Below are 72089 nucleotides of genomic sequence, written 5' to 3'. Positions count from 1 at the left end.
TCACCCCCATCTTCACGCACGGTCTCTTCCAAGCATCATAACTTAGTGGACACAGGTAAACAGGCTGAGAAGCCCCTAGTCATGGGTCGGGATTGTTCGGGGCGGATGGGAGTACGCTGCCCGCTGCCGCATCCACCCTACCCTGCCCTGCCGGAAAAACTGCGCAGAGAGCAGCCACTAATAACGCAAACGGATCAGTGCTGCTTCCTGCCACAGCTGCGGCTTTCTGCACTGGCGCTGGAGGATCCCCTTTCCCGCTCCTTTTGTCAGAGACTCGGCAGTCTTTCCTCCAGTGCCCTTTACTCCCGCACCCATAACAACCCTGCTTCTTCTCTGAGTTACCCCCTTCCTGGCGCCACCCTCTTCTAATGTTGCCTCCACTAGGCTTTAACTCGTGTACTCTGCCCTTTGGTTTGTCATCCTCACCCCTACCATTCTTAAAAGGGAGAGTTAACTGCCGGATCACACTCTCTTCTGTGGTCTGGGGATCCCTGGAATCGAACCACCCCTCTGCTTTGGCCTTGATCCTGGGCAGGCTGTTTGCCACCAGGGTCCTCAGCCAATGAGCCCTAGGCTCCCCCTGCAGCTGCGCCTGGTCAGGCACCCCCGCACAGGCACTCCGGTAGACGGGCCAAAGCCTGTCCGCGAAAGCCTGCGGTGCCTCCCCAGCTGACTGCAGTGTCCTTTCCACTCGGGAGAAGGGACTTCCATCATTAAGGCCCATAGCCTCTAGGATGTCATCCTTTATCCACTCTAATGTACCCTGCCCCCTCTTGCTACTCGCTGAGAGCGACTGGTACAACCTACTATCCAGGGAAAATAAAAGTATTTTGGCTGTCTCAGCTTCGTTACAATTATTGATCCTCCCCACCTGCTCCACATCCGTAAAATGGACAGATGGGTCCCCTGTGCTGGTCAGTTTGGTCAGGTTAGAGACCATTGCCTGCAGCTGGGGGGTCGTATACGGGACCACGAAGACACTCTGCAGTGCTCCTTGCTCTTGACCGTCTAGGGTTCAGGACATCTCCTCTGGACTGGAGAGAAACTTGGAGTGGGAGGGGGAGGATCCAGTTGTCGTGGTCCATGTTGGTACCAATGACATAGATAGGACAAGGAAGGAGGTTCTGCTGAGGGAGTTTGAGCAGCTAGGGGCCAAATTAAAAAGCAGAACCACAAGGGTAATAATCTCTGGATTATTACCTGAGCCACGAGCGAATTTGGCTGGGACAAATAAAATTAGAGAGTTAAATGCATGGCTCAAAGACTGGTGTAGGAGAAATGGGTTTTGCTTCCTGGGACACTGGCACCAGTACTGGGGCAGGAGGGAGCTGTTCCGTTGGGACGGGCTTCACTTGGCCAGTGCTGGGACTAGAGTCCTGGCGGATCATATAACTAGGGCTGTAGAGAGGGCTTTAAACTAACTAGTGGGGGGGAGGTTCCTAGAGAGCAAATAATAAAAATGACAACAGAGAAGGTCATAGACTTAGGTAGCAGTGGGGAAATTAAAAACCAGAGCGTGTCAGGAAGGGGCAGAAGGTATGGAGTAAAAGGTAAAGTAATAAAAAGGGCAAAAGCAGGAACTAAGTGTCACAAAACATATTTGAAAGTTCTCTATCTGAATGCACGTAGCATTCGTAACAAAATAGACAAGTTAATGGCACAAATAATTACATATGGGTATGATCTTGTGGCCATTACAGAAACATGGCTGCAGGGTGACAATGCCTGGGAATTAAACATACCAGGTTATTTAACGATCAGGAAGGACAGGCAGGAAGGAAGGGGAGTTGGGGTGGCTATGTTAATAAAGGAAGGAATCACTGTAATACAGAGAAATGATATTGGGTCAAAAGATCAGGATAATGAAACAGTTTGGGTGGAGGTAAGGAATAATAAGGGGAAAAAAAACACTAGTGGGCGTAGTCTATAGGCCTCCGAACAGTGGCAACTCTGTTGGACGGAGTATCAATCAGGAAATAGTTGAGGCTTGTAATAAGGGAACATCTATAATTATGGGGGATTTTAACTATCATATTAATTGGACAAATCAAATTGGGCAGGGCTGCCTTGAGGATGAGTTCATTGAGTGTATTAGGGATGGGTTTCTTGAGCAGTATGTAACTGAACCGACCAGGGGGCAAGCAACCTTAGATCTGGTCCTGTGTAACGAGACAGGATTAATTAAAAATGTCCTAGTAAAGGATCCCCTTGGAATGAGTGACCATAACATGGTTGAATTCCATATTCAATTAGAGGGTGAAAAGGTTGGATCTCAAACAAGCATGCTAAGCTTGAATAAAGGAGACTATGAAGGTATGAGAGCGGAATTGAGTAGAGTGGATTGGGAAAATAGATTAAAGGGTAAGACGATACATGATCAGTGGTGTACATTTAAGGAGTTATTTTACAACTTCCAAAAAAAATATATTCCACTGAGAAGAAAAGGGTGTAAAAGAAAAGACAGCCATCCGTGGCTCAGTAAAGAAATTAAGGATAGTATTCGACTAAAAACAAGGGCATATAAGGTAGCCAAATCTAGTGGGAGGATAGAGGATTGGGAAAACTTTAAAAGACAGCAAAAAATAACAAAAAGATTGATTAAGAAAGGGAAGATAGATTATGAAAGTAAATTAGCAAAAAATATAAAAACAGATAGTAAGAGTTTTTATAGTTATATAAAAAGAAAAAGGTTGGCTAAAGTAAATGTTGGTCCCTTAGAGGATGAGACCAGGAAATTAATGGTGGGAAATATGGAGATGGCAAAAACACTGAATGAATATTTTATATCAGTCTTTACAGTAGAAGACACTAAGAATATCCCAACACTGGACAAACAGGGGGCTAAAGTGGGGGAGGAGCTAAACACGATCAAAATCACTAAGGAAGTGGTACTTGGTAAAATAATGGGACTCAAGGCGGATAAATCACCTGGACCTGATGGCTTACATCCTAGGGTCTTGAGGGAAGTGGCGGTAGGGATTGTGGATGCATTGGTAATAATTTTCCAAAACTCCCTGGACTCGGCAAAGGTCCCGGCAGACTGGAAAACTGCTAATGTAACACCCTTATTTAAAAAGGGCAGTAGACAGAAGGCTGGAAACTATAGACCGGTTAGCCTAACATCTGTGGTAGGTAAAATTTTGGAGTCCATTATTAAGGAGACAGTAACAGGACATTTGGATAATCATAATTTAATTGGACAAAGTCAGCATGGTTTTATGAAGGGGAAGTCATGTTTGACAAATTTGCTGGAGTTCTTTGAGGAAGTAACATATAGGGTGAATAAAGGGGAACCAGTGGACGTAGTGTATTTAGACTTCCAAAAGGCATTTGAGAAGGTGCCACACAAAAGATTATTGCTTAAGATAAAAAATCACAGGATTGGGGGTAATATTCTGGCATGGATAGAGGATTGGCTATCTAACAGAAGGCAGAGAGTTGGGATAAATGGTTCATTCTCAGACTGGCAATCAGTAACTAGTGGTGTTCCGCAGGAGTCAGTGCTGGGTCCCCAACTCTTTACAATCTATATTAATGATTTGGAGGAGGGGACCGAGTGTAACATATCAAAGTTTGCAGATGATACTAAGATGGGAGGGAAAGTAGTGAGTGAGGAGGACATAAAAAACCTGCAAAGGGACATCGACAGGCTAAGTAAGTGGGCAGAGATTTGGCAGATGGAATACAATACTGGAAAGTGTGAGGTTATGCACTTTGGCAGGAAAAATCATAGAGCAAGTTATTATCTTAATGGCAAGAAACTGGAAAGTACTGAAGTACAAAGGGATCTGGGGGTCCTGGTGCACGAAACTCAAAAGGTTAGTATGCAGGTGCAGCAAGTGATTAAGAAGGCCAATGGAATATTGGATTTCATTGCTAGGGGGATAGAATATAAAAATAGGAAGGTATTGCTTCAGTTGTACAAGGTATTGGTGAGACCGCACCTGGAATACTGCGTACAGTTTTGGTGTCCATACTTAAGAAAGGACATACTTGCTCTCGAGTCAGTACAAAGAAGGTTCACTTGGTTAATCCCGGGGATGAGGGGATGGACATATGAAGAGAGGTTGAGTAGATTGGGACTCTACTCATTGGAGTTCAGAAGAATGAGAGGCGATCTTATTGAAACATATAAGATTGTGAAGGGGTTGGATCGGGTGGATGCGGGGAGGATGTTCCCGATGATGGGTGAAACTAGAACTAGGGGGCATAGTCTTAGAATAAGGGGCTGCTCTTTCAAAACTGAGATGAGGAGGAACTACTTCACTCAGAGGGTGGTAGGTCCATGGAATATGCTGCCCCAAAAAGCTGTAGAAGCTACATCATTACATAAATTTAAAACAGAAATAGACAGTTTCCTAGAAGTAAAGGGAATTAAGGGTTACGGGGAGCGGGCAGGAATTTGGACATGAGTCTAGGTTCGGATTGGTCATGGCCCTGTGGGTAGCGGAGCGGGCCCAGGGGTCGTGTAGCCTGATCCTGCTCCTATTTCGTGTGTCTAATTCTGTTAGATTCAGGAGATGGTTCTGTGATAGTGGATTGGCGGTTAGGCTCAGATCAGCCATGATCTTATTGAATGGCGGAGCAGGCTCGAGGGGCCGATTGGCCTACTCCTGCTCCTATTTCTTATGTTCTTATGTTCTTATGTTACGGGCGCACCGTATTTCCGCTGCCGGACAGGGCACATGGGTCCTGGTCCCGGCACTTCGTGCGGTGGTCGAGCGTTCTCCTCTGTCTCACAGTCCTCCTTATCTCCCTCCTGCTCTTCCTCATCTACCCGGGCCACTCCCAGAGCTACCAAGCAGACCATCCCTTTGGCCTTAGATAGAGCATTGGTCAAATTCCGGATCTGCTCCTGGCAAGGATCATGATTACCCTTATCAAACCCTCCAGTGCTGGCGACTCTGTATGCCACCTGAATATCCTTCAACTGCTCTTCCAGCACCTTTACCTCACTCGACAAGTGAGCGTTCTCCTCCCTAACCACGCTCTCGTTCTCCTTTGCCTCAGTTACTTGGCATTGCAGGAACTCCTTATGGTTACGGAAGGTTTCCTCCTGGCTTATTCTTCCCTGCTTCTCATCCCTTAGCTCCGTGCATAACCTGCTCCCTACTACAGCCCTTGCGTCTGACTGTGCCTCGGACTCCCTGAGCTCTGCCTCTAACTTAGACACCTGCTTATCTTGCAGTTGGACTTGTTTTTGTAGACAGATGAGCCATATCGCCTTTTCAATGCTGCGCCTATGCTCCTTGCCCTCCGTCCATTCTGACGCTGCATCCACCAGACGCTCAGCACGCAACAAGCCTAGCACCCACTTCTTAGTGATGTTAGCCTTCTTAAACACATATGAAGAAATCCTTTCCTCCATTTGGGATCTTTTGACAGAAGTGCTGTCCATGACTGATTTACACTCCTTTAACCCAGGTCCTGCCGCGGTCACCAAGAGATGTAGACGGTTTTTGATCCTAGCCCAATTGCTAGATGGACGGTTCGAATTGCCGCCGCCTTACGAAAGTTCTATACCCGGGAATTATTATTCAGAGTGTAAATGGAATAAGTCACGGACAGGAATGCTTCGGTGAAAAATCAAACTTATATTTATTTGGTCTAACATACACTGGCTAAAACATGCACTACTAAACGAAATCACTGTCCCTGTGGAGAATAAAATCCAAGTTACAAACAACATACATACAATACACAACTGGGGACTATAACAAGCAGTAATTCCCTTGTTGCTATGGTGGACTCTAATTCCACCCCTACCAACTAATTACCCAGTCGCATAAGCCCCTTCGCCTGGCTGAACCAAACGAAGCTCCCACCCTCGGAATAGCCCAAAAACTTCACTTCTGAGAAAAACCCTGAGCCCCTTACACCTCACCCAGCTTGCCTGGGATATCTGGTTAACGGCGTGGGACACTCGAGACTATGCTTACCACCACACACGGTCAGTCTCGATCACTTCGCTCAGCGGCTTCTTCCTCTGGTACTTCTTATTAGGTCGATCTTGGTGGAGCGGGAGAGCGAGAGAGAGAGAGAATGGTGGAAAAGAATCTATCTTTATAGGAGTCTGGCTACACCTATCTTTCCCGCCAATTCAGACTTGGAAATATATCGCTGTTCCTTCATCGTTGCTGAGTCAAAATCCTGGAACTCCCTCCCTAACTGTACTGTGGGAATACCTTCACCACACGGACTGCAGCCTTTTGTTTCTAAGCACTCCGGTGCTTAATCAGTGATGGGTCATCATCGGACCCATCAGTATTCCGTGATTGGATTAATGGCCTTAAGCCTGGGTCATATCTTTCGGTCTTTGTGTTGGGAGAAACTGGCTCCTCTTCGGCTGGCTGAGGCTAGTGGGTTCATTGTTCTACTTCTCTTCTGAGATTGAGGTGAGAAGTGCTTTAGCAAATTAGAGTGGTTTTCTAATAAGTTCAAGTTCTAGGACTGTCAGGCGAACCCATACATTCTGGATGACTGACAGTTCTTTTGTCACAGCCAACTGCCATGCGTTCTTTGGAGTTTTAACAAACCAGTCCCCCACGCATCTGCACAGGGCGATCCCACCACAAGGAAAACACCCTCAGCCCAAAAAGTCCACAAAAATATTCTCGACTGAGTCCATTCTTCAAACAGAGACTTTGAGATCTCTTCAGAGGCACACAGCCTCATTAAAATATTTTATTGTGCAACCTGCCTCCTGGGTGCTAGTTGGTTGCCTGCCCCCCGTCCCGCCTCCGTTAAAACCGTTGGGTTTGGGTCTGAGATTTTTAAAATTCTAATATCAAAACCCATCATCATGGTAAAATAGCCCTGTTAAATTCTCTCTTAGCCTTCTCGGCTCCAGTGGAAATAATTCCAGTATTTCAAGTCCTCCATTATAATAAATGCAAATTCATTAACTTGTTCATTTAGGCAAAGGAATTTCATACAATCTTGTCAATCTGTTTGTGTATTAACATTGTGCAGCACGATGTCATTCCAAAAATTATTTTTTGTGTTAGGACTGTTTTTTTTAATTCATTCTCAGATGTGGATGTCTCTGGCAAGGCAAGCAAATATTTCCCATCCCCAATTGTCCTTTAGAAGGTCCCAGATGTCCTTGAGAAGCCTTCTTCTTGAACTGCTGCTGTCCGTGTGGTGAAGGTACTCCCACAGTGCTGTTAGGGAGGGAGTTCCAGGATTTTGACTCAGCAACAATGAAGGAACGGCGATATATTTCCAAGTCTGGATGGTGTGCGACTTGGAGGGGAACTTGGAGGTGATGGTGTTCGCATGCGCTTGCTGCCATTGTCCTACTAGGTCCTGGTGGGGGTCAGGGAGAGGGTAATGGGGTCAGAGAGAGGGGGAATAGGTTTCAAGAAGAGGGCAACGGAGTTTGGAGAGAGGCCGAACCCCAGAGGGCTGTGGATGCTCATTCGATGAGTATATTCAAAACTGAGATCGATAGATTTTTGGGCACTAAGGAATCAAGGGATATGGGGATGGGGCGGAAAATTGGAGTTGATGTAAAAGTTTAGCCATGATCTTATTGAATGGTGGAGCAGGCTCGAGGGGCTGTATGGTCTACTCCTGCTCCTATTTCTTACATTCTTACGTTATTATGTTCTTATGACGACACTGCGTTTGAAGAGGACTTTTGAGATACACCATGGGCAGGAGTGCTTCCTCCCGGCCCCTCAAGCTCCCCCAACATCAGCCTGGCCCTACCTGGGGTCAGGGTCTGGACCCCCCCCCACCAGGCCTGGAACACTACCCCTCCCCCTCCTCCCACAGATGGCGAATCAGCCCCGGGTTGGGCGATCGGACCACCCTCCCCAACCGGGGATCGAGCTCACCCCCCACCCCGAAGTTATGGATCAGATCCCGCCCCAGGGCTCGGACCACCCCCCTTCCCCGGGGGATCGGACCCCCCCCCATCACCATTCTGGGCCCTTGCCTTGTCCTGCGGCCTCCTTCTCCCAGATCCCCACACGACTGGAAACCAGCCTGTCAATTAGGCTGACTTCCAGGTGGGGAGTCCGCCCCTGACGTCGCACACAACGTGCTGGGAAATCCAAACTTCCGGGTGTCCTGCTGTGCGGGTGAGACCCGGCAAAATCCAGCTAGTTAATAGTATAATTGTAAATATGTGTCTTGTGATTATTGATAAATTTATTAATTGTGTTTGGAATATTTTGTGGGGAGTCTCATTTCAGTTATGTGGCCAGGAGAGCGATGTGATATTCCATGACACAAGTGTGGTATGATGGGGATGTGGTGTGCAACAGGGATCTGGGGTTTCAGTCATTTGAATCGGACTCTGATGAGCCGCTCATTGACAGCCCGTCTGGTGAATGGGTGCCTCCCTCCTCCATCCCTCCTCATCCTCTTGCTCCTCGTCCTCATCCTCATCCTCTTCCGTCTTGTTCTCCTCTCCCTCATTCTCCTCGTCCTCCACTCTCTCGTCCTCCTCCGGAGGTGGTGATGCAATCCCTGCTGGCAAAGGCTACACCCTTATGATGGCCAAATTGTGAAGCATGCAGCAGACCACCACAAAATGGGACACCCACTCTGCATGTACTGGAGGGCACCTCCCGAGCAGTCAAGGCAGCGAAACTGTTGCTTCCGTAGCCCAATGGTCTGCTCGATGATGTTCCTGGTGGAGGCATGGCTCTCATTATATTAGTGCTGGGCGCGAGTGAGGGGGTTGCGGAGGGGAGTCATGAGCCTGGTGGAGAGCGGATAGCCCTAGTCTCTGAGCAGCCACCCTCGAGATTACTGTGGTGGCTGGAAGATTGCTGGCACACCGAACTAATGCAGGATGAAGGCATCATGGCTGCTGCCAGGATAGGGGGCATTGACATTGAGGATTCACTATGCATGGTCACACACCGACTGCACATTAAGTGAGTGTTAGCCTTTGAGGTTCCGGAAGATCTCAGGATTGTTATACGGTGCCCACAAAGCCACGTGTGTGCAGTTGAAGGCGCCCTGTACCATGGGGAAACCCGCTATCCTGGCAAAACCACATACACACTCATCCTGCTTCTCTCTGCTGAGAGAGAAGCTATCGTAGTCCCTTCTCCTGGGGTTGTGACCTCTCGGATGCAGCAATGGATGGCGAACTGTGAGATGTTAGCTATGTCTCTTGCTGCAGACTGAAAGGATCTGCTGGTGAAAAAATTGAGGGCCATGGTGAGCTTGATTGCCACTGGGAGAGCCGTGGTCGCCCTGGTCTGAGGCTGCAGGTCTGGTTGCAGGAGGTGGCAGAGTTCTGTGACCACCTCCTTGAAGCATAGCCTCCTAAGACACTGCTCCTCATTTAAGTGGAGGCAGGAGAAGTGCTGTCAGAAGACCCTAGGTGGTAAGGCCTCCTGTTGAGAGCCCTCATGGCCCTCCTCCTCATGCCTCTGCATGCAGGTTCCTGTACTCGCTGCCTCCGCCGCAGATCCTGGAGGGTGAGGTGGATACCAGTACAGTCCCCATGACTATGAGCAAGTGTTGTGAGCAGAAGCCTTTAAAAAATAATGAGGGACTTCTGCACTTGAATCAACACAACCTGTTACCAAAAAAACTTGCAATAACTGAAGAAAGCTGTTTCAATTGCAGGAAGTAGCAAACAGCCACTGAAACTGCTGAACTATGTCAGGTGCAACTGATTGGGGATGGTGCCTTGAAATATTGCTGCTACAGCCTGCTTCCTGCTGGAAGAGAACATCTCTCCCTGTCGTTGCTCTGCACTGATGGTAAAGTAAGTGGCTAAATGCAATGTTGGAGATCGGTCATCAAGTGAGTGTTACACATTCAATGGCATCACGATCTCTGCCATTTAAATGTCCCCGGCGCTAGTGTTTACTGGCAGTGTTACCGGCAGCTTGAAAATGGCCGCTGTCTTTTCGCCATTTCATGGTGGTAGTGGCCGGCGCTAAATCTTCTCATTTCTCCCCCTATATGTTTCAATAAGACCACACCTCATTCTTCTAAACTCTAGGGAATATAGGTCTAGTCTAGTCAATCTCTCCTCACAGGACCATCCCGTCATCCCAGGAATCAGTCCAGTGAACCTTCACTGCACTCCCTCTAAGGCAAATATATCGTTTCTTAGATAAGGAGACCAAAACTGTACACTGCCCTATATAATTACAGTAAGACTTATTTACTGTTATACTCAAACCCTTTTGTGATAACGGCCAATGTACCATTTGCTTTCCTAATTGCTTGCTGTACCTGCATGTTAATTTTCTGTGATTCGTGTACAAGGACACCCAGGTCCCTCTGAACACCAACATTTCCAAGTCCTGTTAAAAAATATTCTGTTTTTCTATTTTTCCTACCAAAGTAGATAACTTCACATTTCTCCATATTATATTCCATCTGCCACATTCTTGCCCACTCACTTAACCTGTTTATAACCCTTTGCAGCCTCTTTGTGTCCTCCTCACAGCTTACTTTCCCACCAGCAAACTTGGATATATTATACTCTGTCCCTTCATCTAAGTCATTGATATAGATTGCAAATAGCTGAGGCCCAAGCGATGATCCTTGCGGTACTCCACTAGTTACAGTCTACCAACCTGAAAATGACCCGTTTATTCCTACTTTCTGTTTTCTGTCCGTTAACCAATCCTCCATCCATGCTAATATGTTACCCCCATCCCATGAGCCCTAATTTTGTGTAATAACCTCTTGTGTGGCATCTTATTGAATGCTTTTTGAAAATCCAAGAACTACACCCAATGTTCCCCCTTATCTACCTGCTAGTTACAACCTCAAAAAACTCTATAACAGATTTGTCAAACATGATTTCCCTTTCATAAATCTGTGTTAACTCTGCCGAATCATATAATTATTTTCTAAGCATCCTGTTAACACATCCCTAATAATAGATTCGAGCATTTTTCCTACTATTGGATATATAGGGTATCTAAAAGGACAAAGGCTATGGTTGTGGTGAGGGATGGGGGGAAAGCAGGAGGTGCATGCTTACACCATCTGTAGCTTGTAAATCAGAAGAGATTGTGGGATGAGGAGGAAGTGGGATGTGAGAAGGAGGATCAGGTATCAGGATACCGTCATCTTCGATGGTTTCAGCCCCACTGCTGGCCACGGCCTCAGCAAGGGCCACTCCAATAATGGCCAGCACCATCTCCTCCATGGTGGTAAGGACATGCAAGCAAGCCTGTCCCCCGCTGGTTAGGTCCTGCAAGATAGAGGAAAGTGTGTCAATGTGTGCCATGCAATCTGTTTGTGTGATGTGGCTGTCATGATTGAATAGCTGACAGTGTGTGCAAGCTTTGAGATATGGGAGTGAGGCTTACAGCAGAGCTAAGTGTGTGAGGGTGAGGTGAAGCTATGAATGTTAGGTATGAGTCCTGATTGATAGAGATTGTTGGTAGGTGAGTGATGGGGGTGTGGTGCATTGAGCAGCGACTGAGGCTAGTTGTGAGGATATGGCATTTGAAGATGCATTCACTGACCTTGACCACTCATGTGAGGTCATTGAACTTCTTGTGGCACTGGATCCAGGTCCCCAGGGCTTGACTTCTGGCATTGACCACCACAGCTGTCTGCTCCCACTGCCTTCTGAGCCTGTGTCTGGAGGGCCTTCTGGCCCCCTGTAGATACAGCATATCTCTCCTCCTTTCCACCTTCTCCACCAAGGCCACCAGTGCAGTGTTGGAAAATTTTGGAGCCCACTCTCTCATTTGTTGTGCCATTATTGAGTGCTTTCCCGGTCAGAATCTGTTGTAAGACAACTTCCAGCACCTGCTCCACCCACAATGCACCCCACCTTTAAGAGATGCAGGCTGGATTTAAGCAGTGCAGGCCTTCTTTAACTGGGGCTAGCTTCTCATGATTTTGGGCCCCCTGCTGATGCATGCAGCCAATCAACAGCGTGGTCTGCATGCAGCACGAAGTTGGCGCGCTGCCTGCATCACATTGAACGGGCGTAGGTTAATCAGGCATCTCAATCCCCGCGCCCGTTTTTGCGGGTTATCGAATTTAGCCCCCAGAGCCACAAAGTGCTATGGATAACAGATAATCCAACTTGGCAGTGTAACCTGTTGTGTGCAACTAGTCAACTAGAGAAATTTGTTCTATTTGGTCCTGTTTTAAACTGTGTGATCTACTTTAACATGAGCTAGCGGATGGTTTGAATTTTTTTCAAACTAACTGCTGCCAGGTATCAAATTGGACTACGATAAAATAATAACATTTTATCTTATTTTTCACCTATTGCCTATTAAAGTAGAAAAGCAATTCTTTTTGTGTGTTGCTGAGTGCTAGTTCGTTCAAACTAGCCCCGATTTTAACATCCGGGTGGGAATTCTGTGGGCAGGAGCCAAAAGGACGGCAAACTGTCTGGCCCTCCACAGCATGCCATTTGCCCAAGAGCAAAACCAAATTTATTGCCCGTCCTTAGCAATGTTTCCTGTAATCTACGTGGCCGCGTGACCACACAGCACTCCAGGGAACCCGCGCAGCTGGCTTGCCAGCTTTTCAAAACAAAAACCGTTTAAAGGGGCCGTGCAGGGCCAAACAAAATTAGAGGGAACATTGAACCCTCCTCACCTTGCGAGAGGCCATTTTAGAAAGCATTAAGAGTCAACCACACAGTGAGGACTAGTGTAAGAGTCGCATAGAAGCCGGAACAGGTTAGGGTGACATGTTTCTTCCCTGAAGGACATTAGTGAACCAGTTGGGTTTTTATAACAAAAATAATATTACCAGCTTTATTGAATTCAATTTCATAACTTATAATGCTGGGAATTGATTGGCCTCATGACCTCTAGGGTGCCAGGCCAGTGCAATAACTAACCGCCGAGATCGCGGTGCTCCTCCAATTCTGGACTCTTGCACATCCCCAATTTTCATTGCTCCATCACTGGCGGCTGTGCCTTCAGCTGCCTAGGCCCTAAGCTCTAGAATTTCCTCCCTAAACCTCTCCGCCTCGCTACCTCTCTCTCTCCTCCTTTAAGAAGCTCCTTAAAACCTACCTCTCCTGTCTTAATATCTCCTTATGTGGCTCGGAAATGTTCCCTCCAATTTGGTTTGGCCCTGCATGGCATCTTTAAGGGGCTGTACGGGCCGTTCAAAATGCTGCGCCTGCATGGTTTTTGTATTGAAAAGCCAGCAAGCCGGCTGTGTGGGTTCCCTGGAGCGCTGCGTGGCCACACAGCTTAAAGGGAACATTGTGGCTCGGTGACAAATTTTGTTTGATAACGCTCCCGTGAAGCGCCTTGGGATATTTTACTATGTTAACGTTGCTATATCAGTGCAGGTTGTTATTGTTGCTGTTACACTACCTAAATGTGAATGCAATGGTAAACCTTTGTCAAACAACAAATTCTGTTTAAAAATATCCCATATGTCAGTAATGTCCTTTGCTTTGAGGTTCAAATATTTTTTTGGTCAGGGGTAGTGGGGTTACAGAGGGGGTGATGAGCCACATGTGTAGGGGGTGTCCCTTGTCCCCCAACTACTACTTTCCTGGAAGGGTCAAATATTGTGGGGATTTTAGACTGTCTCAGGATAAATGCATCGTGACAGCTGCCTGGCTAAATTGCACAAACTTGCATAATCCTGCCTCTGTGATTGAACGCTAACTGGACATTAATGGAGTGGTAGTCTTTTCTATTGACAAATTCTGCTGGCTAGTATTCTGGTGCCTGTAGTGTATGTACCTTTAAGGGGAGAACTAATTTTTACAGCTCCTGTATACTGTAGTACTGGCAGTGACCACACCTGTATATAACCCTGAGTAGGGATCTGTACATTTAGTTTTAGAGTAACCCTCATCCAGTAAACATCTGTTGATTGTTCCCTGCAGTCTCTTGCCTAGTTATTGAAGGACACACAACATCAAGATACACGGATTTAACATTGGCGACGAGCAGATTCAAACCGACCTGCAACTCTGCAGAAGAAGGCCGATTCCAGAAGCACAGGCGTCGACCATCCAACGGAGACTCCAGCGAAACGGGCTGGCAACAGGTACGGCGCAGACCCTTCCCGCACAGCGGCGGCTAGAGCCGACTGATGGCACAGGAAAAGGCCGAGCAGCATCGATGGGAGCAGAGAGAGGGTAGAGCGCACAGGGCGCAGCCGGTGTTCAGGACCGAGTGGCGTCGACGGGAAAAGAGAGAGGGTAGAGCACACAGGGCGCAGCCGCTGTTCAGGACCGAGCGGCATCAACGAGAGAGAGAGGCGGTGTTCAGGGGGCGAGCAGCGTCAGCGGGGAAGAAAGGAAAGCGCGGGAGAAGCCATTTTGAGCCGCAGCGGAGAAGAAGGGAGCGCGTGGGAGACGCCATTTTGAGCCGCAGCGGAGAAGAAGGGAGAGCGCGGGAGACGCCATTTTGAGCCAGTCTAACCACACCCAGGGATGCCGAAGAGTGGCAGTGTGACAGCGTTCGACAATGAAGTTGAAGATTGGACGACATATGTCGAACGCATAGAAGTGTACTGCAAGGCGAATGAAGTGCCAGATGACAGGAAAGTGCTGGTATTGTTGAATTCAATGGGTGCAAAAACGCATGGCTTACTGCGAAACCTAGTAACCCCAGAGAAGCCAGTGGAAAAGGATTTTGAAAACATAGAGTCAATCCTACAGGACCACTTAGACACCACACCGCTGCTGATAGCGGAAAGATTTAAGTTTCACAAAAGGAACCAGCATAAAGATGAAAGTAATGCTGAGTTTTTAACGGAACTGCGCAAGCTATCGAAACACTGCCAGTTTGGAACGGGACTAGCAGATACTTTAAGGGACAAGTTTGTGTGTGGGCTTCAAAGTGAAGGAACCCAGAAACAGCTTCTATCAGAAAAGGATCTTACGCTGGACAAGGCTTTCAGCATGGCAGTATCACACGAAGTAGCAGCACGGGGTGCGGCAGAGATACAACGGAGACCGCAAGAATATGGCACAAATGAAATGTCATACGGAACAGTGAAGTGCTATCGCTGTGGCAGAACAACACATGACCATAAGGATTGCTGGTTCAAGGACCAAGTGTGCAGACAGTGTGGAAAAGTAGGACACATAGAAAGAGTCTGCAGGTCGGAAAAGAAAACCAGCAGCAAGAAATCCCCACAGGAAAAGTACAAGAAGGTACATAAGGTGACGGAGAGTAGTGCAGACGAACAGAAAAGTGATACAGACTCCGGAAGCAAGGAGCTGGGTTCACACAGTAGTCACACAGTAACCCCACAGTGCAGATAGAGGCCATTTTGGCCCATCGAGCCTGCACCGACACATATCCCACCTGATCCCCGTAACCCCTACACCAACACATATCCCACCCTATCCCTGTAACCCCACGTATTTAATCCCCCTAACACTAAGGGTCAATTTATCATAGCCAATCAACCTAACCCGCACATCTTTGGACTGTGGGAGGAAACCGGAGCACCCGGAGAAAACCCACGCAAACACGGGGAGAATGTGCAAACTCCACACAGACAGTCGCCCGAGGCCGGATTCGAACCCGGGTCTCTGGCGCTGTGAGGCAACAGTGCTAACCACTATGCCACCGTGCTGCCACTACATAACTGTCTGACACTACATAATGTGATCAAAACGGAGGATCACCAAACTATCTGGGTCATGCTCAAGATAGCAGGAGTCCAAGTGAAAATGGAATTGGACACAGGATCAGCCCTAACAGTCATAAACCGAAGGGACTACAAGCGGCTATTCTCACATATACCCTTGAGAGATACAGAGATTGTCTTGAAGATGTACATGGGGCACAAAGTCTACCCCAAAGGAAAAATAAGGGTGAACGTTATATATAACGGCAAGGAAACACCAAAAATGGACCTATATGTATTGCCAGATGGAGGACCACCACTACTAGGACGTGAATGGATCCGGAAGATAAAGCTAGATTGGCATTCCATACAAGCACTGACTGTAGATGCCAAAAAGGATGACGGCGTCACACCTGGATGACTGTCAAAAATGCTAACTGATGCACAAGAAGTGTTCCAGGAGGGACTCGGAACACTAAAAGGCATAACAGCGATGATCAAAATAGAGGAAAATGCAAGCCCAAAGTTTTTTAAGTCCAGACCGGTACCTTATGCGATCCGCCCAGCCGTCGAAGCAGAGCTGGAAGGTTTGGAACGTTCAGGAGTACTGTCCAAAGTGGACTGGAGCGAGTGGGCTACACCCATCGTTCCTGTAATGAAGAGGTCGTTGAGTAATACGCCTGGGGAACCAAAGAAGGTTCGCATCTGTGGGGACTTTAAGGTGACAGTGAACCCAATCCTTCACACTGTACAATATCCGCTTCCGCGGATTGAAGATATTTTCACCTCGCTATCTGGAGGGAAACGCTTCACTAAGATTGATCTGGCCCAGGCGTACCTGCAAATGGAGGTAGAAGAAGCCTCAAAACAGTACCTCACGATCAACACTCATAAAGGTCTCTACCAATACAACCGGCTGGTGTTCGGGGTAGCATCAGCTCCGGCTATTTGGCAAAGGGCAATGGATCAAGTCCGGCAAGGGATTCCAGGGACCCAGTGTTATTTGGACGACATCCTGGTCACGGGCGAAAATGACAGTGATCACCTCGCCAACCTGGAGCAGGTGCTCACTAGATTGAAGGAATATGGGCTCTGAGCTAATCGCCACAAATGCGAGTTTTCCCTGAAGCAGATCTCGTATTGTGGCCACGTTATTGATGAAGAGGGGTTACATAAGTCCCCTGAAAAGATTGAGGCAGTAGTCAAGGCTCCAGCACCGGAAAATGTGTCACAACTGAGGTCATTCCTCGGGCTGGTGAACTACTTCCATAAGTTCTTGCTGAATTTGTCTACAGTACTACACCCACTGAACACCCTACTGCAAACGGGGGTACCATGGAAGTTGAATGACGAATGTAAACGAGCTTTCCAGAAATGCAAAGAATTGATCACATCAAAAGAGGTGTTGGCTCATTTCAACCCAGCACTGCCAATTCGGTTGGCGTGTGATGCATCACTCTATGGCATTGGAGCGGTGCTGTCGCACAAATTCCCGGACGGCTCGGAGAGGCCAGTAGCCTTTGCGTCTCGGTCACTAACCTCAGCCAAGCGTAACTACGCCCAGGTTGACAGGGAGGCCCTCAGCCTAGTATGGGGAGTGAAAAAGTTCAACCACTATCTGCACGGGCAGAAGTTCACCTTGCTGACTGACCACCAACCACTTGTCTCCATCTTTAATCCAAAGAAGGGCATTCCGGTGATGACTGCGCAACGGCTACAAAGATGGTCCCTTTTTCTCGGGGCGAACAAATATGAAATCGAGTATAAGGGCATGAAACAGCATGGAAACGCTGATGGGCTATCACACCTGCCACTGCCTACTGCGGAGGAAGTGCCAGCAGTGGACCCTGTCGAAATATTTTATTCGACTATAATTGAACGCTTGCCAGTAACTAACGCTGATATAAAGAAGGAGACCCGAAATGACCCGACACTGTCTCGGGTATATGACTTGACGGTGAAGGGATGGCCAACACATGGCGACTCACTGTTGCCAGCATTCTCATCCAGAAGAGAACAGCTGTCAGTATGCCAGGGGACCTTGATGTGTGGATCCCGAGTGGTAATTCCACCCAAGTTAAGGGAGAGAGTGCTCAATGAGCTTCACGAAGGCCATCTGGGAGGGGTGAAAATGAAAAGCCTTGCTAGGGCTTATGTGTGGTGGCCGGGGATCAATCAGCAAATCGAGGACCTGACAAAGAGCTGCTCAGGATGCCAGAAGGTCCAGAATGCACCACCACATGCCCCTCTACACCCATGGGAGTGGCCCTCATCTCCATGGCAACGGGTGCATATTGATTTTGCTGGTCCATTCATGAACTCAATGTTTTTAATAGTCGTGGATGCGCACTCGAAATGGCCTGAGGTGATCAAAATGTCCTCCACCACCACGGAGAAAACTATTGCAGTCCTACGGATCATATTTGCCAGGAACGGCTTGCCAGAGCAGATTTGCTCTGATAACGGACCACAGCTTGTGTCCGAAGAGTTTCGAAGATTTATGAAAAGGAATGGGGTAAGGCATTACACATCCGCCCCGTATCATCCAGCCACAAATGGATTGGCTGAGAGGTTCGTACAAACCTTTAAAAAAGCAGTAAGGGCCATGTGCGATGACGACATTCCACTGCAGCATAAGGTGGACAATTTCCTGTTAGCCTACAGAAATGCGACACATGCAGTCACCAACCAGACCCCGGCCATGATGTTCTTTAACCGAAGGTTGAGATCTCGTCTGGATTTGCTCAGACCAAATGTATGAAGAGATGTTGAGAATAAGCAATTCCAGCACATCAATGAGAAGCCGACAAGGAGCTTCAATGTAGGGCAACCAGTCTTGGCCCGCGACTACCGAACAGAGAAATGGCAACCAGGAACGATATGCACACGGCAGGGGCCACTAATGTACACAGTGGATGTTGGGGAGAACATTGTGAGATGCCATGTCGACCAGATCCTAGAGTAACAGGAACGAGTCAACCCCATGTCTCGCGTACCTGGTGATGAACCCGACATACAGGTAGCATCTACCCCAGAAACAGTAGCATCGGAAGCTGATGAACCAACCGACGACAGGGGGCCAGAATCGCCTCCGCACCAAGAGCAAGACACTCAGGAAAGGCGCTATCCAGAAAGGATCAGGAAGCCTCCCCAAAGACTGAATTTATAAATAGACTATTTTCAGTTAATGTTGCATGTTAAAAGTGTTAATTGTAATTAGTTGATATTTAATTGTTAAATGAATGTTATGGTACTGTTAATCTAAAAGGGGAGGAATTGTAGTGTATGTACCTTTAAGGGGAGAACTACTTTTTACAGCTCCTGTATACTGGTACCGGCAGTGACCACACCTGTATATAAACCCTGAGTAGGGATCTGTATAGTTAGTTTTAGAGTAACCCTCATCCAGTAAACACCTGTTGATTGTTCCCTGCAGTCTCTTGTCTAATTATTGAAGGACACACAACATCAAGATACACGGATCTAACACTTGTGTAGTACGTGGACGACCTGCTTTTGTTCTCCAACGAGGGGGAGGAGCATGGCCCACTGCTGGCTGAACTGCTGAGTCTGTTAAAGGAAGCTGGGTTCAAGGTTAATCCCAAGAAAGCACAGATCGGCCAGCAGGAAGTAAAATTCCTCGGGCTGACCGTGCGTGCTGGGGAGAGGGTCATCGATGAGGCGAGGAGGAAGGCGGTACAGGAGATACCTACCCCGACCACGGTAACGGGGGTAAGATCCTTCCTGGGACTCACAGGATACTGCAGGGATTTCATGGAGGACTATGCCGCTACGGCAGCTCCTCTACCCCGGCTCCTCCACAAGGGAGTGGGCTGGGAATGGGATGAGGACTGCATGGCAGCTTTTAGTCATCTGAAAAGAGATCTGCAGACCGCACCGGCTTTAGGAGCGATTGATGGGGGAAAGGAGTTCTTTTTGGAGGTAGCTGCCACGGGGGATAGTTTGAGCGCAGTGCTGCTCCAGGAGCGGCATGGCAAGCTGAGGCCTGTGATATACTCATCAAGAATCCTCACAGATGCAGAGAGGGGGTACTCCAATTGTGAGAGGCACCTGCTTGCCACACATTGAGCCGTAAGGAGATCACAAATCTTCACGGGGGTGTCCCTGATAACTATCTTAACCCATCATACACCCACTCAGATGCTTCTGGATGGGAGGATAAAGGACGGCATGGTGAGCCGTGCACGCATTGCTCGCTGGACTTTATTGCTCGCTCAGACGAATTTGAGTGTGAAAGGCCTCTGTGAGCCCAAGCTCGCTGCAAATTTGATCTACCCAGGGGTGGCCCACAAATGTTCTATTGAAGGGGTATGGGATGTAGACATAGGGTTTCGGGCTGGGATCCAGTAAACACCTGTTGATTTTTCCCTGCAGTCTCTTGCCTAGTTATTGAAGGACACATAACATCAAGATACACGGATTTAACAGTGCCCTGGTGACATTCTGGCAGGTGTGGCCATTCCAGCTTTGCTAGCTCATGTAATTCTGGCATGTCTTCTCTCATGTGCTACCATGTTAAGTACAGCATGCTGTGATTTGGGTGCTTCTGAAGAACCATCTTGATGCTTTAAAGTTACTTAGCAGTCCTGTGCAGTGCCTAGGATTCTTGGATGTGCAGTTATACTGGACATTGCTTTCTGTTGTCATAGGCACGGGGCTAAACATTTGTGTTAGCCATTTGGAGTTAACGGCCACCGAAAATAGCCGCCACGCTAAGCCAAGTAAATTCGTCTGGGGGGCTGGAGAATGGTGGCACAGCGCTTACCTTGCATGCAACATCCTCCTGGTAGCATTAGTGGAGACCCCCGAGGCGAAGTTCCCGTCTTGAAGTGCCGTTCGAGCTTCGCACAGCCTCCGGGAGCGAGGCTGTGGAGCTCGCAAGGAACTGTGGGTAATTAAAAGGACTATGAATTAAAGGGGCAATGCACTCAAAGTTTTCAGCGCTTACTGTCTTTCAAAAAAAATTAACATTAAAAAGAAGCCCCAAATGGGATTATTCAGCTCTTAAAACTGAATTCCTTTCCAAACCTCAATAAATGGGAAAAGTGCTTCAGCACTAACACAAATGGCTCAGCAAGCCAGGGAAGGGACACCCAGAGTCTTGCATGCTGCACTCCAGCTTTGTGCAGGGCTCAACACTTCAAGAGAGGTCCTCTAACCACAGGGACCAGGAGGCCCTCCAGAAAGAATGAAGTGGGAACCACATCACTGAGGCTGTCACTGCCAACAGTGTTGCCCCCACCACCTGGCTCCAGTGCCCAAAGAAGCTTCTTGACCTCAGACTACTGGTCAAGGTCAGTGAATGCATCTTCAAAAGCCATCTCCTAACAACGACACAACTATCCTCACACACTGCTCAATCCATGACCCCCACCCCCAATCACTCACCTACCAACAATCTGCACCAATCATGATACACATCTCCCATTTCTAGCCTCCCCTCACCCCCGTGGAGGAGACAGTGCAGGCCATTCTTGGCAGGGTCATGGGTGAGCCATTGGCCAGCGGCGGGGCTGGAAGGATAAAAGATGCTGGTATCCTCAAACATTATCCTCCTTCTGGCATGCACCTCTTGCTTTCCCACCCTCCCCTCACCACAACGATGATGTGGAGATGCCGGTGTTGGACTGGGGTGGACAAATGTAAGAAGTCACACAACACCAGGTTATAGTCCAACAGCTTTATTTGAAATCACAAGCTTTCGGAGCACTGCTCCTTCGTCAGGTGAAGTGGAGAGATGCATATAGACACAGCATATATAGTCAGAGAATACTGCCAGATGATTACAGGTAATCTTTCTAACTGCCCTTTATCACACCTCGGCAGAGAGATAATCACAGCAATCAAAGGTGTGAATGGTGTCCAAACAGGTCAGTCGGCAATATTCAATGTGCATGTAACCTTGGCCTCACATCTCTAACTCAGCACGGTGGCATAGTGGTTAGCACTGTTGCCTCACAGCACCAGGGACCCGGGTTCGAATCCGGCCTCGGGTGACTGTCTGTGTGGAGTTTGCATATTCTCCCCGTGTTAGCGTGGGGGTGCTCCGGTTTCCTCCCACAGTCCAAAGATGTGCGGGTTAGGTTGATTGGCTATGATAAATTGACCCTTAGTGTTAGGGGGATTAAATACATGGGGTTACGGGGATAGGGTGGGATATGTGTTGGTGTAGGGGTTACGGGGATCGGGTGGGATATGTGTCGGTGCAGGCCCGATGGGCCGAAATGGCCTCTATCTGCACTGTGGGGTTTCTGTGATTCTGTGATTCTTTCCTTTACTCCCCCACAGGACCTTCAAAAGATTCCACCCCCATTATCCAGGAGGAATAGCCTGAGCTTCTAGAATCCTCAGAGGAAGCTGCAACCTCTGAGGGCGCAGCATCAGCAGAATGCAGCGCACCCAGCACCAGCACAGACACTCACACCTCGGTGCGACCTTTGCGAGATAGAGTAGTGTTGTCACCTGGTGTATCAGAGTTCACAAGTGAGAATCAGCAGATGGTGGAGACAGGGACAGCAGTGGAGAATCCTCATCGGAGGGCGCAGGACTCTGCCAGCTTGGCTCTGCTGCATGTCGACCCTGTGCCTCCGGATCCATCCAGGAGAGCGATGCTGGAACTCCAGGAACAGGTGCAGGAGTCTCTGGCAGGCTTTATCTCCACGCTGCGAGTGTGGAGCGAATGGAGGAGTCCATTGTTAACATGAACGCATCACCGCCGAAAGGGTGGCAACCTCCGTGGAAAGGATGGCTACCTCCATGGTAAGGCTGGCTACCGTAGAGCAGAGGATGGCTACAGTAGAGGAGGGGATGGCTACGTCCATGGAGGAGCTAACTCGCCAGGGTATTGAAAACATGGTCATTGTCAAAATAGAATGACATCAAGGTGCTGTTGCAGGGTTCTCAAAATTCCCACATTCCCCAAAAGTTATGGATAAAGGGACCCTGTATGGACAAGTTATTAAAAAGAGTACCCAAAAGAAAATGGCTTCTGAAACCTCGTGACCAAGGCTTGCAGGATTTTAAAAGCAAGGCCCTGCAAGAAAGGTAGGCCCATTTCAAATCCTGAAATGAAACCTAACATGCATGGGTCTGTGAAAGACTTTGTCATTTTCTAAAGCCAGACAGCTAGGTAAACACAGAATATGCTTTCTTCACCTTGGAACAGATCAAGTCAGGATGGACCTAATCTTGAGGCCATTAACTTTTTGCATAAATAATTGGTAACAGCTCACAGGTAGCCACCAAGCCAGGAAAGACGATTAAATTTCATAAATAACAAACAGCCAGGATATCGAAGCCATTAAATGAGGAGACAACCGCCCCAAAATCGTTAAAATGAATGATTGTAATCATTTTAGACGAGCCCGCCAAATTAAACAAAGAACTGACCTGATTTGGCGCGCAGATAAGGGGTGAAGAACCGGGTATAGTTGTAGGCCCACCGGTAGCCAAGCTCCTCTCTTGCTTCACTTGCCTCTTGCTCCTGCCTCTCCCGACACCGAGGACGCCCATTATAACACCGGGGGCCAAATGCGGGAGGAGAACGGAACCTGATACAAACACACACGGGACACATGGGGCCGCAACCGGGCAGACGAGACGAGACGAAAGGAAGAACCGATAAGCAGAGAAGGGCAGTGTAAAGAAGCGTTGGGGACGAGCGGCCTAGTTATAAGCTGGCGTTTGATGCATGGGTAGAAAAATCAGAATGATGATATAAACCGCCAACCGGCCCCAACCGCAACAAAACCGTTGGCGACCAGACCACCACCAGAAGAACAACCATTCCTGCAAGGTGAAGTACCCAACACAAGACTTTACTCTAATGAAGGAAAAGGGAGGGTACTTCGCACAGACAACTCCATCGCCGCGCCCTGTGACCACGTGACGACGGCAGGCCCCAAGGACAACAAGAGCGAACCCCAAAACCACAACCAGCTTGATCGACAGGTTTCGAACCATAAAAGGAACCCCATTGGTGAGCATGAATTCCTGGCCCCTCGTAGCTGATGGGCCTTCAATAACCACAAAACTAGAAGTTATAGACTTAAACAAGTTGGCTTTTAATCACTAAGATCAGAGCTAACATCTCAACACGCCGACTGGTTCACAGGAATGAGTCATACAGATCCTGGGATCTTTATGCAAGAGAAGTCAGGGGCGGAGCCAAGAGCCAAGACCTAGAACCTCCCAGGTTAGTCGGGAAAGAGGAAGTGAAACTATACACAGTGGGGGAGGGTAATATACATGAGTGCAAAACGAATACAGGATCAAGACAAACAGATTTCATTACATTCACCCCTTCTATAGCTTTAGTCCATCGGGGTGATGTTTCTTAAAAGTTGGTATAAGTGAGTCTGTCAGGAGGTTTTGCAGTTCTCAGTGATCGGCGCAAAGCCGGTTGGGGTGCCTCTAGGGGAGTGGATTCCGGTTCCTCCGCTGTCCGGGCCTCCGCAGTGTCTTCCAGGTTATCTGCAGTGTCCTCCAGGTTAAAGTTGGGTATTGATACCTCTGGGCGTCCTGTCTCTTTGTAGTGTAGGTCTTCATCGGGTAGTCTCCCATCGTTCTCTCCGCTCCCCGAGGGAGCGAGGTCTTTTATGGAAACAGTGTCCTCTCGCCCGTCAGAGTTTTCGATATAGGCGTACTGAGGGTTTGCATGGAGGAGCTGTACCTTTTCCACAAGGGGGTCCGTTTTATGGCCTCTCACGTGCTTCCGCAATAGTACTGTCCCCGGAGACGTCAGCCACGCAGGTAGAGATATGCCCGAGGTGGATTTCCGGGGGAAAACGAACATCTTTTCATGAGGGGTAGCGTTAGTGGCAGTACATAACAGAGACCTTATGGAGTGGAGCACGTCTGGGAGGACTTCCTGCCAACGGGAGGTCGGAAGGCCTTTTGAGTTTAAGGCTAACGTGACAGCCTTCCAAACAGTAGCATTCTCCCTTTCCACTTGCCCATTACCCCGGGGGTTGTAGCTAGTGGTTCTGCTAGTGGCTATCCCCTTCGAGAGCAAGAACTGGCGCAGCTCGTCACTCATGAATGACGTCCCCCTATCGCTGTGTATGTAGTTCGGCATGCCAAACATGCAGAATAGATTACAGAGACACTTGATGACCGTGGCACTGGTCATGTCTGGGCAGGGAATGGCGAAGGGGAAGCGGGAATATTCATCAATGATATTGAGGAAGTATACGTTATGGTCGGCAGAGGGAAGGGGTCCCTTGAAGTCCAGACTTAGGCGCTCGAATGGCCGTGTGGCTTTGATAAGGTGTGCATGGTCAGGCCTGTAGAAACAAGGCTTGCATTCCGCACAGATGTGGCAGGCTCTGGTCATTGCCCTGACCTCCTCGATGGAGTGGGGCGTATTGCGGGACTTTATATAATGGTATAGTCGGGTGACCCCTGGGTGACAGAGGTCGTTGTGGAGACCCTGTAATTTGTCCGTATGAATGCTGGCACACATTCCTCGCGATAGGGCGTCTGGGGGTTCATTAAGGGCTCCCGGCCTGTACATAATATCATAGTCGAACGTGGATAGTTCGATCCTCCACCTGAGTATTTTGTCATTCTTGATTTTCCCCCTTTGTTTGTTATTAAACATGAAAGCCACCGACCGCTGGTCGGTGAGCAGGGTGAAACGTTTGCCGGCTAGGTAGTGTCTCCAGTGCCGCACTGCCTCCACTATAGCCTGTGCCTCCTTCTCGACAGAAGAGTGCCTGATTTCAGGTCCCTGAAGGGTTCGGGAGAAGAAGGCCACAGGTCTCCCAGCCTGATTGAGGGTCGCAGCTAAGGCAAAATCTGATGCATCGCTTTCGACTTGAAAGGTAATGCATTCATCCACTGCACACACTGCAGCCCTTTCAATGTCCTGTTTAATACTGGTGAAAGCCTCCCGAGCTTCAGCTGATAGTGGGAAGGATGTCGATTTAATGAGGGGTCGGGCCTCCATTGGGCACCCATTGGGCATAATACGAAAAAAATCCCAGGCACCTTTTTAAAGCTTTGGGATTGTGTGGCAGGGGCATTTCCTTTAGGGGGCGTAATCGGTCAGGGTCCGGTCCAATCTTCCCCATCTTCCATCACACAGCCGAGGATACAGAGACGGGTTGTGTTGAAGACACATTTGTCTTCGTTGTAGGTTAGATTCAGCTTTAGGGCAGTTTTTAAAAATCTCGCAAGATTTAGATCGTGGTCTTGCTGGTTGTGCCTGCAGATAGTGACATTGTCCAGATAGGGGTAGGTAGCTTGTAGTTTATTCTTGTCAACCATGCAGTCCATCTCACGTTGGAAGACCGAGACCCCATTTGTTACTCCGAAGGGCACTCTGAGAAAATGGTAGAGGTGCCCGTTCGCCTCGAAGGCGGTGTATGGGCGGTCCTCCGTTCTAATGGGGAGCTGGTGATACGCGGATTTGAGGTCGATAGTCGAGAAGACTCGGTATTGCGCAATCTGGTTGACCATTTCTGATATGCGGGGTAAAGGGTAGGCGTCCAGCTGGGTATAAATATTAACAGTCTGGCTGTAGTCAATTACCATCCGTTTCTTTTCGCTATTTTTAACTATGACTACTTGGGCACGCCACGGGCTGGTACTGCATTCAATAATGCCTTCCCGCAGGAGTCTGTCCACTTCCGCCTTGATAAAGTGTCTGTCTTCCAGACTGTACTGTCTACTTTTGGTCGCTATGGGCCTACAGTTCGGAGCGAGATTAGCAAATAAAGAGGGCGGGCTGATTTTTAAGGTTGATAAGCCACAGACTGTGAGTGGCGGCTGGGACCCGCCATATGCTAGCGTGACACTTTCGTGGTGGCACTGGAAGTCCAGGCCCAAGATTACCTTAACACAGAGTTCTGGCATCACGAGGAGTTTAAAATCCTTGTAGTCCGTGCCTTTTACAGTCAGTGTTACCACACAGTAGCCCAAAATGTCCGAAGTGTGGGGCTTAGCAGCCATAGCAATTCTGCTCTGTGTAGGGGTTACCGTTAATGAGTGCCGCCGTACCAGGCTAGGGTGGATAGAACTCTCGGTACTCCCACAGTCAATTAAACATTTCGTTAAATTCCCGTTTACCTGTGTGTCCATCATGGATTTTGTCAACGGGTGTGGCCTGGATTGATCCACCATGATCGAAACCACTGTTGGGCTCTGGGCGGCCGTTGAGTCGGGAAAAGATGGCAGATCCCAAGATGGCGGCCCGCACGGCACGCACGAGGCGGTGACGGAGTTGGAAATCGGATTCCCCCTGCAGACTTTGCTAAAATGCCCCTTTTTCTTACATTTGAAGCATGTAGCGTCCTTCGCTGGGCATCGTTGTCTGGGGTGCTTGGCCTGGCCGCAGAAGTAGCATTTCGGGCCTCGAGACATTGCCGCTGTAGTAGGACTCCTGGGTGAACTTCTGTGTGGGGACTCCGGCGGCGTAGAGCTGGTCTGCGACCTGGATGGGGAAGATGGCTGATTCCAAGATGGCAGCCCCTTCGGCGCGCACGAGGCGGTGAGGGCCGCATGGCCGGAAGAATAAGAGTCAGAGTTTCTCTGGGCCACGTCCAGCGATCGCGCAGTGGCCACTGCCTTTTTTAAGTCCAGGACCTGCTTCTCCAGCAGTCTATGCCGGATATAATTCGATTTGAGGCCCGTGATGAAGGAATCGCGGACCAATTCGTCAGAGTACACGTTGGCCGTCACAGCCTTGCAGTTACAGTCCCGGACCAGGTCCTTTAGGCTCTGTAAGAAATCGTCCATTGATTCCTCTGGTCGCTGCCTGCGTGTAGCCAGCAGATGTCTGGCGTACACTTCGTTTACCAGCCTCTGGTATTGGGCCTTCAGGATAGTGATGGCCTCCGTGTAAGAGGTGGCATCCCGGATGAACGAATAAATCCGATGACTTACGTGAGTAGTCAGTAGACTCAGTTTATCTACCTTGCTAGCGGATGAGGCCACCGCGAAGAGTTCGAAACATTTGAGCCAGTGTCCAAATTGATTTGATGCTTCAGCAGTATGTGGATCCAAGTCCAGATGCTCTGGTTTTAGGAGTCGATCCATCCTAGTATTCTTTAGTGATTAAAATTGATGGGCCTTCAATAACCACAAAACTAGAAGTTATAGACTTAAACAAGTTGGCTTTAATCACTAAGATCAGAGCTAACATCTCAACACGCCGACTGGTTCACAGGAATGAGTCATACAGATCCTGGGATCTTTATGTAAGAGAAGTCAGGGGCGGAGCCAAGAGCCAAGACCTGGAACCTCCCAGGTTAGTCGGGAAAGAGGAAGTGAAACTATACACAGTGGGGGAGGGTAATATACATGAGTGCAAAACGAATACAGGATCAAGACAAACAGATTTCGTTACAGTAGCTTAATCTAGTTAGGTATTGGGGGTGGGATAAGGATAAGGGGATTTTTAAATGTGTTTGTTCCCTCGATGTGCCGTGTGTTCCCCATTCCCAAATAAGTGTAATTTTACATGCCTGTAATTATTCCAGTAATTCTCAGTATTGTGTTTTATTGTGCCTTTTAATAAAAATTACGGTTTTCTTGCACCAAACCAGTTGTCTACTCTATTTTCTGTATCGCCGCCTGTACCTAAGTCCGGTGTCTAGAACCCAGGGGTGTGGGAGTGATTCGAACCGCTCAGAGACAGTTAGGGGCAGAGCTGACTGGACACATGCCACCCCCTACACTGTCAATACACTTACTAGCTCTGAAGTGGTGCTGACCCATGAGAGTGAGGTTGGTGGCAGTCAACAAGGAAGTGGGGGCTCCTCTCCAAGTGCTCACACAAACATGCCTCAGCAAAGCCCTCGGTCAGAGCCCCACCAGAGTCCTCACCCAACTGAGATGGGCGTCTCAGCCCTTGCACAGCCTCAGGAGCAGCAGACTGTTGGCGAGCCCACACTGGTTCGCCACCCCAGAGGATGCCCACCAAAGGCATCGAGACAGGAGCAGCAAGAGAGTGAGCAAGGGGCCTCCACATTTGCTGAAGCCGCAGGGGAAGCACCACATAGGAGCACGCGTAAGAGGAAGATAAAGCAGGGTAGTGACTTGGGTGCTGCTTTGTTTTGTTTTTGGACCAGTGTAGGATCCGTTCCTCCCCCCCAATGGTAAAAATTAGAGTATGAAATATAAAAACCCAGAACTGCAGAGCCAGCAAAAGGGTTAATTCAAACATTGCAGCCGAAACTACGATTTGATCACAATCTAAATTACGAATGCTTCTGAACAAGGACATTTGCATATTCATTTACCTTAAGGGGTTACATTGTCCACCTCAGACAATGGCCCCCGAATAAAACAGTTTCAGTGCAGGCCTAGACAATGGGCCGGGCCTCGAACCTTTTGAATACGAATGCTAACAGAAGCCAGCAACCTCGCATATGCAGCCACTTTGGGAGGGTTGCATTGTCAGAAAGATATCTCAAATCAATGGACAATTCACACATTTTGAAGTGAATCGTACGCTCAGAAGGGGGCCAGGAAATACTGTAACTTGGTTTTGGTTTAAAGTAAGATCACTTTGAAGACAGTGGTGTGGGAAGCCGACGACAGAACAGCGAACAGAAAGGTTCGGGCCTACAATCAACTCCAAGAGACAGCAGATCGGGAGTGGTGATTGTATGTTTCAGCCAAATCATAGAGGGGGCTTTCATGATTGAGTCTGAGTAAGTTTGTGAGTTTCAGTCATATCACAATAAGGGTTTTGTGATTGAGTCTGGGTAACTTTATATGTAACAGTCAAATCGCAGACGGGTTTAACTGTGTCATATTGTGTCGATGCAAATGACCCTTATGTAAGGGTTTGTATTTTGGGGCTGTTAGCCTGATATAAATCATAGAGGTTTATACTAGGGAAGTAATTGTGTGTGTGTGTGTTCAATAAACCCTGTGCCATGTGTATTTTGTTCTTATAAATCTTGACATCCAAGAACTGTGTGTAATGTGGGACCAATACCCGGCTACCGACCATAGAGCACATATACCAGAAACGCTGTTTACGGAGGTCACGGTCCATCATCAAAGACCCTACCCACCCCAGCCACAGTCTGTTCGCCCTCCGGCCATCTGGGAGACGCTACAGATGCATTCGCACCCGTACGACCAGATTTAGGAACAGCTTCTTTCCCAGGGCTGTCATCCTACTGAACTCCACAAAGAAACTCTAAAGCCTGCACATCTGCCAATGCACTTTATTATGGTTATGTTTATGTTAATGTATTACAAGCCAAATGTATGTTGAATGTTTAAATGTCTTAATCTAAATGTACACTCTCGGGAGCCGCAAGCCTACATTTCGTTGTACTGCACTTGTGCACTAACAATGACAATAAAGCTGATTATTATTATTATTATTATTATTATTACCAGCCATCATTGTGATTGTATTATAAAGTGTTTTGATGGCAAACTGTTGAAGTTTTGGCCTGTGTCATTTTGCAATGGGACTTTCACATTGAGGGCTTAGGGCACCTTGCGATTGTCAGAATGGTGGTCAGAGTGAGAAGATTCTGCAGGTTCTTCTTTATTGTCGATGCTCTGGTAAGAAAGAGCAAGACTAAAGTGTTTGATTGTGCAGGCTAAGCAAATCTGGCCAGGATGAGTGCGTCCCTTGCATCCCGGGTAGCAATGTTGTCGCTCGCTGCCGCCTTCTGGCCTGTGCATCTTCAGGTGGGTGACTAGCAGCTTGGCGCTTCTGTTGATGCTCCTGCTGTTGGTGCTGCTGTTGCTCATGGTTCTGCTGCTGGCGCGGCTGGTCTGCGTCCGAATCTGATGTCCAGGAGGAAAGGAATTAAATGGTCGTCATGCTTCTGGTGTATGCCTCAGTTGAGGAAGCGCTTAGTCAAGGTGGAGAGAGGGAGTTCCAAGGAGGTCACACTGGAGATGGGTGTCAGGCTCCAAACTTCCCCAAGACTGAGTATGCCTGTTAAAAGTTCCCCCAGACCTGAAACTACAAAGTTCTGCCACCTGCAAATGATCATTGGTGAAAACTCCTTTGTAATGGTGGAGCTGCGGCTGTGAGTAAACAATCTACTTGCGAGGCCGCCAGCATTACCTGACATGTTCCAGAGGAGGTGTGAAGGATGGGGGGAATGTCTAAAAATTGGAAAGGCCTCTCAAGATGGGATTAAAGAGGCTATTAAGTGGTTGTTAAGGGCCTTAAGGGTCTATCCCGTCTCTTGGAGGCGGGATGGAAAGGGGGTCAGAAAACACGCATTTGGGAAAGTTGCTCAGAGGCGGGATGGAGGCGAGATCAGGCCCGCCCGCCATTTTTGCCGATTTTAACAACTCACACGCCTCCAATCCCGCCTCCTCGGGCCTGGCAAAATCGAGCCCCCTGTGTTCCTCATCATAGTGCCCTGGAAACACATACTAGTGGGGAATTCCAGTGAGGAATATTGGGGCCATGGATTCTTAGTAAAACAAAAATCATAAGAACTTACTAGAATTCAGTTGTATTTGCAATAGTCAGATTTTTTTATTATATTGCAGGTTGGTAAGAATATTCACAATTATATCCATATGCATCATAGCATTAAAACAATACAACTTGGCTCTTTAATTAAGAAAGTTACAAATTTTGTAAAATATTCAGCGATAATTCAGAGCCATGTTCCAACTAGAGTTTGACATTTAGTGAAAATATGATTAAGTGATGAATGATATTAAAAGCATATTGCAATGATGTGTTATTTACAGGCTAAAAGGTCCTATTGGAAAAAGTTTGAAAGCTACCATCACATCATGTAATCATACTTATGCGCAGGCATAGCAGGTGAGTTATTTACCTCGATTGTCCTCATTAGTTGTAAGCATTCTTTTGCAAAAATAAATGTACAAAACATCTATACAGAATTCAAAGTATTGTTACATTATTTTTAAAATTCCTCTAATACAGATAGATAACAATAGAAGAAGCATGTTAACTGAGAGAAATAACATAGCTGATCTACCATGTCACCAATTAATCATCTCCCATTGGGTAATATTCCAGAATGGCTTTTCTGATTCTCAGAATATGATGTTTGCAGGAACTAGGTACCATGGCAAACTTCTGAGAATGTCTAATGTTAATCAAAGGCAACAAATTAATATTTCATTATGAAATAAAATGCAAATCATTACTTGAGTGATATAGCATTCAGAATCAATAAGTTGTGTAACTGTTAGAAGCACCTATAGTATGTTTGGAGAACTGTGGGATAACGATCCTGAGTGGAAATGCTGAAAAAGCATTACTATTTTCCACACAAGTGGAAATGTAATTTCTCCTTCATCAGTGCAACTAATAGTAATTATTTTAGAGCTGAGCATTTTCATCAGGTGTATCACCCAAAGGTTTGTTCAGTGGCAGAATTGTTTCTGCAAAGTGTGATTGGTCAGCATTTTGCTCTTCAAGCAGTGACACCACAGTGTGTATTGTTGTCTTTGGATCAAGAAATGTTACGAGTGGCAAGCTGATACTTTTTTCCTGATAAATACGATTCTGTACCGTCATACTTAGCATGGAATCAAGGCCAAAGCTGGAAAGATATGTTTCTTTTGTAAACTCTGCAGGATCAGCATTGCTGACTTCAGACAACAATGCAATGATATACTGCTCAGGTGTCGTTGCTGAATTACTGGCTAACACTTGCTTTTGATTGACCTGTGTTTTACTGATTTCATCCTGTACAAGTGAAAGGAATCGTGCTTTGATTGATGGATTTTGAGAGACAACATTATTATATAAAGCTGAGAAATTAAATTTACAGATAGCATGTTGTGGATTGTTCAGTACCAAGGAGTGTTCAAGGCATTCAGTAATTTCTGAAATTTCCAAAATCATTATCCCTTTTGATTCCAAAAATCTTTGAGTGCTATCCTTATTGAGTAATAGGCCAAGGTTTAGCGCACCCCAGTTTATCGATTGCCCTACAAGCCCATGGTTTCTTCTATAGTGGACAAAGTAGTCAAGAAATGAGTTTGCCGCAGAATAGTTTGCCTGGGCAGAATTTCCACTGAATGATGCAATTGATGAGTAACATACAAAGTAGTCCAGCTGGAGGGATTGTGTTGTACTGTGAAGATTTAGAACCCCTGCAATTTTGGGACTCAGAACTTTTTCAAACAATGATTTATTTAGAGTTTGAAGAAGTCCATCATGCAATACAACAGCACTGTGAAACACTCCTTTAATTGCAATCTTTGGGAAGGAGTGAAGAAAGACATTAATTGCTTTCTCAACATTTGACAGAACTGAAATGTCACAGGCTATGCTAACTACACTGGTCCCAAACTGATTCCATAGATTTCTAAATTCTGCCTGCTTCTCAGTAGATGGCGTGCTCCTTGACAGAATAACAACATATCCACCACCATGTTTGGCAATGAAATTTACTGTCTGAAAGCCAAGGCCCGAAAGTCCCCCTGTCACTATATATGCAGCATCACTTCTAAAAAGTTGTTTTTGACTGTGGTACACAGGTATCTCTGACACCCTACTATTTGATGCATTTGTGCTCTTCAGGTCTACAATTGGGACAGCTTTGCAGGCGAAGTATGACTCCTCCCTGCATTCATCCACATCAAAGATCATTTGCTGAAAATTAATCTTTGGTAAATCAAGCTGTTGCCTCTTTAATTGCATTGATCTCATCCACTTAAAAACATCATGTGCAGATTTCATAAGACGTTGCTTTTGAAATATGTTAGCTACCTGCAGAACGTGAACATGGACATTGTCCTTTTCACAACCAAGAATGTTTTGAGAAGAGTCAAACACAAGATTGTTGTCAAAGAGAACAACATGTCTAGGAGAAGAACTGTTGACATACTTTGCAACTAAGGATGTCTTAAAAGGTGGCAGAAAAAGCAATGCATCAGAATGAATAGAAGCATGTGAATAGTCATTAGGTTCAGTTAGAACTTGTACTTTCCAGCCCAACTTGCTAGCTGCCACGGACAAAACTTTACCTAAACATGATTCTGGTGCCATGGAAACAATTGCCAAGCATTTGTGATATTTAGCTCTAGGTAAAATGTTATGGAGTATTTCCCATGCGAGTATAAAGTATGAAACGCATGGTGTCCGCTTCAGCAATGGAATTTTACTGCTTTTGTAACAAACAGATGCAGGAAGGCTGACTGTTGAAAATGCAGCAACTGGGTAACATGCAACAACATGATCTCCTACTTTGCAGGTCTTTACATCATTGCTGACTGCTGTGACTGTACCACTAATGTCTAGAGCGATTAATTTGTGCCCCTCAGTCATAGTTTTGTTCCAGTACAGTGTCCGTCCAAAGTTCATAGCTGAGACACTGACTGGAAAGTAATCTGACGAATGGATGCAAATTGAATCAATTTTAACGTGTGCCGTTTGTTTTGTGGGCTGATTCATTTTGCCTTCTTGCAGCTTTGCATGGAAATTCACAACTTTGTAGGGATCCATTGTCTGGAAAATAACATTTTCAACACCAGAGTAAGGAACCATGCTGTAAATATTGTCTGAACTTTTATTGCTTATTCTTGTGATGCGGGAAGTATGCATCTTTCCCAGCCTAATTATTACTTCAGGGTAATTATGAGGCAGGCTAATTATTTTAGCTAATGCTGTAATATCTGCATCAGTGACAGAGCTGATGTCAATCAGCTGGAAAGAAACCTCTTGAAGTTCTACAACACACGATCTGGTCATACCCCATAAGGCAAAACCTGGAGTGATTTGATCCACTGTTTTTTCTGATGTCCTGTAGGTGATTGTTCTGACAGACTTTGTGGATTTTTTCTCTCGAACCAGTTGAAGGACTTGACGATAAATCTCACAGCAGCAGCTGACATGCTCCACCACTGCGTTGCTGTTCTGGTCAGTTAAGTTTTGAATCCCCCACAGGAATAACACTTCATCAAAGCTGTTCAAATCATTCACATTGTGCTGTCTTAGAATCTGTGTAATTCCTGTCTCCATCAATGTCTTAGGTTCCTGGTAAGGAATATATGAGGACTGATTGTGCAAGTGTCTTTGAAGACTTTTAGCAATTCCATAGTTATCCGCAAATACCAATGATTTTGGTGCAGAAGCATGATCTATACCTTTGGGAAGGTGAACAATTTCCTTCCAGTTATTTTGGTAGAAAAAGTTACTGAATCCTGTGGAATTTTGTTGGCTAAGAAATGTAATTCTGACATTTTTTAGTTCTGCAATGACTGTGCCCTTTGTATCTGTAAACCCCCCAGAGACCTCAAAAAATTCTGCAGTATTTTTACATGTCCTCATATACATCATCATTTCCTGTTGCATTGGTCGACACACTATCAAACTCCCTATGGATGTTGGGAACCCTGCCCTAGACTTTGATATTTTAATTGCTACAAAAGCAGTCAGTTGCATATAATAATCTAAAATGACTGGATGAATGTAGAATTCATGCATCTGCAACACAATCTCGTCTGGTACTTTAACACGTGTTATGGCTTCCTTTAATTCGTCCCCACAGAACACATCTCCAAGGTGTCTGAAAACTGAACCATACTGGAAACCTAAAGAGGAGAGTTCTTCATAGATGTCTTCTGGCTTTATCCTTTCTTTGGTCCTTTGTAAAATAGGTCCAAGAGCGATTCTACTTTCTTCAACAGTGCATTCCTTTTCTTGATGAACCTCTCCCTTCGCATAAGTGGCAGTAGATGCCAAAACAGTAAACTTGGTCACTTTGTCTTCGCTGTTGAGCTGTACCTTGAGCTCAGTTGAGTTTGGTTGCACAATACAGGGATTGGAAAATATAATACTGATTTTGCACAAACTGAGGGGTATCTTTGGCTTAATACTTGCCAGTGCAGATGCTAAGCCAAGTTCCACATGAAGGGAACCAGGTAATATAGGTATTCCATTGTTTTTGTGCTCCATTATATATGGCGCTGTTGTTGGTGTTAGGTTGTAGTTGTATTCCTTGCTGTCTTTGTTTGAACTGCTGAGGAAAGGATGAGTGGTAGATGCTATATTTTCGTTACCTTGCCTAAAGCCTTCAAAATTGACGTTAAGCTTAGTACGGTCAAACTTATAACATGGATACAATGTTGGAGCAGTCTCACGTTCTGCATAGATATTTTGCCAGTTAGGATTGTACCCTAGTTCAAAGTGTTTTGATACTACTGAAAGCAATGTTTCATAATCTCTATCTGGCTGTACTGCAGGAAAAACCTGAGTCTCATTCCCTACAATTTCTTTGATGTATCTTTGTAAGGCCCTTCTTGGCCCTATTTCTACAAACACGGCGCTTTTCACCTCTGCAACAGCAGCTCTTATGGCTTGTTCAAAAGCAACAGGATTGTGAATATTTCTGGCCCAATATTTGCCTGTGACAAAGTCATCTCCTGAAACCAACTGTCCAGTAACAGTGGAAATTACTTTTGTCTCTGTTTCATGTTTTTCTAAGTTGCCTATGATCTCTTCCACCTGCTTTAAAATTGGTTCCATCAAGTGACTGTGATATGCTGCTGGAACATCCAAAGTATGAAGGAATACATTTTTGTCACCAAATGAACTGGATAACTCTGTGTACAGTTTGTCGATTGCACTGGAGTCACCTGACACTGTGCATGATAAGGGACTATTGAATGCAGCAATGCAGAGTCTCCCTGAATAGGAATCAAGCTTGTCTGACACTTTTGACACGGGTAAATTGCTAACCACCAACATCCTCCCTCCTGTTACTGTTGACTGTAATGCACTTCTGTGGTAAAGCACCTTTACAGCATCTTGTAATGAAAGTATCCCAGCACAATGTGCTGCAGCAACTTCCCCAACCGAATGGCCAATGATTACATCAGGCTGAACTCCCCAAAACTTCAAAAGAGACACGATTGCTACCTGAATGGCAAATAGCAGCGGCTGTGCTATGTCTGGTTTTGTGAAGTCATCACAGTTGTTTTGAATTATATCTATTAATTTGATGTCTGTGTATGGTTTGAATATTCTTTCTATCTCTTCCATCTGTGTCCTGAACACTGGTTCTGTTTGTAGAAGTTGTTTGCACATACCTCGATATAAAACACCATTGCCACAAAACACAAAAATTAGCTTTACACCTCGCTTGATCTGAGCCGCTTCAGTATCTGCGGCTGATTTAAGCTGCTGCTGTAGATGACTGAGAGAAGATGCCACAAATGCCTTTCTGTATCTATGATTTTTGTGGCTTCTTCTGCATGCAGATGTATATGCCAGGTTCTGGAGCACTGTGTCATCACTTTCCCTTATTTGGTGACTTGTCTCTTTTATCATCATTCTAACTGAATTCTGGGAGGCAGCAGAAAGCACAAATATTTCTAAGGGTTTTTGTACACAGTTCTGAACAGAATCCTGCTTGTACTGCTTTACTACTACATGAGCATTTGTTCCCCCAAATCCAAATGAGTTGATCCCTGCCATCTTCTCTTTCTCCCAATGTTCTTCCCATTTCTTCACACTAGTTGGAATATATAGATTCAAAGCTTTTGCATTGATGCTTGAATTCTCCTCAGAGTAGTGAAGTGATGGCACGATTTTTCCATGATACATCATGAGGAGAACTTTAATTAAACCTGCAGCTCCTGCAGCTGACTCTGTGTGACCAATGTTTCCTTTGACAGAACCCATGATAAGTGGAGGTGAGTTTGAATGCCTGGATTGTGCAACAATATTTGATATGCTGGCTGCTTCTGTAGGATCACCAGCTGGTGTTCCGGTTCCATGAGCCTCCATGTACTGAATCTGTGATGGGTCAACATTCCTGGGGTAAATACTTCTCAACAGTTCTTCTTGCTGCATTTGGGAGGGTCTGGTGATGGGTGTGACTGTCCTACCATCCTGATTGACTGCAGTACAGGCTATTACTCCCCAAATCTGATCATGGTCCTTCTGTGCCTGTTAGCAGGATTAATGGATATGACAATTTAATCATAGGAAAGATATTGGAATACATATTAATATTTAAGTGGCTATTATGGATAAAAATGTAGAGAAAGATGTGTATTAGTTGTGCATTACCTTCGCTAGCGGCTTCAAGAGAAGAATTCCACAACCTTCTCCTCTTCCATACCCATTAGCATTGCTGGAAAATGGCTTGCTCATTCCATCTGGAGATATCATTTTTGCTTTGCTAAGTGCTACATTGACTCGTGGTTCAATGATACAGCTCACTCCCCCACAAACAGCCATCTCACAATCACCTGAAAGATCAAAATGTGAGTTTGAACAGTGTCTGTGTGTACAAAATTGGACTTGATAATAGTAGTTTGTAATACAAATATTGACAAAACTGACATAGGCACAGCTAAAAACAATATCTGTGATACGCCAGGGCATGACTTAATTTCGCTTTCACAGCCACATCTCTTTCCTCAGCAACTGTCTCCGGCTCTGACTTATTCCATGTGGATTCCAATTGAAATTCCACCCTTCATGTTTCAGATCCAGCCATGATTACAGATATCTCCAAGATATTCAGTGTTCCTCAAAACACTGCTCTTGCTGCATCTTGAAATCCACACTCAACGCCATGTGCTGCCATATGCACGCTCTCGTCCTCTTTCCTCAACAGCACCAAATCACTCTATCTCAAAGCTGGCTTCAAAGTTCCATTTCATCCTTCACCTCATCTTGGATATGCACCTGAAGTCCTGTGACCTACAGGGCTGCAGCCCAAGAGCTGAAAAGTGGTATTAGGCTGGATAGTTCTTTTCGGCCATCACAAACACGATGGGCCGAATGGGTTCCTTCTCTGCCGTAAATTTCTGTGATTCTTCTATGCTTCTATGATCCGGCGCTTTAACAAAAAACATTTTTTCTTCCTTTCATGTGTCAAGGATCACAAGCTTCAACAATTCTTGGATACCAATGTCCCTCCGGATTCTTCTCCCCCTTCACTTTCTTCTGACCCCATCCCTCCTTCCAATCTCACCCTTTGCCGTGTTTTCACTATGCCCTCTGACCTTCCGCTCTCTGACCCCAAATGAATAGTCCTCAGCAAAGCCCTCAGCTTCATCCCCTATCGCCCCCACCTCAATGAATTTCAAGCGCAGTACGACCTTGTGCTCGTCTTCTGACGTCTTCGCCTCCGCATCCACTTCTCTGGCCAGGAGACTTCCACCAGCACAGTGGACCCTATCTCCCATCTTTATAATTCTTGTTCCACCTGGAATCCTCCCTCTGGCCTCTTACCCGCTCTAGATCCTTTCATTGGGAACTGCCAGTGTTCACATCAGCTGTCTCAATCTCTCTACTCTGCTCACTCACTCTAACCTTCCTCCCTCTGAACTTGCAGCACTCCGTTCTCTCAGGTCTAACCCTAATATTGACATTAAACCCGCTGACAAGGGTAGCATTGTTGTTATTTGCCAAACCGACCTCTACCTTGCGGAGGCTGAACCCCAACTCTCTGACACCTTCTCCTACCTCCCCGTTGACCATGACCCCACCACTGAACATCAAGCCATCATTTCCCAGACTGTCACTAATCTCATCTCCTCTGGAGATCCGTCCTCCACAACCTCAAACCTCATAGTCCCCCAACACTGCACAGCCCACTTCTACCTCTTTCCCAAGATCCACAAACAGAACTGCCCTGGTAGACCCATCGTTTCAGTCTGTTTTTGCCCTATGGAACTGATTTCTTTCTATCTCAACTCTATTTTTTCTCTCCTTGTCCAGTCTCTTCCCACCTACATCTGCGACTCTTCCGATGCCCTCCGCCACTTTAACAGTTTCCAGTTTCCTGGCCCGCCTTTTCGTGGGATATGTGGAACATTTTTTATTTCAGTCCTAGTTAGGACCCCTCTCTCACCTCTTTTCCCAGTACACTGATGACTGTATCGGTGCTGTTTCCTACACTCGCCCCAAATTGGAACATTTCATCAACTTTCCACCCTTCCCTTGCCTTCACATGGTCCATCTCCGACTCTTCCCTTCCCTTCCATGACTTTTCTATCTCCACTTCTAGGGATAGACTATCAACCGATATCCACTATAAGCCCACTGACTCCCACAGTTACCTTGACAATACTTCCTCCCACCCCACTTCCTGTAAGGGCTCTATTCCTTTCTCCCAGTATCTCCATCTCTGTCGCATCTGTTCTGATGATGCCAACTTCCATACCAGTGATGCCGATATGTCTTTCTTTTTCCGCAACCGACGATTCCCCTCTACCGTGTCTGTCCCATTTCCCGCACTTCTGCCCTCACCCCCTCCCCTCCCTCCCAGAACCCTGATAGGCTTCCCCTTGTCCTCAACATCGACTTCACCAGCCTCCACATTTAACGGATTATCCTCTGCCATTTCTGCCACTTCCAGCGTGATATCACCTCCAAACACATCTTCCCCTCCCCTCCTCCTTCAGCATTCTGAAGGGACCGTTTCCTCCGTGATACCCTGGTTCACTCCTCAATCACCCCCAAAACCCCTTCCCCTTCCCATGGCACCTTCCCATCCAAGTGCAGGAGATGGAACACCTGCCCTTTTACCTCCTCCCTTCCCACCATCCAGGGCCCCAAACAATGCTTCCAGGCGAAACAGCGATTTACTTAGGAACATAGGAACAGGAGTACGCCATTCAACCCCTCGAGCCTGCTCCCCCATTCAATGAGATCATAGCTGATCTATGACCTAACCATATGCCCACCTTTGGACCATATCCCTTAATACCTTTGGTTAACAGAAAGCTATCAATCTCCGATTTAAAATTAACAGCTCATCTAGCATCAATTGCCATTTGCAGAAGAGAGTTCCAAACTTCTACCACCCTTTGTGTGGAGAAATGTTTCCTAATTTCACTCCTGAAAGGTCTGGCTCTAATTTTTAGACTATGCCCGCCTAGTCCTCCCCTCCCCCCTTTCCCTACTTACACTTCTTTCAATTTAGTATACTGTATCCACTACTCACGATGCGGTCTCCTCTACAGTGGGGAGACCAAACGCAGATTGGGTGACCACTATGCGCATCATCTCTGTTCAGTCCGCAAGGGTGATCCCGAGCTTCCGGTCGCCTGTCATTTTAATTATCCGCCCCACTCTTACTCTGACCTTTCTAGTCCTCGTCCTCCTACACTGTTCCATTGAAGCTCAACATAAGCTCGAGGAACAGCACCTCATCTTTCGATTAAGCACTTTACAGCCTTCCAGACTCAACATTGAGTTCAACAATTTCAAATCATAACCACTGCCCCCATTTTTTCGGACAGCAGCTGTTGGTAATGATTCTATTATTCTCATTTACACCTCCTCTGGACCCATCTTTTGTTTCTTTACTTTGTCATTACCATCCACTTTTGCCTTGGACCATCATCCCTTTTGTCATTTAATCACTCCTGCCTTCCACCCTATCACAGACCTTCCCTTTTGTTCTTTCCTCCCCTCCCCCTTTCCCAGTCCCTGTATTTTTTCCAGTTCTGACAAAATGTCATCGAACTGAAACATTAACATTGTTTCTCTCTCCACAAATGCTGCCTGACCTACTGAGTATTTCCAGCATTTTCCATTTTTATTTCAGATTTCCAGCATCCGCAGTATTTTGCTTTTGTATGGCTTAATTTTTGTTGCTTACTTCTGTGGTGTTAACGGTTAACATACATCTAAATATTCATTTATTTCTCAATTTAAGTAATTGTACTTCAAAGCACAGTATATCGTTTTAAGGGAAAGCAAAAAGGTTATATTCATAGGTTAGTAATAAAGCTCAAATACTTGGTGAATGCAACCATACTGAAACTGAGACACTTCCAACACACACAGTTACTTTACTGTCTCCCTGAATTACTCAGCTAAATTGCCTAATAAATAATCATTTGATCCTTTAAAAACTGTCTTTAGAAGTTAGAGAAATCTATATAATGCAAGTTGCTTCCTTATAAAGTTATTGCAGTCAGAGATTATTCTGGATCTAGAAATTAGTGTTACCAATATTGCTGGCTGAACCTTTAGTGTATGATATTCCTCTGTTCATGATTTAAACACAGACATTAACCTTTTTATTTTAAATGGGTTAATATCTCCACTAATGATAGGTTCAGAACAGATCTAGCAGCTCAAAATTGGGCACCCATAAGGTGTTATGGGCCATCAGCAGCAGCAGAATTGTATTCCACCACAATCTGTAAACTCATGGCCCGGCATATTCCTCACTCTACTGTTACCATCAATCCAGGCGACCAAGCCTGGTTCAATGAGGAGTGTAGAGCATGCCAGGAGCACCACCAGGCGTACCTGAAAATGAGGTGCCAACCTGGTGAAGCTGCAACACAGGACTACATGCATGCTAAAAAGCGGAAGCAGCATGCTATAGACAGGGCTAAGTGATCCCACAATCAACGGATCAAAGCTCCGCAGGCCTGCCACACCCAGTCATAAATGGTGGTGGACAATTAGAAAGAAAGAAAGAGAAAAGCATTTATATATCGTCTTTCATGACCCCAGGATGTTTCAAAGTGCTTTATAGCCAATGAAGTACTTTTTTTTTGAAGTGTAGTCACTGTTGTAATGTAAGAAATGTGGCAGCCAATTTGCACACAGCAAGCTCCCACAAACAGCATTGAAATAATGACCAGCTAATTTGTTTTAGTGATATTGGTTGAGGGATAAATATTGGCCAGGACACTGGGGATAACTCCCCTACTTTTCTTCGAAATAGTGCCATGGGATATTTTTCGTCCACCTGAGAGGGCTGATGGGGCCTCGGTTTAACTCCTCATCCAAAAGACGGCATCTCCAACAGTGTAGCTCTCCCTCAGTTCTGCACTGGAGTGTCAGCCTGGATGGTGCAGGAGGGAGGGCTTCAGATTGTTGGGGCATTGGGACCGGTTCTGGGGCAGGCGGGACCTCTACAGGCCGGACGGGTTGCACCTCAACAGAGCCGGAACCAATATCCTCACAGGGAGGTTTGCTAGTGCTGTTGGGGAGGGTTTAAACTAATTTGGCAGGAGGATGGGCACCAGGATGTAACATTAGAAAGGGGAAATAAAGTGCTCAAAGGATTGGGAGAGGCAGAGAGCACTAAAGTAACAAATAGTAAGTTATTAGGTGGGGTCCAACTAAGAGAGAATACAGGATGGTTTACAGATGGTTTACAGTGTATGTGTGGGAATGCACACAGCGTTGTAAACAAGGTAAGTGAGCTGCAGGCACAAATAGCCACATGGGAATATGATGTTGTGGCAATAACTGAAACCTGGCTCAAAAAAGGGCAGGATTGGGCATTAAATATTCCTGGTTATGCTGCAATTATATAGGGCCCGGTGAGACCATACCTGAAGTATTGTGTACAGTTTTGGTCTCCTTACCTAAGGAAGGATATACTTGTCATAGAGGGAGTGCAACGAAGGTTCACCATTGTTCCTGGGATGGGGAGATTTTCCTATGAGGAGAGATTGAGTAGACTAGGCCTATATTCTCTAGAGTTTAGAAAAATGAGAGGTGATCTCATTGAAACATACAAAATTCTTACAGGGCTTGACAGGGTAGATGCATGGAGGATGTTGCCCCTGGCCGGGGAGTCTAAAACCAGGGGTCACAGTCTCAGAATAAGGAGTCGGCCATTTAGGACTGAAATTAAAGGAAATTTCTGCTTTGGAATTCTCTACCCCAGAGGACTGTGGAGGCTCAGTCGTTGAGAATATTCAAGACAGAGATCGATAGATTTTTGAATACTAAGGGAATCAAGGGATATGGGGATAGTGTAGGAAAGTGGAGATGAGGTAGAAGATCAGCCATCATCTTATTGAATGGCGGAGCAGGCTCAAAGGGCCAAATGGCCTACTCCTGCTCCTATTTCTTATGTTCTTATCTTACTTATAATGTGTTCAGGAAAGATAGGGAAGGAAAGATAGGAGGTGGTGTGGCAGTATTGGTTAAGGTGAATGTTATAGTGCTGGAGAGGGAGGATGTCCTGGAGGGGTCAAGGACAGAATCGATATGGCTAGAGTTAAGAAATAATAGAGATGCCATTACACTATGGCACCTCTATTACCTCTGCAATGGATGTTGTCTACATAGATTTTTCGGAAGGCGTTTGGCAAAGTACCACATAGAAGGCTGGTTAACAAAATTGAGGCTCATGGAATAGGTGGGTCAGTGGCAGCTTGGAATGATCTGAAGGTATGGTTTACCTGGCCCTTTGTTACCGCGGTGCTCATGGTCGGTCTCTGCGTAAGGCTGTGGTTGCGGCCTAATCGTCTTTGGTCGAGCCTGCCCCACCGTGCCTCCTCGCCATGATGTTCCGTCTGCGTCTTTGAGTTTCGTGTAACCTGGCTTTGAGCATGTGCCTGCTTGTCCCTCAACGCCACACATCTGTGAGTCTGCCTTTCTTCTGCCCGCTTGCTTGCTTGCTTTTGGTTACCGGTGGGGCTACAATTATACTATTTCAAAGTTCGTTATCTGCACGCCAAATCAAGGTTAGTTCTTTGTCTGATTTTTGGCGGGCTCGTTAAGGTGATTATGGTCGTTTACCTTAACTGGTTTTTGGGTGGTTGTCCCGTTGTTAAATGGTCTTTAATGTCTTGGTGTTTGTTTATGCATAATGTAAATCGGTGTCTTCCTGGCTTGGTAGCTAGTTTGAACTGTAGGCGATGATATATTCTAACGGGGCTAAAAATAAACTTACCTTGCTTTAAAGTATTTAAAAATAATAAACCTGTGGAAAAAATGTTTTAATTTTAATTAATTCACCACTTACCTTGTAAAAAGCAGGCCTTACGTCTGCTTTTTAAATTTCTAACTTCTGCAGACTTACCCTCATGGAAAAACCTGTAAAAAAACCCTAAGTTTGATGCCCACGCGCAGCCTCTCCTGCACACGCATTCGACCTCTGAACCCCTGCTTTCAGAGGAACGGAAGTGCCGGTTTCCCGCGCATGCGCAGTGCATGCAGGAAACCGGCACTTCCATCGGACATACGGGTGAGTACCCCATGCGTACTCACCCGTGGAGACCCGAATTTCTGGGCCATTGCGTACAAGAGCTGGTCAGAGGCTGGGTATTTTGCAGCAAGTGATTCACCTCCTGACTCCCAAAGCCTTTCTGCCACCTACAAGGCACAAGTCAAGTGTGTGATGGAATACTTTCCACTTGCCTGGCAGCTCCAACACTCAAGAAGCTCAACACCATCCAGGACAAAGCAACCCACTTGACCGGCACCCCATCCACCACCTTAAACATTCATACCCTCCACCTCTGGTGCACTGTGGGTGCAATGTGCACTATCTACAAGATGCACTGCAGCAACTTGCCAAGGCTTCTTCGACAGTGCCTCCCAAACCTGTGACCTCTACGAGAAGGGCAGCAGGCGCATGGGAACACCACCACCTCCAGGTACTCCTCCAAGTCACACACTATCCTGACTTGGAAATATATCACTGTTCCTTCATCGTCACTGGGTCAAAATCCTGGAACACCCTACCTAACAGCACTCTGGGAGCACATTTGCTACATAGACTGCAGCAGTTCAAGAAGGCAGCTCACCACCACTTTCTCAGGGGCAATACGGGATGGACAATAAATGCTGGCCGTGCCAGTGACGCCCACACCCATGAATGAATAAATAAAAAAATAGAGAACAAAGGAATATCATACAAGTACATTAATCATTGATGCTGACAAGGATAAAACACATAAGGTGTAAGCTACAAGTCTGCACTGACGTTGGAGAGGTTCATCCACTGGCAGTACATAACAGATACTTGGGCATATGCTGCCCACGATTTTCTCACCATGATAGGCAATGCACTCCAGAATTTCTGGTAGGCATTTCTACAATAAAAGGTAAAAATACTTCTATAAGGTAGTAGGAGAGCAATACAATCCGTGATCATAATTAGTATTTAACTGAAATACTTAGGAGAGCATGCAAAAGGACAGAAACATATTTGGCCTTAAACAAATACTTCAGGGAAATGCAAAATGGGTTAACAAGTTAATAGGGGACCATAATAATTGAGAGATCTACAGCAGAGAAGTAAGAAATAATTAAAGGAATTGGTGAGGCTGCAATCAAAATTTTTAATAATCAAATCAGAACAGATTAAGGGCCAGTGGCGGTCAATGTGAATCAGTCGGGGTGTAAGGATTGTTTTTGTTATCGGGATGTGGGCGATGCTGGCCAGGCTGCGTTATTGCCCATCTCTAGTGGTGGTGAATAGATTATATTGATGAGCAGAAACTGGTAGAAAACGATAAGACTATAGACCAGTAAATGTAATGCTGGTTGTAGGGGAAGTTTTTGAAATGATAATGAGAGATCTCTAGCAGGTAAATGCTTAGAAAAGAATAGGCATCAAGCATTCCAGAAAGGGAGATCATGTTTAACTAATTTTCTGGAGTTTTCTAAAGACATTACTGACATACTAGGCCAAGAATTAGAGTAGATATTATATACTTAGATTTTTAGAAAGCTTTTAGAAGGGTCTATATTGACAATTAATGGCTAAGCTAAGGTAAGGACTCACACAATGGGAGGTAAAGCAAAGTATTGGATAGAAAGTTTGCTTGTAAACAAGAATCAGATGTTAGCTGCAGTTTAAAAAAGGCAAATAAGGTACAAGTGTGCCTTAGCCAACAGATAGAATACAAATCAGAACATGATATATTGTTGCTAAGTAAGGCATTGGTCAGATTATTTCTGGAGTACAGCGTGCATTTCTGGTCATTTGGTCAGATTGCTCTTGAGAGGGTACAGAGGTGAGCAGCAAAGATGGTTCTAGGTGTCAGGAATATAACTTATGTAGAAAGGTTAAGGAGATTGGGCTTGGTTTCTATGAAAGACGTAAGACTTCATGGTTACCTAATTGAAGGTTTCCAGATTAGAAGGGAATTGACAAAGTGATCCAGTCAAATTGCTGAGGCCATGTGGAACTTATTCACCCAAAGTGTAATAGTTTTGTGGAATAATTTACCAGGGAAATCTATTGAAACAGACTGTAATTTGCGTTCAACAGATAATTAGATATGCTTCTGAAATGAGAAAAGATTGAGGGATGTGTTTAGAAGGCAGATGAATAAGACTTATCTATCGAAAAAGGAAAAGGCCAAAGGCCTTTCATTATGCTTCTAAAAATTCTTATGTTCTTATGAATACAACTGAATCTTTTATACAGAACCCAACTTATGAAGGTATTTCTTTTCTCATTCAGTATAGGCAAAGAGGTATTGTTTTAATCCTAAACTTGCAATATTGGGATCATTGTAAAAAGTAACACTGGAGTAATCAACACACAGGTATGAGTATATGAATCAACGTAATTGCAAATAATAAACTGATCAGACACAAGAGGCATGTGTTGAGAAATACCTTTTCTATGTATGCTATCATGGAATTAAACCAAATCATCGTTGAATTTATGTGGAAAGATAGGCTTTGTTTTGTACATATTCATATTCATATTTAAGGACTTAGTTACTTCTTGTTAGCTTGACTCAATGGTAGCCTTCAGTCAATGGTTTTGGATTCAAACTGCACTCCAGGACTTGAGTCCCTAATATAGGCTCAAACGTCAGTGCAGTATTGAGGTACCTTCTTTTGGATGGGATGTTGAACTGAGACCCCAATCTGTTCATTCAGATGTATGTAAAAGATCCCATGACATTATTCATGTGTGTCAGCCAGTGGCTCAGTTGGTAGTGTAAGAATTCGCAATAATTTACAGTTCTGAAGATTAATTTTTTTGATTAAAGAATCCCTGGGCGTTGTGCTTTTAAATTTCCAGGGATAGAAATGGCTGTCGCACCACATGGCCGAAGACAAAGGACTTGGAAAGCAGCTTTCTGTGTCTGGAAGTAAGGTTCAATGGAGCTGCCAATCAAAGGGGTGTCCCCACCCCCCCTGCAGCAGGACAATCGATGCCTGTTTACAAAACGTTCTACAATGTTGACTCTAAGATCGAGTGCTTGAAACTGCCAGCATGAACAAAGGAACTTTGTTTGCTAAGCACTCAAGACTGTCAATCAATAGTGGTTCCAGATGACCACAGGGCAATGCTTTGTTTACAAAGCAATTGAATGCTATTAGCATTTGTTTGAATATCGAGTGGATACATCTAAACTGTAGAAGAGGCTTTTAGATCTTGAATGGGGACCGTTTAAGAATTGAATGGGTTTTAAATCACCTAGCATTCTGGACAATAGAGCAGTTGTATTTCCCTTTTGTTTCAGCCCAGGGAGCTCCGGAAGACACATTAACCCAGTCCAACCACTCTGAGTTAGCCAATCACAGCTTTCTCTTGTGTATTGGACCCTTTGGGTGGGAATTTTGCACACAGCCCTTGCAAGGCAGAATGGCAGGGGGCTCACCAGGTCTATATGATAGCTGCTGAGAAGCTATCTCTCTCTTTTTACTTCGCTGGACCACAGGTGAGCAGGGTGTTCTGACCCCTCAGCAAGGCAACCTAGCAGGAGTTAGGGGGTGGTGATTTGAGGGTAATTGCTAAGATTGTTTAAGTAACATTGGAGCCATTTTATCCCTCATTTTCGCCGTCTGCAACCCCCGTTATATAGTTTTACTGTAATTACTGTGTTCGTGTGGCATCGTTTATTCTTTTGATTGTAGTTTATTTAGGTAATAAAACTTGATTTTTCTCTCATCCAAACCACTTGTCCATTTTAATATAATTAATTATAAGTTCCTCCACTCAGAACTGAAGGAGGGGTAGCGATTCGATACCACTGTTTGTAAATTGGTTTAGAGTGCAGCAGCAAAAGGCTGCTGGCCAGGTAAATTACCATAAACCAGTTAAAAGATGCCCCCCTTACAAATGGCAAGCCAGGTAGGAGTGGAGGCAGTTTTTGATTTAATAAGTGGTCTGGATCTGGAGGAAGCATCAGCTATAGTTTCTCTCGTTTTCAGTATGTGGGTAGCCCTGCGGATGTTAGCAGCAGTGTGTAGGCTGACCTATCAGGGTATAGGTGGCTGGGTTAGGAAGGGTGAGATGAGGGTGCAGGAGGAGGTTGAAGAGGCCAAGAATCGGGAGTCCCAGCTTGAAAAATGCCAGGTGGAGGTAGAACGCCTCAGAGAGGTGTATGAGGCCAGAGCTAGTGGAATGAGGGTGCGGGAAGAGAATGCACGCCTCACACCAGAGGTCACAAAATGCCAGGCATTTATAGAGCGCCTTGTGCAGGAAGTCACAGAGGCAAGGGACTGTGAGATGAGGCTACGGGAGGAAATCGCACACCTCACCCAAGAAGCTAGCGAGGGAAAAAGCCATGCAAGGAACGAGATAGGATTCCTAAAGTACCAAATTATAGAAGCAAAGAGGAGCGAGATGAGACTGCGGGAAGAGAATGCCCGCCTCACCTCAGAAGAGACAGAGCAGGAGGAGAAGTTTAGGGAAGTAAAGGCAGCTTATAAGCTGGCCTGCGCCCTAAGGTTTGAGGAAGCAGATCATGGCCCCTGTAGGGCAGAGATAGAAAGCCTTAACATGGCTTTAAAGGCATCAAAGGGGATGATTTGTCTGATCAGCCCGAAGGCAGGTCAGCTGGACTTTACTGGCAGCCCAAGTAGAACCATCCCACAGGCAGCACCCAGAACGGTGCTGGATTGGGAATTAGAGACCCCAAGACCGCAGCCCACAGCTCCGTGTCTTGAGGAGCTCTGGCAGCGAGGAGGGGTGGACAATGGGGTGGTAGGTGAACACCAGCAGGTCCCGCTAGGCAGGCAGGGACCAGGACCAGTGTACCCGCTCCAACAACGGAGGTACGGTCCGCCCGTGAGGAGTGAGCCTGAGAATAGGAATCCTCAGCCCACAGCAAGTTCAAGTTCACAGGCAAGCACTGTGGCTTGTGTGGGGGGAGGAGCCATTCATGTTCAGAGTAAGCTGTTTAAGCCAGGGAACAGGGAAGGAGAGTTCTGGGGCCCCTGTAGAGCAGGTCCAGTAGCAGAAATCCGGGACAAGGGAGGCACACAGGGGATAGTTTTGGCCCCAGACAAAAGGCAGGTCCAAAATTCCCCATTTAAAGCCACCTGGGTGAGGGAACATGAGTTTGCTGTCCATGCAAGTTCAAGTTCACAGCCTGTAAAAACAGGCACTGTGACTTGTTTCCAGGGAAAAGTTGTCCAGCCCACCAATTGGAACACTTCACTACCCCAGTGGGACCCTAGTTTTGCCCAAAGTTCAAATTTAAAAGGATTATGTGGCTCAGAAATAGGGAAACAGCAGCCTGGGATTAGAAATCAGCAGGCTGCTGCCCATTCATTCACTGAAACTGCCCGCGCATGCGCAGTCACTGGTCTGGAGACAAGAATCCCCCAGTCTTCCGAACAGCAGATTCACGCAGGTGCAGTGGCCTGTTTAAAGGGACCAGCTTCTCAGCCAGCTTCTAGAGTGGTCCCCCCCATGATGTGGGACCCTGGGGGGGCAGGGATAGCAATCCCTCTTGCAGGAGACATAGGGAGGGAGCTGACACCAGGTTTTAAACATGGGGGAGAAGGTTCCCAGCCAGCTGGGGCTGTGACCCAAGCACGGGGTCCGCCAGCCAATGTTTCCCCCATAGAGACACCCCTCAGAAGGTCTCAGTGGGTGCCCCAGCCTAAGAAAGCATGGTCACCCACCTTACAGTGGAGTAAGGAGATCTCCCAAACCAGGGAGAAGCCAAAGGGCAGGGGTCCCCACTCAACAGCCATAAGCTGCGGGGGACCAGAGACAGGAGGCAGTCCAGCTTCGCTGCAGCCAGCAGCAATCTGCGACAGTGCCAGAGATTAGCCTGGCCGTCCGGAGACGGGTGGCATTTGTATTATAGCTTTGGTGTGAATATAGCATGCTTTTAAGGTGTATTTTAAGTTTGTTGACATAACTAGTTTCAAGTTTAAGTTTAAAGAAATTTAAGTTTACATGTGTGCCAAATGTTTGTATTTTTGGTCCGAGGTCGAGGGACCCGACCATGTCTCCACCTAAGGCAGCAGGTCAGTGAGACCTGGCTGCATGCCCTTTTAAGTTTTTGCAGGAGATTGGAAAATGAAGCAGTCATGTTCACCCAGCCCGAGCTGGGCATCGAATGAAGATACGGATATGGAATGTTGGGGATCATCTCGCCACTGGGCGAATCCAGGAGACCCCGCAGCGATCTTCGGGAAAAACAGGACAGTGTCCGGAGGAACTTGCCTACTCCTCCTACGGGGAGGAGATGGCCCCAGCTGGGTGGGGCACGGCCCCCAACCCAGCACTATCCTGACCGAAGTTCACTTGCGGGAGACCTCGCTGTTGAGGAGTCATGATGGGGAAGCGCGGGCGCCTTGTCAGATAGGGACGCGTTCCCCGGGAGTGGGTGGTGATGGCCCGGAAAAGATTGCATAGAGGAGGGGGAGACCCAAGAGTTACGTGAGTGCGTTCGGGGAAGGGAGGAACTCACCCGGGGCCCATGGGCTAGGTTAAAGGGTAAGTGTGGTTGGGGAGGATGAGTGGGTGGCCGGATCTGGGATCCAAGTTTGTGTGGGGCCAGGGAGAGCCACCACACAGGCACCCATCATTTTTCTGCAGCCAGTCGAGGGAAGACGGGAGGGGGAGGGACTGGGAGTCATGATCCCATACTCCCCGGTCTCGGTCTGTGCCAAGGTAATTTTATACATGAGGGGTACCCCGCCTCCACAAAAGGACAAGGGAACGGCTCGGGGCTGGTGGAGCAGGCTGGTCTGTAAATCCATTCTGCCTGTTTTAAAGTTTAAGACAATCATAGGGGGGTGGAAGGTACTTTTACTGCCCGGGTGGGAGGAGCAATACCCACTCGAATTTCGTGACCCATCATCGGCACGTGATGGTCATGGTTTTATTTAAGCATGTTGTTTCAAATCTTTAATGTGTTTTTGTATTTTGTGTTACAGCCCCAAGTTGAGCAGAGGCGTAGGACCCTCTCCCTGCTTGGGATCATTTTGATTACATTGTGTTACTGAGATTACAACATTTTGTAATAAGTTATAATGTAAAAGGTGTTTGTAAATTTGGATTACATTGCATAATTTTACAAGCGTGTAAGGGTATGAGACCCCTTATTGTAAACTGAAGTATCTGTAAGATGCCTACCGTACCATGGTTTTTTTTTCTTGAATTTAAGGGGAATAGACGGGACGGGGATCAGTGGCAGATAGCTATTAGGTAAATACAGGGGATGGTTGTTTGTGAGGGGTCAGAAATTATTGCTCATTTCTTCAAGAGGATACTACAAGCAAGCTGGAAGTATCCAAGGGCGGACTGTAAGAATTCGCAATAATTTACAGTTCTGAAGATTAATTTTTTTGATTAAAGAATCCCTGGGCGTTGTGCTTTTAAATTTCCAGGGATAGAAATGGCTGTCGCACCACATGGCCGAAGACAAAGGACTTGGAAAGCAGTTTTCTGTGTCTGGAAGTAAGGTTCAATGGAGCTGCCAATCAAAGGGGTGTCCCCACCCCCCTGCAGCAGTACAATCGATGCCTGTTTACAAAACGTTTTACAATGTTGACTCGAAGATCGAGTGCTTGAAACTGCCAGCATGAACAAAGGAACTTTGTTTGCTAAGCACTCAAGACTGTCAATCAATAGTGGTTCCAGATGACCACAGGGCAATGCTTTGTTTACAAAGCAATTGAATGCTATTAGCATTTGTTTGAATATCGAGTGGATACATCTAAACTGTAGAAGAGACTTTTGGATCTTGAATGGGGACCGTTTAAGAACTGAATGGGTTTTAAATCACCTAGCATTCTGAACAATAGAGCAGTTGTATTTCCCTTTTGTTTCAGCCCGGAGAGCTCCGGAAGACACATTAACCCAGTCCAGCCACTCTGAGTTAGCCAATCACAGCTTTCTCTTGTGTATTGGACCCTTTGGGTGGGAATTTTGCACACAGCCCTTGCAAGGCAGAACGGCAGGGGGCTCACCATAGCTGCTGAGAAGCTATCTCTCTCTTTTTACTTCGCTGGACCACAGGTGAGCAGGGTGTTCTGACTCCTCGGCAAGGCAACCTAGCAGGAGTTAGGTGGTGGTGATTTGAGGGTAATTGCTAAGATTGTTTAAGTAACATTGGAGCCATTTTATCCCTCGTTTTCACCATCTGCAACCCCCTGTTATATAGTTTTACTGTAATTACTGTGTTCGTGTGGCATAGTTTATTCTTTTGATTGTAGTTTATTTAGGTAATAAAACTTGATTTTTCTCTCATCCAAACCACTTGTCCGTTTTAATATCATTATTTATAAGTTCCTCCACTCAGAACTGAAGGAGGGGTAGTGATTCGAAACCGCTGTTTGTAAATTGGTTTAGAGTGCAGCAGCAAAAGGCTGCTGACCAGGTGAATTACCGTAAGCCAGGTAAAAGGTTGGAATTGGTCAGAGCTCAGAGGCAAAGGCTGCTGGCCAGGTAAATTACCATAAACCTGTTAAAAGATGCCCCCCTTACAGTAGCACCCTTGCCTTTGAGTCAGAAAGTTCTGCATTCAAGTCCCACTCCAGAGACTTGAGCACAAAAATCTAGGCTGACACTCCAATGCAGTACTGAGGGAGTGCTGCACTGTCAGAGGTACTGTCGTTCAGATGAGATGTTAAACCAAGGCTCTGTCTGCTCTCTCAGGTGGACGTAAACAATCCCATGGCACTATTTTGAAGAAGAGCAGGGGAGTTATCCCCGGTTTCCTACAATTCAAGAAGTAATTCATTGGCTGTAAAGCACTTTGGGACATCCAGTGGTAGTGAAAGGCGCTATATACAGAAAAGCAGGGCGTTCTCCTGGTGCCATGGCTGCCATTCATCACTCAACTACCATCAAAACTTATCTAATTTGCAGTTTGTTGGACTTTTCTGTCAGCAAATTCGTTACAAAACAGCAGCGCACGTGAAATGTAATTCATTAGCTGTGAAGCACTTTGGAACAATGTAAAAGACCTTCATAAATACAACTTTGTTCTTTATTTCCTTTTCCTGATTTTTACTTATATTACCTAAAATAGTAAATCCAGGATATTCTGCTACTTAGGTTCAGTACAATTGACCACGACACTTTCTTTGACACTATCTGTCAAATTATTTGATTGATTACATCATCATTACAGTTCCCATATATAATGAGCTGCAAAAATATCAGCACAGTTCTCTGACTTTGAAATGCCCTTCCACAATACTGAAAAAGACATTACGTATAAATTACACTGTTCCAAAGAAGCTCAACATAAGCTCGAGAAACAGCACCTCGTCTTTCAATTAGGCACTTTACAGCCTTCTGGACTCAACATCGAGTTCAACAATTTCAGACCATAACCTCTGCCCCTATTTTTTTCACATGGCAGCTCTTGATGATTCTGCCATTGCCATTTACACTTCATCTCGACTCATCTTTTGTTTCTTAACTTGTCCCATTACCATCTCCTTTTGCTTTGCACTATCATCCCTTTTGTCCCTTAAACTCTCCTGCCTTCCACCCTATTACAGACCTTCCCTTTTGTTCTTTCCTCTCCTTCCCCCTCTCCCTGCCCCTACACTTGCTTAAATACCTTTTACATCTCCAACTTTTTCCAGTTCTGATGAAGGGTCATCAACCTGAAACATTAACTTTGTTTCTCTCTCTACAGATGCTGCCTGACCTGCTGAGAATTTCCAGCATTTTCTGTTTTTATTTCAGATTTCCAGCATCCGCAGTATTTTGCTTTTGTCTACGTCTAAAGTATTTCCCCAACTCTCTCAAAAAATTATACATACAATATTATTTAATCCATATTCCATTAAACGCCTTTGTTTTTGTGGATTATTTCTGACCTTGTGAAGATCCCCACCATTTCAGGTTTTATGATTCCTCTCTGGAACTGCTCCACTGATACAAGTTATAGGGATGCCCTGTTTGCATCCTGAAATGTTTCCATTGATTTTAGTAGCATCCAGTTTCTTGGTGGTGTAAAATCAGTAATGCTTGGTGCAGCTTCATACTCAGCCAGTAGTGACATTTCCAGGGTCAGCTATCTCAAGCTGATTTAAAGCATCAGCCTTAATGAAAGTGAATGGAGCTACATTGGCCCATATATAGACCAACCCATAACCTAGACCCATGTGAACCTTGAATGTAAACACTAATTGCTCACTAAGTGACTTCATTAGTTATAATGGGGTAGATCTTGACATTGTGTAAAACCATGAAGTCAATGGAAGCAAAAGTCGGGTGAGATGTGAAACGGGCTGCCGACTCGCTATCATCTTTTACACTATTGCACAAAGTCAAGATCTACACCAATGTTTTTTTGTTGGGCAGTTGGTTAACATGGGTGGACATTATGTATGAAATTAGGATTACTGAAACAATACTAGCGCACCAACCTTCCTTGGTGCAGTAACATATATTGGCCGAATAAGTCAAATGCATTTTCTAGGTGCTAATATAATTATCTATAACTTATACCAGATCTATGTTTAAGCTTATTATATTGAGCTATACTTTCACATGAAGATTAATATCCAAACACGTTTAATTTAATTTGTTAATAACAAGTAACAAGTATATATTCTTATTAAAAAGTGAAATGATTCCCTGTACCTTGTTTGATGGCGTGAGAAGCATAGTGCAGAGCAACAAGAGATGACGAGCATGCTGTGTCGATAGCCAATGATGGTCCAGTAAGGTTGAAAGTGAAAGAAATCCTATTGGCCGCTATACTCATTGATGTCCCTGTCCCATTGTAATGGGTGATTTTGTTGGCAGCACTATTTAAAATCCCTTCATAGTCATGATTCATGAGTCCTAAAAAAAAAGCCAAGGATAAAGTGTCATATATTGGTACGAAGTACATCGGTGTTTACACATGTTGAGCAAAGCATTAAAGCTGTGTGGAAAATAGAACATTCCTTCAGGAAATTAAATGAGTTCTGGTACATTTGTTCTTGATCACTGACAAAACCGACTCCAACCACTTTCTCGTATCCCTTACCACCCACGTGCCCCTACCCCTTTCCAACTCCTGTTCATTCTGTGTCTACCCCTGGAAAAAACTGTCTCCCAAGTCACTTACAATTGCATTTTCAAATTCCTATCAGCCTCCATTCATTATGAGATCTTTGCAGCTAACGAGCCAGATTTTGCAGTAAAAATAATGGTGAGGCTAACAGCACTCACCGTTATTAACGGGTAAATCAGAGAGCAACTTCCAGCGACCGCACATGCGCAGTTAAATGCGTAAATCAAGAAGTTGCTCTCCGAGATGCCCTATTCCTTCAGAAGCTGCGCAATAGCGAGAGACTCACCATTCAAGTACAGGGAATGGTGTGAAGTCTCTGTACTTACCTGATATATACACAGTAAACTCGATATATGCACAGTAAACTCGATAGAAAAAATTAGGGCTTGTCCATTCCAGTGTAAGTACCCTTTTACTGGTGTGATGAGTCTTAATTACTGCCAAACAACAGGTGTGGAGTCTCATTCCTTCAGATTTCAGTTATTATTGGAGCTTTCAAAAAAAAATCTTTTTTTACTTTTACTTTCTGTCTCTTTTATCTCTCCTTCTTAATCCAATTTTTCTTTCCTTCTCTTTATTTTTCTGTACCTGATTTGACATTGAATTAAATATTCTAACTGACACTCCCTGGTTCAGACTGCGCTGCTCATTAATGATTCTTCAATCTGATCGGTGAAGGAGACACACAGTTGCTTGTCCTGTTCACAGAGGTCACAGATGCTCTGTAGAGGGTGCTGCGCTTTTTCGATGGTTGGCTGATGCGAACTTCCAGTGCAAAAGCCAATAAAAAGTCTATGGGCAAGTGCAAGTGTATCAAATGGCCAACACCATTCATTTGCCATTGACCGCAAAATCTGGCCCATTGACTTGCTCAACCGCTCCCTCACTTCCACCTATGATGCCTTGTCCCCAGCAAAATGCTCTCCCATTCCAGTCATTCGCCCTGGTACAGCACACATCCTCACTCCTCCAGTTCAATGGGCACCAGCTTGAAACTATTTGGTTCACAACTGGCTCAGCCATTCTTCGCCACATCTGACTGGACCACATCAAGCTCCATCCTCATCTCTAATAGATGCAAGTATCGCATGGACTTCTTTGTCACCAAGATAGAAACCATCCATTCAGCTAACTCTGCTGTGTCCCCTCCCTTCCCCTTGCCCACCAAACCAAACCTCCCAAGGTCTCCCCCCACCCCCAGCTCTGAATCCTCATCACTCTCTAGCTTCTCGCCCATCACCTCCCCTTGCTTTGCCTTAGCTCATCTCATCCATGAGACTTACCTTCAGCTCTCTTGATTCCATTCCCATTAAGCTGTTGACCACCCAACTTCCCTTCCTGGCCCTCTGATATTACAAATGGTGCCCTCTCCACCAACAATGCCCATCTTCCTTTCAAACCTCACTTCTCAAGAAAAACACCCTCGCCTCCTTTGTTCTTGAAAACTACTGCCCTATCTTCAACTTCCTTTTCCTGTCCTAGGACTTTGAATATGTTGTTGCATCCCAAAACCATGACCATCACTCCTGCAACTCCATGTTTCAATCTCTCCAATCAAGTGTGTGTTCCTCTCACATCACTGAAACATCCCCAACCAAAGTCATGAGTCACATTCTCTGTGTCTGTGACCATGGTGAATTATCCCTCCTTCTCCTCCTCAACTTCTCCGCAGCCTTCAACATGTTTGACTACACAATCCTCCTCTAATGCCACTGCCCTTGCTAATTCCACTCTTCTTCATCAATTATAGGGAGATCATCTCTAATATTGGCTTCTCTTCCCATCCCTGCACTGTCATTTTGGGAGTCCTCTAACGATCCATCCTTGGCCATCTCCTCTTCCTTATCTACCCGCTGCTCCTTGGCAACATCTTCCACAGGTGCAGGGTCAGCTTCCACATGTATGCTGTGACATCTAGCTCTATCTCTCATCCGCCTCGTTCGACCCTCCATTGCCACTGCATTGTCACACTGTTTGTCTAGCATCCAGTTTTGGATAACCTGTAACTTTCTGCAACTAAACATTAGGAAGACTAAAGCAATTGTCTTTTGTTCCCGTCACAAACTCTACTTTCTTGCTACTGATCCCATCCCCCTCCATGGCCATTGTTTCAGGCTGAACCAGACTGCTCATAAGCTCAGCATCCCATTCGACGCCAAGCTGAGCTTCCAACCCATATTGCCTCTATCATGATGACCGCTTACTTAAACGTCACCACCCTTTCCTCAGTCCATCTGTCACTGAAACCCTCATCGATCCCTTTGTCCCCTCCCGACTCAACTATTGCAATATGCTCCAAGCCAGTCTCCCATTCTCCACCTTCTGTAAACTTCAGCTCATCCAAACCTCGGTTGTCCATATCCTATCTCCCACCAAGTCCTCCTTGCCCATCGCTCCTGTCCTCACTGACCTATCTTATCTTCTGGTCTCTCAGCATCTCAAATTAAAAATTCTCAACCTTGTGTTTAAATCTCTGCAAAGCCTTGCCCCTTTCTATTTCTATAACCCCATCCTGAGCTCTTTGTTTCCCTGATTCCAATCTCCTGTGTACTTCCGCCTTTGTCCCACCTTTTGCAGTTGTGCATTCTGTTGCTTATGCCCTATGCTCTGGAAGTCGCTCTTAACCCCCTCTCTTTCTTTTAAGACACTCCTTAAAACCCATCTCTTTGGTCATCCTTTTGAAATCGCCTTCTTTAGCTTGCCATCCACTTGTTTCCTCCATACCTCCATGAAGTGTCTTGAAGTGCTTTTTCTATGTTAAAGGCATTAAGTTAACTTATATCTATCTACATCAAAATTCTCTTGCCATTCATTAACCTATCTGTTTAGTTGCTCCATATATGTTGATTATATGAATTTATAATGGGGAACAAGGAAATGGCGTGGCAATTAACAAATACTTTGGTTCTGTCTTCACGGAAGAGGACACAAATAACTTCCCAGCAATGCTGGGGAACCAAGTGTCTAGTGAGAAGGAGGAATTAAGGGGAATTGGTATTAGTAATGGGATGGTGCTGTTGAGATTAATGGGACTGAAAGCCGATAAATCCCCAGGGCCTGATAATCTGCATCCCAGAGTACTAAAAGAGGTAGCCATGGAAATAATGGATGCATTGGTTGTCATCTTCCAAAATTCTATAGATTATGGAACAGTTCCTGCAGATTGGAGGGTGGCAAATGTAACCCCACTATTTAAAAAAGGAGGGAGAGAGAAAACCAGGAACTACAGACCAGCTAGCCTAACATCAGTAGTAGGGAAAATGCTAGAGTCTATTATAAAGGATGTGATAACAGGACACTTTGAAAATATCAACGGGATTAGACAAAGTCAACATGGATTTATGAAAGGGAAATTGTGTTTGACAAACCTACTGGAGTTTTTTGTGGATGTAACTGGTAGAATAGATAAGGGAGAACCAGTGGATGTGGTGTATTTGGATTTTCCAAAGGCCTTTGATAAAGTCCCACATAAGAGGTTAGTGTGCAAAATTAAAGCACATGGGATTGGGGGTAATATGCTGGCATGGATTGAAAATTGGTTAACAGACAGGAAACAGAGAGTGGGAATAAATGGGTCTTTTTTGGGGTGGCAGGCGGTGACTAGGTGGGTACCACAGGGATCAGTGCTTGGGCCCCAGCTATTCGCAATGTTTATCAATGATTTGGATGAGGGAACCAAATGTAATAATTCCAGGTCTGCTGACGCCACAAAACTAGGTGGGATTGTGAGTTGTGAGGAGGATGCAAACAGGTTTCAAGGCAATTTAGACAAGTTGAGTGAGTGGGCAAATACATGGCAGATGCAGTATAACGTGGATAAATGTGAAGTTATCCACTTCGGTAGGAAAAACAGAAAGGCAGAGTATTATTTAAATGGTGATAGATTGAGAAATGTTGATATATAAAGGGACCTGGGTGTCCTTGTACACCAGTCACTGAAATCAAACATGCAGGTGCAGCAAGCAGTTAGGAAGTCAAATGGTATGTTGGCCTTCATTGCAAGAGGATTTGAGTACAGGAGCAAGGATGTCTTGCTACAGTTATGCAGTGCCTTGGTGAGACAACACCTGGAGTATTATGTGCAGTTTTGGTGACATTACCTAAGAAAGGATATACTTGCCATAGAGGGTGTTATTAATCTTATGATCCATGAAGAAAGACTCATGAAATAACACTGGACGACCAGCTGGTGGCGCCATCCAAGGAGTATAAATATTCGGGCGTGGGCCCAGCTTGCCCAGGACAGTTTGTAAACAGGAACTAGTGAAAGATAACTAGATCTCCATGTTTTGAAACAAGTTGATTAAAGCCTTGCTTTATACTCGAACCAAGTGCGTAGTGAGTTTTATTACGTCAATTTAATCAAATTGATATTGACTCCATGCTCTGAGTGATTTCGGGAACAGCCAGCTATGACTTCAACTGCAGAAGGGAACTCCGGCGTAGAAATCAATCCATTATGGACAAACTACTCAGACCTGCCCATCTTGACCTGGACCCAAATTCACCTACAACTGCTAAGGTATGGAAACACTGGTATCATACCTTCAGCAACTTCCTCAGGGTGTGTGATGAGAATGTTCCTGATAAATTAGAGATATTTGCAAATTATGTATCTCCTCATGTGTTTGACTATATCGAAGACTGTGTAGACTATGACTCCACTATCCTAATGTTACAGTGTCTATATGTTAAGGCCCCAAACAACATTTTTGCTCGGCATCTATTGTCCACAACTCGACAACAACCTGGGGAATCACTTGATGAATTCCTTCAAAAGCTTCGCAGGCTCAGCAAGGATTGTAACCTTAAAGCTGTCACAGCTGAGCAGTACCAGAAGGAACTAATTCCGATTCCTTTATTAATGGAATTACGTCTCACTTCATACGCCAGTGTCTGTTGGAGAATAAAACACTCGAGTTACAGGCTGCCTATGACCAGATGTGTTCCCTGGACTTAGCAAAGTGGAATGTAGACACCTATCTTTTACCTCGTGCACGGGCTGCTGCTATCACTTTTAATGACTCCTTCGATAGGTCTCAGGCGGAAGCCCTCACTGATGATGACTCTAACCTAGTGGATGACAACCCTACCCTAGAAGCCTTCACTGATGATGACCCTGCCATAGCGGCATCTTGGCAATCTGGAAGGAAGTGTTTCTTCTGTGGAGGTGCGTTCTATTATAGGAAATTTTGTCCTGCTCGTAACGCAACCTGCAATCATTGCAGCAAGAAAGATCACTTTTCTAAGGTATGCCAGTCAAGAGCCTCTGTTAGTAAGAAAGGCCCATTTTCTAAGGTATACCGGTCAAGAGCTCCTGTTAGTTTTGCAGCTGCTATCTATGAAACTGCTCCTCCCCCAAGAACCACTACTAAGGTTACAGCTGTCAAGGGTAAAATTGCCCATCCTCCCATCACAGCTGTTTTTCCCCAAAGTCTGTCCCATACAGCCACGAAGGTTTTGATAAATGGGCACATTCTGAGCACACTAATCGACTCATGCAGCTCTGACAGCTTCATTAGTGAGCGGGCTGTCAATAAGTTAAAAAACTGCGTATTTACCCCTCGGACAGGGAAATTGCAATGGCCTTGACGACACTGACCAGCAGTTCTTCCGGCTTTTGTCTTGTCGACCTTATTCTCAATGGCTGCACTTATTTCTCCACCCGGCTCGGGGTGCTCAAAAACCTACGCAGTGATGTGCTCCTGGGACAGGATTTCCAGAAACAACACAAAAGACTCACTTTCAAGTTTGGAGGGTCAAAGCCGGAGCTTACTATTTCCAAAGTACCATTTTGTGCGCTTTCGGCGGCTTCGCTCGATGAGCCCTCCTTGTTTGCCAATCTTTCCCCCCGATGTAAGCCCATAGCCACTAAATCACGATGTTTCAGCCAAGATGATCGATCCTTTATCGAGGCGGAAATCTCTTGCCTTCCAGCTGATGGTATCATTGAGCCATGTTCACCTCCCTGGTGGACTCAAGTCGTCGTCGTTAAAAATCCTCTGAAGCAACACAAGAAATGTCTTTGCATCGATTACTCGCAAACTATTAACCTGGATGCCTACCCACTACCACGCATCGATGACATGGTCAATAACCTTGCCAACTACAAGGTATTTTCAACTTTTGATTTAAAGAGGACATACCATTAAGTACAGTTAAAGGACTCTGACAAAAAGTATACGGCCTTTGATGCCAATGGTCGGCTTTACCTGTTTTGTTGCCTTCCATTTGGGGTCACCAATGGGGTGGCTGTCTTTCAACGGGCAGTGGATAGCCTAGTCAAACAGGAGAACTTAACGGACACTTTTCCATATCTAGATAATATCACCATTGCTGGTCATGACCAAAAGGAGCATGATGCCAACCTCCAGAAATTTTTTGACGTTCTCCGTCATCGCAACTTAACCTTAAATGAGTCCAAATCTGTGAAATCACTACCATCAGTCAACATCCTTGGCTACTGGGTGGGCAATGGTGTCATCAAACCAGACCCGGAGCGACTTTGTCTGCTTCAGGAGCTCCCTTCCCCTACGAATCTCAGCTCTCTTCGTCGGGCACTCGGCATGTTCGCCTATTATGCGAAGTGGATACCCCACTTCTCTGACAAGATCCAGCCCCTGCTTCACGCAGTCATTTCCGTTATAGGCAACGGCTATTTCAGCTTTCAACCTCCTCAAGCGACAACTGGAAAAAGCCATGCTTCGCTCCATTGATGAAAATCTCCCTTTCATGGTCGAGAGCGATGCATCGAATGTGGCGATCTCGGCTACCTTGAATCAGGGTGGTCGACCCATTGCATTTCTGTCCAGAACTTTGCAGGGTAGCGAGCTCCATTATCCTCCTGTTGAGAAGGAGGCTACGGCCATCATCGAAGCTGTACGTCAATGGAGTCATTTTCTCGCTCGTCGCCATTTCACACTTATAACCGATCAGCGCTCCGTGGCCTTTATGCTGGATAACTGGAAACGCAATAAGATCAGGAATAACAAAATACAACTCTGGAGGATGGAATTGGCTGCCTTTGGATACACCATACATTATCGACCCGGCAAAGAGAATGTGGCCCCGGATATCCTCACGCGGGCATTCTGCTCTTCTATGTCAACTTCGACTCTTGCGGATCTTCATACTGACTTATGCCATCCTGGCGTTACCCGTATGCTGCACTTTGTGCAATCTAAAAATCTCCCATTTTCTACGGAAGATGTGAAAACAACATGCTCCTCCTGTAGAATTTGTGTGGAATTAAAACCGCAATTCTTCCGTCCATCGGATGGCTCGCTCATACACGCTATGCAGCCTATGCAGCGACTCAGCATTGACTTTAAAGGCCATTGCCTTCTTCAATGCGAAACACCTACTTACTTACTATGGTGGACGAATATTCACGCTTTCCCTTTGCTTTCGCCTGTCCCAATATGCTTACTTCCACAGTGATCAAATGCCTCGATCAAGTCTTTTCCCTTTGCGGTACAGCCAATTTCATCCACTCTGATCAGGGTCTCTCCTTCATGTCAAGCGAACGCAAAAGTTATGTTTCCCAACGGGGAATCGCCACAAGTAAAATGACATCGGTAACGGACAGGTTGAGAGATACAATGCTATCATTTGGAACGCTGTTCGTCTTGCACTGAGGTCACACAACCTACCAGACCAGCAGTGGGAAACTGTGCTCCCTGACGTGTGTAGGATTCTCAAAATTCCCACATTTCCCAAGTTATCAATAAGGGACCCTGAAGGACAAGTTATTAATGAGGGACCCTGAAGGACAAGTTATTAATAAGGGTACCCTGAAGGACAATGGCTTTTAGACTTTATGGCAAAACCTGCAAGGTTAAAGCAGGGCCCTGCACACAGCATGTCAAGTTCAAAACTCAAAACTTGACATGCCCGGGTCTGTGGGAGACAGCTTTGATTTGTTATTTCAAAACCAGACAACTGAAGGAGACAGAACACGCATTCTTCCCTTAAAACAAATCAACTCAGGAAATGACTTAATCTTGCACAAACCTAAGGTCCATCAAGACTATGCATATATAATCGCTTACAGTTCGAACTAGCTACCAAGCCAGGAAGACACCGATTTACATTATGCATAACAAACACCGAGACATTAAAAACCATTTAGCAATGGGACAACCACCCAAAAACCAGTTAAGGTGAACGGCTATAATCACCTTAACGAGCCCGCCAAAAATCAGACAAAGAACTAACCCTGATTTGGCGCGCAGATAACAAACTCAAAAACAGTATAATTGTAGGCCCACCGGTAACCAAGGATGCATCACGACACAGGCAGAAACTTACAGGACACAGGGGCATTCAACCGGAAGGTTCACGGAACATCACGGCGAGGGAGCACGGTGGGGAAGGCTCGACCGAAGACGACTAGGCCACAACCGTAGCCTTACACGAAGGCTGACCACGAGCACCACAGTAACAAGAGGGCCGGGTAAACCAGACCTTCAGATCATTACCACTACACAGGTAATGATCTAGGCCACCGCGACCGAGCCGACACCGAAGACCGCCAACCGAACCCCAACCGCAACAAAACTCGACGACTAGACCACCACCAGAAGAACAAAACCTGAAGTTTTCCACTCTACAAGCTAAAGTACCCAACAAAGATTTTATTCCCTATTTCTAACTAAAGAAAGAGGGCACTTACCAGACAAATCCACAACTGCGCCCGGAGCGCATCAGCAGACTCCACCCAGCTGAAGAACCTTCGCAGATTCTAAGACTGGGACCACGTGGCGACAGCAGGCCCCAAAGGACACAAACAGCGAACCCCAAAAACGCAACCGGCTTAACTGACAGGATTCGAACTGTCAAGAAACCCCCATTGGTGAGCATAATCCCTGGTCCCTTTTAGCACAATTTAGTCAGATATTGGGGGTGGGACAAGGGTAGGGGGGTTATTAATGTGATTTTCCCTCATTGTGCCGTGTGTTCCCCACTCTTAAATAAGTGTACTCTTGAATGTCTGTAACTACTCCAGTAATCTAAGTGTGTAATTTTATTGTGACTCTAATAAACACAGTTTTCTTGCACCAAACCAGTTGTCTACTCCAATTTTGTATCGCAGCCTAAGTCCGGAGTCTAGAACCCAGGGGTGTGGGAGCGATTCGAACCGCTCAAAACAGTCAGGGGCAAAGCTGACTCAACACACCACCCCCTACACGTGTTGCATTCCATCAGGTCTCTTCTTTCCACGTCCACCAACGTCACGCCTCATGAGCGATACTTCAGGTTCCAGTGTCGCTCCACACATGGGACATCCCTACCATCATGGTTGGCTGCTCCCGGCCCCGTGCTGCTCTGAAGATTCGTCCGATCTGCCAAAAACGATCCCCTCATCGACGAGGTGGAGTTAACGGACGTTAATCCCACTTACACGCATGTGCGGTACCCTGATGGCAGGGAGTCCACCGTTTCGCTCAGAGATCTGGCTCCCTGTCCAACCGGTCCCACGGACACAAATAATAGAGGGTCCCATGGGAATGATGCCGACACTCTGCGCTCCTTTGAAGATGATGCCCTACCTGGGACATCAAGAGATCTGCCGGCTACTCCATCGGATCAACTCAGGGAGCCAAGCGCTCCCCATGGGATGGCCACCCGAAGCCAGGACGCCAGTCAATCCCCGGCTATGAAACAAAATGAAGTCAGCTCTGCGCCTGTGGGGACCCGCACCCGGAGTCACGATCCCCCCAGTGTTCCTCAGGTCGATCAAGGCAACACGGGCCCTGTCGACCTACCAGTACGGATCAAGCGACCCAGGGACCCAGGCACGGTCCGGGGAGACGTGCCTTTCAGCCACAAGCGAAGAGCTAAAAGACTGCGGCTATTCGTGGTCCGGCTAATCCGTTAAAAGGAAGTCATCGGACTTCCAAATCTTTAGGGAGGAAGAATGTTATGAATCTTATGATCCATGAAGAAAGACTCATGAAATAACACTGTACGGCCAGCTGGTGGTGCCGTACAAGGCTTGTCCAGGACATTTTGTAAACAGGAACTAGTGAAAGATAACTAGACCTCCATGTTTTGAAACAAGTTGATTAAAGCCTTGCTTTATACTCGAACCAAGTGCGTAGTGAATTTTATTACATCAGAGGGAGTGCAGCGAAGGTTCACAAGACTGACTCCTGGGATGGCAGGACTGTCGTATGAGGAGAGATTGGGTCGAATAGAGTTTAGAAGAATGAGAGGCGATCTCATTGAAATGTACAAAATTTCGACAGGGCTAGACAGACTGGATGCAGAGAGGATGTTTCCCCTGGTTTGGGGGGGGGTGCCTAGAACGAGGGGTCACAGTCTCAGGATACGGGGTAGGACATTTAGGACTGAGGTGAGGAGAAATGTCTTCACTCAGAGGGTGGTGAACCTGTGGAATTCTCTACCACAGAAGGCTGTGGAAGACAAGTCACTGAATATATTTAAGAAGGAGATAGATAGATTTCTAGACACAAAAGGCATCAAGGGGTATGGGGAGAGAGTGGGAATATGGTATTGAGATAGAGGATCAGCCATGATCATATTGAATGGCGGAGCAGGCTCGAAGGGCCGAATGGCCTACTCCAGCTCCTATTTTTCTATGTTTCTATGTTTAATGATTATTGCTGATTTCCTTTGTGAGTTGGTCACATAGCTAAATATCAATGACAAATTTGATAATACTACAAGAATGACTTCAAGTTATTTATAAAATCTGAACAGCAAAGAATTTGAAGGAATCCATGCAAAAACCCCACTATTCATCACTCCCCAAACAAACCCTTTTGCATTTATCATCACATTCTGCTTTCTATAGCAAAGCCAGATTTCAGACAAGCTCGCTAATTTTCCATTAATTTCATGAGCCTTACCCATCTTTAAAAGTCTCACATGTGGAACTTTATCAAATACCTTCTTAAAAAATAGATAAATTATATCTATTAGGTAGCTGTTAGCCCCTAGTTCAATCAATATAAAGCAACCATTTAAGCTGATGCTTTACAATCTTCCTTCCCCTATCCTTTTGCTATATTTCCATTCCTCTTTTGATCTGAACGTTATCACCTTGCACCTCATAATCAACCGCAGTCCTTCATTCAGTCTTATCTATCAAATCATTACATCAACCTTCTCCTAGTTTAAATAAATCCCAATTAGTATATTTATCTTTTGTTCCAATAGCTTAGTTCCCCATTCAGCTATGCGGGGCCATCTTTCTTGTGTAATGTCATTCCACTGGCAAGCGTTCCCCATTTAACTACACAAATTGATGAACCACCATAAAGTGATATCATCTCTATGAAATACGAGAGCTATTTAATGAAAAGAACATCATCACATATTTCACAATAATTTATCATCTATATCAATGACTTGGATGAAGGAATACAGAGTTGTATATGTAGTTTTGCAGATGACACTAAGTTAGGAGGTGTAGCTGGAAGCAGGGCGTTATTAAGAGAGATAGACAGATAAAGTGAGCGGTCAAAACTGTGGCAGATTGAGTTCAATGTGGAGAAGTGTGAGGTCAACCACTTTGGATCCAAGAAAGACAAATTGGAATATTCCCTTAATGCCAAGAGACTAGGAACTGTGGAGAATCAAAGAGATTTGGGTGTCCATGTACACATTTCGCTAAAAGCTAGTCCACAGGTACAAATGTAATCAGAAAGGCTCATGGAATGCTGGCATTTATCTGAAGAGGAATGGAATACAAAGGGAATGAAGTTATGTTTCAGTTGTTCAGAGCCTTGGTCAGACCCCGTCTGGAAACTGCGTTCAGTTTTGGGCACTGCCCCTTGGAGGGGTGGAGTGCAGATTCACCAGAATTATACCAGGGCTGAGAGGGTTAAAATATGAGGTGGGGCTGCATAATCTTGGCTTGTATTCCCCTGTGTTTAGAAGCTTAAGGGGGTATCTGATCGAGATGTTTAACATAGTAAAAGGCTTCGATGGGGTAGATATAGAAAAGCTATTTCCTCTGATGTTCAAATCCAGAGCAAGGGGGCGCAATCTTAAAATTAGAGCCAGGCCATTCAGGAATGGAATCAGGAAGCACCTGGAATTCCCTCCCCCAAAATGCTGTGGATGCTGAGTGAATTGAAATTTTAAAGACTGAGATATTTGTTAGGTAAGGGTGTCAAGGGATATCAATCAAAGGTGGGTAAATGCAGTTGAGGTGCAGATCAGCCATGATCTAGTTGAAAGGCGGAACACGTTTGAGGGGCTGAATGGCTTGTTCCTATGTAACAACAGATGTCTACTCACCGATGAAAACACCTGTTTTACTCCCACTGATGTCTTCCATAGGCATCCCTGCATTTTCAAGTGCTTTGTACGTGCATTCTAACAGAAGTTTATGCTGTGGATCCATACTGTTAGCTTCTGTTTGGCTAATGCTGAACAATTTGTGATCAAATTCATTAAACCTGTTAATTATAAAAAAAGATGAGAAGTTTGTGTTAACTGTATGGGGGTGAATTTCCAATGGGCGGGGTGTCCTCCTGCTCATGCAGTATAACTTTGGCTGTGTAATCTCTGGAAAAATGGCATAAACGCCATTTACTGTGTTTTTCCAGATTTTCTGTGGTTCTTCTGCTGAAGTTAAATAGACTGTAAGGAAGACCTCCACAGAAATTCATCCCCTATGGAGACAAATTATTTTAATACAGAGAATGTGAAGTAATGCATTTTGTAAGGAACAACAAGGAGAGGCAATATAAACTAAATGGCACTATTTTAAAGGGGATGCAGGAACAGAGAGATTTGAGTTAATGGTCATTTATGGTTAAATTCTTTGATCTCTTAATTATGTCGAACTGTTTTATTCCACATTAACTTCTGAGCTAAAACAGATCTCAAGATGAAGAATAAAACATTTCAATTGGCTGATTACACTTTATTGATTTATAATCATTAATATTTTGATCATTTAATTTATTATTTATAAAATATTTGATACAGCATTACCCTTCGATAAAACATGCTCGTTTTGTGATCATTTTTCCAGCTTTGTTCTCATCGGTGTCATGCCAGAATGTAGTATCGAACCGATTTGGTGGAATATCAACTACACAGTTTCTTCCCTCAAGAAGAACTTTCCAGAAGTTATCAATGCCTTCTCCTGATAAATAAAACACAGGAATTCAGACAGAGACCACCTGTATTAGAATTCATTCTGAATACATCATCAGTAAAACAGCATCAAACAGCTCTCCTGCAACTTGCCCATATGGTCATTGCTCATGTATGTGCCTGGACAGTGAATGTTGACAGCTAGTTTATCAGGGGGTCATCACAGCTAAACCCAACATTGGCTTCAAAATTCAACGCCATTTTCAACGTTACTTAGGCTTAAAATTGGGGCAGCACACTTAACTGACCAGTAAATTGAGACGGAAGTTGTTTCCACTCCACCATGAGTTTCCTAACGTAATTCAGGTGACTGATGTACTTTACAGGCGAGCTGAGGAATGAATTAATTTTGACATTACAGGAAGCCAGCAGTGAGATAGGAATATCCAGTTTAATGAGGCTGGTGGCTTCCCAAGGTCTACGTTGTAATAAATGACACCTGTGCTGCTTGCAAGCTCCTACAGTCAACCCAGTCAGCTTCCTCAACAGGAAACACTTCCACTCCCTGAATGTACAGATTGTGTGTGACAAAATGCAAAGGGTACTGCACGTTAATGTGAAATGTGTTGCAAGTTGCCACAGTGCATTCATACTTCAAAATGTAGCCATCCCTGACCTCGGCAAAGAAGAAAATCATGTCAATGGATGGCTTGTGGGTAAAAAGGCGTACCCCCACTTCTATAAATAATAACCCCACAAAGAGTGTCCCGAACCAAAGCAGAGGTCATTGAGAGGACCATCAGGGTTTTAGAGGGGCTCTCTGGTTAGGCAGGTCAGGAGAGCCTCTGCAATATGCTCCATCTTGTGTGCCCCGCATGGTTGAAGCCTGCTGTGCCCTGCACATTTTCACCATATAGAAAGGCTGGACTTGAACATTCCTGGGGAGGTGGATGTAGTTGCTTTGGAGGTAGATGTATATGGAGAAGAGAATCAGGATGACCGTCACTCAAAGGGCTCTGAGTAACTGTTGCAATGGGCATCAGAACACAACTGATAACCAAAACACAGTCTACCTTCATCAGTCAGTTTCCACATGTACGCTGATGACACCCAGCTCTACCTCACCACCACTTCTCTCAACCACTCCACGGTCTCTAAATTATCAGACTGCTTGTTTGACATCCAGTTCTGGATGAGCAGAAATTTTCTCCAATTAAATATTGGGAAGACCGAAGCCGTTGTTTTTGGTCCCCATTACAAACCCCGTTCCCTAGCCACTGGCTCCATCCCTCTCCCTAACATCTGTCTGGGGCTGAACCACACTGTTCGCAACCTTGGTGTCTTATTTGACCCTGAAATGAACTTCCAACCACATATCCTCAGCATAACTAAGACTGCCTATTTCCACCTCCGTAACATCGCCCGTCTCCGCCCTTGCCTCAGCTCATCCGCTGCTGAAACACTCATCCATGCCTTTGTTACCTCTAAACTTGACTATTTCAACGCACTCCTGGCTGGCCTCCCACATTCCACCCTACGTACACTTTCTAAACTTCATGAAAAAAACCTGGTCCCAGGTCATTATGATTCACTGATCCGATAAAACTAACTGTGGCCAACTGTAGCACCTACACTGTCCTCCCCAGCTGAAAGTGAAAGTTCAATACACAAATTATAAATTGAGTATATTGAGTATATAAATTGAAAACTTCTGTCTGATTCTCTGAGTTATACTGGGGTAGATTTTACTTGTATTATACATGGGCATAAAGGATCACCAGGGCTCACACATAGATGGAAATTGGGCAGGGAGAACTGCATGCTTATTAAATTAAATGGACAGAAAATTGGCTGGCCCCATTATGGGCATGTGATCAATTTCAGCTGATGTTCCTCAATTTGCTGGGCGCAGGCAGTCTTTATGCTCCAGCACAATAAGAGGAAAACTGCTCTAAATAGTCTTTAATGTATAATGATGTTTATGACAGTTTATTATTCCAATCCTTATTTGCCTACCTCCAGGATAATTGCATCCTATTCCAACAATAGCTATTTCTTCACCTTTTTCTTCCATTTTTCACCGTTCATGTCTATTGCAAAAAAGAGAATAGAGCAAAATTATAACTATGTCGAATAATATTTGGTTATCAGGCTTTAGAGATCACTCTTGCTCCTCCTGTCTCCAAATTAAGGTAAGTAAGAAAGAATTTACTTACCATTTCTCAGGCAGCCTCTTAGGACCGCTGGTCAGACTTTAGTAGAATCACAAAAAGAAGTTGGAGTTTGCACAGCACAAGCTCCGCCTAGTTTTACCAGAAATCTCAATCTTATGCTCCTTTAAGGTGAGTCAGAAATTATGCTACCCTTTCTTTTTCAATGACTCCAGTTGAAGATCCTGGTAGTTTGATTGTTACTGAAAGTCATGCAGTTATTAGTTTGGCCTAGGCAATTGTTACCACTTTACAAGACATCAGCCTGAGGGAAAAATGTATTTGAAACATAAAAGTAAATTACAAATGCTGAACAGATGAATCATTAACTTCTACTCATTTAAACATTTGAAATCAAATTTAGTACAATTTCTTCTCCACACACATTTGAATGTGAATTGTTTGGATATTTACAGTTAAAAATTCTTGGGTATTTAGCCTAAGAAAACAATTACTTTGCTGACTGAAATGGAAACAATTTTTAAATCAAGTTTTGCCAGCGATTGAAAACAGCATTTTGTTTCTCCTTTTTAAAAGAAAACAAACATTTTATTTAAAACCACATTAAATAACTTGGCCAAACCAAAGATGAAAATGGCAAAAAAATATATGAAGTGAATTTTTGTCTTCACCGCATGGTCAGTAATCTGGCGGAGCGATCACCTGCTGTAGAACCCGGCCGATTTTCAATCCATTGAAATCAGTGGATAGAGAGTTGGACAGGGTCTCTAACAGGTGGGTGATCCGCTCTGACAGATTACCACTCATGTGGTGATGATGAAAATTTACCCCTTTCAATCACCATAAACCTCAAATAATTTAGAGATTTCGAATAACCTACATCATTCAGAAAACTTTAAAAAAAATCTAACATGCTTAGCATAAATAATATTGATTTATGGAAACTAGAGGCAGAAATGTTTTGAAATAATAAAGTAAGACTTGCATTTATATAGAAGTTTATCAGCAATTATGGTTCTTACCTTATATTCTACTCTATCTCTGCTTTCTCTGGTTCAGTCTGAGAACTGCGCAGTGATTGTTCTCAGAGAGTTCTACATAAATCATTTCACAAAAGGAAGTACAGTGTTTCGAAACAGTTATGAACTGGGAAAGTTCTAAGTGATTCGATTGATTAGATTATTTAGTTTAATGATTAAAGCATAACACTTTTCCAGTAAAATCACCCTGAAGAGATTAGTCAGCGCACAATTTTACTGTGTCACGTATAAAATATCAAGAGATTGTTTTCAGCTAAAGGCCGTAATAACCTATGCAAATTGGTATCAATGGTCCAGAATTCAGATAATGGGCTCAGTGGGTGGTGTAACGCTAACACAATTGACTTATTTCTGGGCTCAAAACTGCTATGATTCTATAGAT

At 45.4% G+C, this 72089-nt stretch overlaps 1 protein-coding gene across 1 annotated transcript; it reads right to left on the bottom strand.

Moving 5' to 3' along the window:
* Positions 1 to 30987: 30987 nt before the first annotated feature.
* Positions 30988 to 70587, bottom strand: LOC147117078 (uncharacterized). Its single transcript, XM_085987697.1, has 6 exons — positions 70513 to 70587; positions 68392 to 68545; positions 67690 to 67850; positions 55002 to 55205; positions 37532 to 37713; positions 30988 to 37408 (listed from the first exon to the last, which is right to left on the bottom strand). The coding sequence occupies exons 1-6, from the start codon at positions 70568 to 70570 to the stop codon at positions 31829 to 31831; spliced, it is 6339 nt and encodes a 2112-aa protein (XP_085843823.1). The 5' UTR covers positions 70571 to 70587; the 3' UTR covers positions 30988 to 31828.
* Positions 70588 to 72089: the final 1502 nt, after the last annotated feature.

This window comes from Somniosus microcephalus, chromosome 5, assembly GCF_052327205.1.
Source record: "Somniosus microcephalus isolate GS21.2 chromosome 5, FLI_Smic_1.0, whole genome shotgun sequence".
Lineage (NCBI taxonomy): Eukaryota > Metazoa > Chordata > Chondrichthyes > Squaliformes > Somniosidae > Somniosus > Somniosus microcephalus.
This window is presented reverse-complemented; position numbering and strand designations above follow the sequence as displayed.

Excerpts from the sequence above, each read along its gene's own strand:
- LOC147117078 (XM_085987697.1), bottom strand. The coding sequence starts at position 70,570 with ATGGAAGAAAAAGGTGAAGAAATAGCTATTGTTGGAATAGGATGCAAT. Across the intron at positions 55,206-67,689 it reads TAAAACAGGTGTTTTCATCG|GACTCATGAATCATGACTAT; the intron begins GTGAGTAGACAT and ends CTTTTTTTTTAG. Across the intron at positions 37,409-37,531 it reads TCTTGAAGCCGCTAGCGAAG|GCACAGAAGGACCATGATCA; the intron begins GTAATGCACAAC and ends TCCTGCTAACAG.